We start from the raw sequence: 60,948 nt of genomic DNA, 5'->3' as shown, positions 1-60,948 counted from the left end.
TGTAGGAAGTTATGTTGTTGGCTAAAGACAAAATTGGGCACGCCTGCTACAGAATTAATGTTTGTGTCAGTAATGCTCAGACCACTCTGAGTCTGTTAACAGTTTTCCTCCAAGTTCGGGTTCATTTCTGTGCGAGGCGGCGAAGCGAGCTCCGCTTCCTCGATCTCGTTCTCACTTTCAGTATTTAAGACGACGACCTTTTTGTCTTGGTATCCCTTAAAACGCCTAGCGCGCTTCCCCTTGCTCAAGGCAGAGCACTTCTAAAATCGTTATGGAATTGAATTGAATCCGGAGATACAAAACTACTATTCCCAGCTGGCCTTTGGGGCAAGAGAACGAGTGGGATGCGCATCATCCGCCACGTGGGAGCTTCTCGACCAATCGTAGCTTCCGTTACAGCTGTCGGTTGGCCGCTACTTGTAAGAATCCATGGCGGAGGGTCTGAGCTGAGGGTTGGCAGTGGCGGCTACCAGCTTGGGCTCTAGAGAGACGCTGCGGGCCGAGGCTTGCCAACACAGGTATATATGAGCGATGTGGCGCGCCAGGAGGGGACGGTTTGTCAGGGGGGCAGAAAATTGCCATACTATGAAACCGAGGCAAAGGCGTCGGGGTCGGGACAGAAGGTGCTGAGAGAGGCCGGTGCCTCCGCTTCGTTCCGCCGGACAGCGAGCGGAAGTGACGTGCGAGGGCGCGGAGGATGCCGGGAGACTGCCCTCTGCTGGGGGTGGCGGGGCTACGAGGAACTGCTAGTCGCCGTCACGCCCAGACGGGATGGAGAAGAGGCGGTCAGGGCTGGAGGAAAGGTGGGTTCGGAGCCGGAGGAGGCCGTGAGGTGGGCGCCCTTCCCGGGGCGGAGGCTGATGGGCGCCCATGTCCACCTGAGCTGCAGCACCAGGATCGGGGACTGTGGGAGCTGGAGGCGCCTTAGATGTGATCCAGTACAACTCCTTCATCGTACGGCGGAGGAAACTGAGGCTGGGGGAGCGGGGGCTTGGGGTGTTCGTGGCGAGTGAGAGGAGGGGGACTTCCCCGGGGTTGCACAGTTGGTTGGTGGCATAAGCAAGGTTAGAATTACGGTTCTTCGATTCCAGATCCAGGGCTCTTTTCCACTCCTCGCATTTTGACTTGGTTTCGGCGGGGCAAGGGGGAGGCGGAGGTGCTGCCTCCGAGCCCGGGGCTGGGGGCTTCAGTGAGCAGGGCTTTGCATGCCCGGGGCTCCCCTGTTACCCACCTGTGCGATCCCGGACAAGGGCTCAGTTGCTGTCCCTGTGGAAAGGGTTGATAGATCATTCCTGTGCTGGCTAGCTCCTCTAAAGCTTCGTTGTGAGGAATGTGATTTTTGAATCCTAAAGATGATTATGATACCTGACTTTTCTATGACTCTTTCAAGATTTGCAAGTTATGCCGTTTGAGCCTCAATCACGACTACCCGGTTATCGGGTAGAATCGTATATTTAGAGCTGGAACGAAGTCACCAAATCCAACTTCTCGTTTTGCATTTGAGAAAACCGAGCGCCAGAGAAGATTAGTGACATACACAGGGTCACGGTGGTAGTTAGCTGAGCTGGAATGTGAAACCAGGTCCTAGGTTTCAATATTCATTTCGAAAGAGCATCCTAAACTGATTTCGAGAAAGCTTCATTTCAGTCTATGATCTTTACAGAGAAATAGATGTCTACAAAACTGATAGCTAAAGGGTAAATGTCTCATAGCTGAGGACTGTGAGTAATAGTATTTTGTGAAAGAAAACTTCCTTCTTGCTATTTATGCCTTATGTTTCCAAATCAGTACTGTAATAGTTGAGTATTCCTTCCCTCCCCCCCCCCCCCCATAGAACATCATTTGTGTTATTTTGAGATGGAAGAAAGAGGATAAATAGTGAAATGAGAACCGTTCTCCAACCAAATTCCTCCAGTGTTTGATCATGGTTTACAGGTGATGCTAGGTTCTTTTGGACTATGCTAATGGAGCAGAGACTCTAGCAGCTCCTACTAAGATAAAAGGGGCTTTGAGTAGTAAGGCCCAGTGAGGGATTGTGTCTGTCATTCAAGGAACATCCTAGCTAAATTTGGTTAGGGTTATTGTGAGGTTGGGGGCAAAGTGATTTGGCCACAGCAACTCTCAAGGACTGACTACTAAATTATAGTGCTGTTGTGAAATCTCTGGGAATATACACATGGAGGAAATCACAGGTCCCTGAGGAAGAGATCATTAAAACATTTTACACTTTTAAGATGGTATTATTGCTAAGATGGAATGACAGTGTTTTCTCTGCCTGCCTCCCAAAATTATTCTAGTGGTGAAATAATGTGAAAGTATTTTTTTAAGCTTTGGAGTATTTTACAAGTATATGGAATTTCAGTACTTTCAAATATTCAGTGACAGGATGCATGTCAATACCTTTGTTCCAAAGTAGAGTAAGATGTGTAAAAAGGTGAAGTGGTATGGGAAAAGGAAAAGTAGTATGAGAAATCTGAAGAGGGAAAAATTTTGCATTTTGGGGTGTTTGTGTGTGAAGAGATGCTTCATAGAGGGAGGGGGCATTTGAGTAGGGAAAAGAGGGCAGGCAGAGATATGAGGTGTCAAAAAATAGGTGTCAGTTTCAGGTAAAGGAGATGATGTGAGTGAAGGTACAGAGGAAAGAACAGGACGGTAGGGAGTAGAGAATAATTCAGCTTAATTGGAAATGTAGAACAAAGTAAGAGAAATAGTATGAGAAAAAGCTTGAAAGGTAGTTTGGAAATAAATTGTATCTGGCTTTAAATGTCAGGATTAGGAGTTTATACATTATTTGTAAGGCAGTAGGGTGCAATTTACTTATTAGTTGCCCTTAGTAAACAGTTTTATAAGTTCCTGTATCTAAAAAAAATACCACCAAATTTTTGGAAATGAATCTCCTTGAAAATTTAGCTCGCTGGTTCTTAGACCACATTCTATACTTAAATCACATGCTTAGATCACATTCTATACTTAAATCTTTTCTAGCTTGGTTGGGCCTGTTAAAGCTTGGCATTTCTTTAAGAAACCAGAATCCCATCCATGCCACAATTAGGCATTAGAGGAAGACTTTGAAGAACAAATGTAAGTATCATTTTTATTAGGCTTCCCTGTGCATCTGAAGTGGCAAGCTTCCTATTTTTTTTTAATTAAATTTTATTTTTTTTTTAATTGGCAAAAATCTACCTTCACTCCTTCCCATTTCCCATCACAATTATTTGTTGGTATTTATATGCAAACACAAATAACCTGAAGAGTAGAATTCAGTCAGTCAGCAAGCATTTATTATGTGCTTTTTGTGTGCTAGGCACTGTACCTAAATTCATTTCAAACATTAAGTGCCTACTGTGTGCAAAGGTCTTTTAGAAGAATATGATACTATATAACAATTTATTATTATTTTGGTCAGACAATAAACATTTATTAAGTGCTTCCTATATTCTAGACGCTGTAATTGAGTGTTATCCATACAAAACTTAGAACTCACATGCTGGTACACATTTTAGGAAAAGGTTTCTTAGCATTTCAGATAGATGAAACAAGTATTGTCATTTCCATTTTTATTACAGTTTTCGAAGTTACTGTTGCGGCAATCATGACCACTTGATGATTTGCTATACTGAGATACTGTTTATCCTTCATGCCTGGAAGAATGTGCAAGAACAGCCTGTATCTTTTAGAAGTACAAACTTCTACAAAGTGAGCACTTTGTTATGCCTGACATGTGGTTCTGATATTTTAAAATAAATGCAGGTAAACATGTAATAAGAATTAGGAAAACTGTTCAAAAAGTTCATTGACTCTTTGGAATGCAAACCTACCCACTGTGGCTAAAAATATTGATATCATAATATGGAATATTTTTAATGATGAGTTTTATCTTTAAAGCTTATTTGAAAATAAGAGTAATTCTGAAAACCACTAAGTAGATTAATAAACAACACTTGGTGGCTCAGTTCACTGATTTTTCTTTTGTTTATGGGGAACCTTCATCCCTAGAATCCTGTGGTTTCCAAAAATTTTTTGGAAAATTATTTTTCATATATTTTTTTAAAAATAGGTTTTTATCGATATCTTTCATTTTTGCATGAGGGTTTTAAATGCCAAATGGAGGAGTTTTCATTTTATTTTAGAGACACGAGGTAGCCACAGATGCTACTTTGAACATCAAAGGGAGATAGCCAGACTTATGCTTGAGGAATATCAATTTGGCAGCCATGTGAGTGATAGATTGGAAGAGGGTAAGAACAACAGGAGACAAACAGTAGTCCAGGCAAAAGGTTGTGAGGGTCTGAACTACATGAATAAAAAGGAATGGTGGTTATGAGAAATTTGGAGGTGGAATCAACAATACTCAGCAATAGGTGGGAACATGAGGGGAGAGTAAAGATGATCCCAAGTTAATTTACCTGGATTAAATATGATAGAGGTCTCAGAAGAAATAGAGAAGTTAGGAAGAAGGAAGGTTTTTGGAGGAAAGATAATTCTGTTTTGGGCATATTGAGTTTGAAATGCCTGGTGATGTGGATCTGGAGCTCAGGAATGAGACTCTAGATTTATGGATCTGGGAATTATCTGCATAGATATTTGAACTTATGGGAGATGTAGAGATGACTAAGAAAAAGAGTATAGAGAGAGATAGGAGAAGAGGGCTCAGTATAAAACCCTGGGATGCATTCCGGGAGCAGGACATGGATTATAATCCAGCAAAAGAGGTTGTGAAGGCCAGACAGATAGGAGGAGAACTAAGAGAGAACAGTGTTACTAAAACATGGAGGAGGAAAAGATCTTAGACTCAGAGCTGGAAGGCATCTCTACAGTCACCTACTCTAACCCTTTCATTTTATTTGTGGAGAAAACTTGGGCCTAGAGAGGCAGTGACTTGCCTAAGGTTATGCCGCTACTAAGCAGCAGGACTCAAGACTTTGCAAACCTTTTGACTCCAAATCCCATGTACTTTCCACTGTATTAGAGAATGGCTAAGAGGAATAGGGGCAGTCAGCTGTGTAAAATATTTTAGAGAAGTCAAGAAGAATGAAAACTGAGAAGAAACCATTAGCTTTTTATACACAATACATATACACATACATACATACATATAGGAGCTGAATTTTTGACCTGGATGTTTTAGTGTTTCTATGATTTAGGCAAATCAGAACCTCTCTGAAACTATCTTTCCTCATTTGTACATTGAAGCTAATACTTGAGCTGAGAGGATCAAATAAGACGGGCTGTGCAAAGTGCTTTGTAAATCACAAAGGTCTATGAAAACTGAGCTCTTGCATCTTCTGTGCTAAATAGTGATAGTGCTTTATTTCAGTAGTACTAAAAGACCTATGTTTGAGTTCTAGCTCTTACCAGTACCAGCTCTGTGGCAAATCACTTAAGTTCTCTGACTTTGTTTTCTCTTTTCCTCCTTTCCTTTTCCTTCGTAAAATGGGGATTATAAGAATACTTGTGCTACTTATCTTACAGGGTTGCTGTGAGAAATGTGCTTTGTAAACTTGGGCCATTATTAAATTCCTCAGTCCTCAGGTTCCTTTGGGATAGATAGAGTAGATAATAACCTCTTTAAACAGATAAGAAAGTTGAAGCTCAGATCATTAAAGTGACTTGCCTAAGATCACATACTAGTTAGTAGGAGAGGGGATCAGAATCTAGATCTTCTGACTCCTCATAGAGCATTCTTTTCTGCTAAGTGAAGATGATGAGATACAGGTACAAAAATATATCAAGTTTGAAAATTCTACACAATCAACATGATTATTAGATAGAGTGCAGTGTGCCCACTAGGAAATCTATTATTTTAGTGAATCTGCCTTCTGTCTATATTAATTTTCCCTTTACTCATACATATTACAACCTATTCACTCTTTCTTACAAATGCTTTTGTGGACTGACTGCCATTCTCATCCATGTTTTTCTATAAATCATCCATGGAGGAGCTACCTCAAATGCCACTTGGGGCTTTTCTCCAGTCCTTTTCATAGTTTGTGGGTATCATTGCAGCACTAGGCTGTTATCTTATCATGCCATATGACCAGCCCACCTTTTACAAATTCCATGATGGTGGTGACTTCTAATTGCATAGGAATAAAGGCTAAGTCTTTCAAAGTAGTTTTATCTGTATTCCAGCATATGTTACCAATTTATTAATTAGTTGTATGAAAATTTGACTTTTGGAGAAAGTTCTTTCTATGGGAGCTGAACTGAGTGGATCCTCCCTGACAGGTTGATATATTGTATGATATATAGGCATAAGGCTTTGGAGTAGTTTACAAACCTTCAGCTTCTTTCATTTCTTGACAAACCCTATTTTTCATCATGATCATTTATCCTACACCATGCCCACCTTTACTTTTTAGGTTGTCAGTGTCAAAGTAAATGTTCACTTAGTTTAGAGGACATTGTGTTCTTTGTATAATTCCTCTAGGACTTCTTCTTTCTCTGGAACAGATGTTGTCAAGCTACAGTCATTTTTATAGTGGTATGTTTGCTTATGCTTGTGAATACTTTAAGGCAAAAGAATTGAGTTTCTCCCAAAATGGTTTCTTGTCTTATAAGAAAGCATGAAACCAGCTCTTAATTCCTTTATTCATTTCTCTGAAGAGAATCTGTGACTTAGACTTCTATTTAGTATCATAGCTTTTATGCCTTTACTTTGAGTCATAACAATGATATCACTATAAATGTGGTTCATTTCCTCTAGTAGTATATCTGTTGATCTTCAGATAAATATTTCAGATTGAGTACTATCACATAAGATCAAAAAGGAAATAATCAAATTAACCAAGCCATCTTGGGAGCAATGCTAAAATGTCAGCATTCAGAAACAAAGATTTACTCTATTTGGTCTTATGAGAAGCTATAGGATATGAAATAATACAGAATTAGAAATCAGGGGGACTTACATCCAGTCCTAACTTTGTTCATGACTTATGTTATCTTGGCAAGTCACTAAACTCTTTTTTGTCTCTGTTTCGCTGTTGTAAACTTTCCTACCTCTCACAGCATTAAAATGTTCAAATGAGATAATGTACATATAATTTCTTTGAATGGTATAAAGCACTCCACTTATTATTATTATTATAATCATTATTTTTATTAGCAAGGATGAAAATCTAACTAATAACCAGCAGTATCAGCTGCCTCTTTTCTAGTGACATTGGCACTATTTAATACCTTGACAATCAAATACCATTCTGGCCAGTTCTTTTTCTCAGAACCTAGCATCTTCCTGTCGTCTGTAATAGTTTGGATTCCTTCTTTTCTGTTTCCTCCTTAGACATTTTTTTCTTAGTTTTAAGCTAAAGTCAATTCACTATGGAATGTAGTGAGATTCTTGCCTAATCTTTGGAACTATCAGGCAGGTGCCCTGCCATTGGCTGGTCAGGAAAGAGGAAGGAGAATGTCTTCATTGTTACACCACAAGTTTAAAACTTCAGACTATGGTTTGGTTAGTGCCAGTGACTCGGACAGGTTGTTTTTGGCATCTCTTCTCTGATGATCACAAGCTGACGAGACAAATACCTTCTAGACCCTGTGAATCCACAAAGCAGTTAGGTCTGGCCATCATCTAGGTGCAACAACTGCTTTCCTGCCCTGAGATTATTTGGGGGTTTTATGGAACTCTGGAAGGGAAAGAAATGTTCTTGTGCTTTAGCTCCTTATTCAGGATGTTTAGCATGTTAAAGCTAAAGGATTAGGTTAGATATTCTTTATATCTTTGTCTTTTTATAGAGCAGAAGCTCATTCTAAAGAAAACTTTTAACAGTTTGGTAATATTAAAACCAGCATTATGTTACGTGCCATAGAGAATACATAAAATACAGGATTTTCTTACCTTTTTATTTCGCTGGTAGGTTCAGATTGATATTTATGTTTGGGATTTCAGTTAGAAGGCGGTGAGTGACTTTTGTAAGTGCTTTCTTTAATATTACATATAAATTGAGTATTTTTTATGAATTGTACATCTCTGTTGATAGACTTAATGTGTTTTCTAGGACCTGTGAAAAATGGAACCAAATTCACTGAGGACTAAAGTTCCAGCATTTTTATCTGATTTGGGAAAAGCTACCTTGCGGGGGATCAGGAAGTGTCCCCGGTGTGGCACATATAATGGAACCCGAGGACTGAGTTGTAAGAACAAAACATGTGGAACCATCTTTCGGTATGGAGCACGAAAGCAGCCCAGCATTGAAGCTGTCAAAATAATCACAGGATCTGATTTGCATATCTACTCAGTACGGCAGAGAGACAGAGGTCCAGATTACCGATGTTTTGTGGAGCTGGGTGTTTCAGAGACGACAATTCAGACAGTGGATGGTACCATCATTAGCCAGCTGAGCTCAGGACGATGTTATGTCCCTTCATGTTTAAAAGCAGCCACTCAAGGTGTTGTTGAAAATCAGTGTCAGCATATCAAGCTGGCCATAAACTGCCAGGCAGAGGCTACACCTTTGACCTTGAAAAGCTCAGTCTTGAACTCAATGCAGGCCTCCCCAGAAACCAAACAAACCATTTGGCAATTGGCCACAGAACCTACTGGCCCACTGGTACAAAGGATTACTAAAAACATTTTGGTGGTAAAATGCAAGGCCAGCCAGAAGCACAGCCTAGGGTATTTGCATGCATCCTTTGTTCAGAAAATCAGTTCCAAGAGCATGACTGAGCGCCGGTTCTTCTGCTCCTGCCAGACTCTGAAATCAAACAAGTCAAACACCTCCAAGGATGAGCTGGCTCAGAGATGCATTCACTTCTTTGCTTGCATCTGTGCCTTTGCCAGTGACGAGACATTGGCTCAGGAATTCTCTGACTTTCTCAGTTTTGATTCCAATGGTAGGTGGGGCTGGCACATGCACTCTTTCATTTCTAAAACGAGAAGGAATGGTTGAGTGAAATAAGTGCCAGAATCTTAAAAAGAGCGAGCAATAGCACCTGGTAGTGTTTTAAGAAGATTTTGCAATCTTAAGGAACAGCTAGTTGCTTTAAGATTCAAAGATATAGGGTTTCCTTATCTTTATCACAAGCAATACTGTAGATTGATATCTAGAGGCCTCTCAGTTGTGGCTTTTGACATTTTATTTCCAACAGTGAAATTACCTGAGTGAGCCTGTCCGTTTTTATAAGATAAATTAACAGAAATATTTGGCGTTAAAAACATAGCAGCAAGGCCCCTTATTATCCGAGTATAGCACAGTTAGACTACATTGAAATTTGTTTCATCCAGTTTGTCACAGTCTACATGTGAATATTCAGAGAGCTACAAACCCCTCATTCATATGGTAAAGAAGATGACAGCTTAGACTTGAATTTCTCATGTTTCATGGTAGTCTTTAAAAAGTCTAAGAACCTTCAATTTTCTTTTTGATTTTCTCTGACTTTTCAAGATGCAGAAAACTACAATGTCTCTATTCTCTGTGTGGTCCTTAAAAATTCTGAAGATCAATTGTGTTTCTGATTTTACCTTCATTTCGATTTCAGTGATATTTCCTTTTTTCTATTCTCTCAAATATACAATAAAAAAAGAAACCTTCATAACAAATATATGTAGTAAAACAAAAATTCCCACATTGACCATGTCTAAAAATTGATGTCTCATTTCCACGTTTTAAGTTCAACACTTCTCTGGCAGGAGGTGGGATTAGTATGCTTCTCTTTTGGTACTTTGGAATTGTGCTTTATCATTGCATTCATCACAGTTCTCAAATGTTTGAAAGTTGTTTGTCTTTATAATGTTGTCATTGCATAAATTGTTCTTCTAGTTCTGTTCAGTCAGTATCAATTCGTAGAGAAAGTTCTTCCTAATTTCCTGTGACATTGTTTATTCTCATTTTTCATGTCACAATTTTCCATTACATTCATATACCATAGTTTGTTTAGCCATTACCCAGTAGGCATCCCATTATTTTCCAGTTTTTTGCTACTATGACAAGGGCTGCTGTTTTTGTCCTTTCCCTCTTTGGGTTCTTTCCTTTTAAAAATTTCTTTGGGCTTTATGCCTAGTAGTGGGTGGAGCAGTAAGACAGTTGAGTGACTTTTGGGGCATATTTCCAAATTGCTTTCCAGAATGACTATACCAATTCACAGCTCCACCAACAGTACATTAGTGTGCTTGTTTCCTTGCAGCCTCTTCAGCATTTATCATTTTTCTCTTCTGTTATCTTTGCCAATCAATGATGCGTATGAGATGGCACCCCAGAGTTGCATTAGTTTGCAGTTTCTTTAATTATTAGTGATTTGGAGCATTTCCCCACATAATTGTTAATAGCTTGGATTTCTTACTTTGAAAACTGACCATTCATATCCATTGACTATCTGTGGAGAATGGTTCTTAGTCTTAAAATTGGAATCAGTTCTAGGCAAACCTTGGCTATGAGGTCTTTTATAAGAGAACCTTGCTGTGAGGATTTCCCCCCAGTTACTTGTTTGTTTTCCTTTTAATTTTAACTGTACTGATTCTATTTGTGCATAACATTCTAACTATGAAATTAAAATTGTCCATTTTATCCTCTGTGATCCTTCTGTCCCTTATTTGGTTATGTATTCTCATCCATAGATCAGAAGGGTAATTTTTTTTTTTTGCTTCTCTAATTTGCTAATGATGTCACCTTTTATGTCTTAAGTAACTGTCCGTTTGGAGTTGATCTTGGTGTACACTGTGAAATGTTGGAATGTACCTAATTTCTTTCATACTGTTTTCTAATTTTCCTAGCAGTTTTCATTAAATATTGAGTTGTTATCTCAGTAGTTAGGGTCTTCATATTTATCAAACACTGAGCTACTTGATTTCTTTGATTCTATTCTATACATTATATTCTTAATTTGTTTCACTGACCTTTCTTTTTTAACTGGTATGAAATCATTGAGATGATTGCTGCTTTATAAAACAGTTAGAAATTTGGTACTGAGAGATCCCTTTCTTTCTCATTTTTTTTTCCCATTACTTTTCTTGAGATACTTGACCTTTTGTTCCTCCAAATTAATTTCTTTATTATTTTTTCTAGCTCTATAAAATGATCCTTCAGTAGTTTGAATAAGTTAATTTAGATAATATTGTAATTTTTTTATATTGGCCTCTCTATGAATAATTAATATTTCTCTAATTATTTAGGTCCGTATCTGTTTCTGTAGAGAGAATTTTATAGTTGGATTTATGTAGTTCCTGAATGTGTTTTAGGAGATAGATACCAAATATTTCACATGTTCTTGATTGGAATTTGTCTTTTTTATGTCTTGTTACTGGTTTTTTTTTGTGGTAGTAACAGGAGCACTGCTGATTTATGTGGCTTATTTTATATCCTATAATTTTGCTGCATTAATTGATTCCATTCATTTTTTAAGTTGACTCTTTAGGAATTTCCACGAATTTAAAATCATGTCATCTGCAGGAAATGACTATTTTGTTTTTTCTTTGCCTTTCTCATGCCTTTGATTTTTCTTTCTTGTCTTATTGCTATAGCTAGCATTTCCAGTACAGGGTTTACATTACAAAGACTGGAATTTAAGAATACCTTGAAGGGCCAAACTGACAATTGATACAGTGCATTTTTTAGTCCATAAGCCTAAAAAAAAAAAAGGTGGGATTTTTATTTCAGAGTAAAATTACAATAAAACTTTTATATCACTTAATATGCTTGGTCCTACTATTACGTAGTAGTAGTGATCATGGACATCCTTGCTTTACTCCTCAATCTTATTGGATTTCATTGATTAAAAAAATGCAAAATGTATTTATGTCCAATTGGCAGTCATCATCTAACTCTTTGTATTTAAGCTTCTACGCACATTTTCCTTTCCCTCTCCCTCTTTGGCCTTTCTCTCATATTGAAAAAAATACTTCTATGTATTAGGCAGCTCAGTACTTAAAGGAAGTCTGTCTTGAAACAGATTTTTTTTCTTTTTTTAAATTTATTTAATATTTTTAGTTTTCAGCATTGATTTTCACAAGAGTTTGAATTACAAATTTTCTCCCCATTTTTACCCTCCCCCCACCACTCCAAGATGGCATATATTCTGAATGCCCTGTTCCACAGTCAGCCCTCCCTTCTGTCACCCCACTCCTCCCCATCCCCTTTTCCCCTACTGTCTTGTAGGGCAAGATTGATTTTTATGCCCCATTGCCTGTGTATCTTAGTTCCTAGTTGCATGCAAAAACTTTTTTTTTTTTTGGAACATCTGCTTTTAAAACTTTGAGTTCCAAATTCTCTCCCCTCTTCCCTCCCCACCTACCCTGCCTAAGAAGGCAAGCAATTCCACATAGGCCACATGTGTATCATTATGGAAAACCCTTCCACAATACTCATGTTGTGAAAGACTAACTATATTTTGCTCCTTTCTATCCTATCCCCCTTTATTCAGTTTTCTCCCTTGACCCTGTCCCTTTTTGAAAGTGTTTGCTTTTGATTACCTTCTCCCCCTATCTGCCCTCCCTTCTATCATCCCCCCTTTTTTATCTCCTCCCTCCTTCTTTACTGTGGGATAAGATACCCAATTGAGTGTGTATGTTATTCCCTCCCCAGGTCAAATCCCATGAGAGCAAGATTTACTCATTCCCCCTCACGTGTCCCCTCTTCCCTTCCTATAGAACTGCTTTTTCTTGCCACTTTTATGTGAGATAATTTACCCCAGTCTCTCTCTCCCTTTCTCCCTCTCTCAATATATTCCTCTCTTATCCCTTAATTTGATTTTTTTTTTTTTTAGATATCATCCCTTCATATTCAACTCACTGTGTGTCCTCTCTATATATATATGTATATTCCCTTCAGCTACCCTAATACTGAGGTTTCATGAATTATATATACCATCTTTCCGTGTAGGAATGTAAACAAAACAGTTCAACTTTAGTAAGTCCCTTATGATTTCTCTTTCTTGTTTACCTGTTCATGCTTCTCTTGATTATTGTGTTTGAAAGTCAGATTTTCTATTCAGATCTGGTCTTTTCACTGAGAAAGCTTGAAAGTCCTCTATTTTGTTGAAGATCCATATTTTGCCTTGGAGCATGATACTCAGTGATACTTCATGATACTCACTTTTGCTGGGTAGGTAATTCTTGGTTTTAATCCTAGCTCCATTGACCTCCAGAATATCATATTCCAAGCCCTTTGATCCTGTAATGTAGAGAAGCTGCTAGATCTTGGGTTATTCTGATTGTGTTTCCACAATACTCAAATTGTTTCTTTCTGGCTGCTTGCAGTATTTTCTCCTTGATCTGGGAACTCTGGAATTTGGCCACAATATTCCTAGGAGTTTTCTTTTTGGGATCTTTTTCAGGAGGCGATCAGTGGATTCTTTCAATTTTTATTTTACCCTCTGTTTCTAGAATATCAGGGCAGTTCCCCTTAATAATTTCTTGAAAGATGATATCTAGGCTCTTTTTTTGATCATGGCTTTCAGATCATTCCATAATTTTTAAATTATCTCTCCTGGATCTATTTTCCAGGTCAGTGGTTTTTCCAGTGAGATATTTCACATTGTCTTCCATTTTTTCATTCCTTTGGTTCTGTTTTATAATATCTTGATTTCTTATAAAGTCACTAGCTTCCACTTGCTCCAATCTAATTTTTAAGGTTGTATTTTGGGGGGTTTGGAGTTTTGTAAGTTCATTTTTCTTTAAGTGGGCCACGCTGGGTCTCTAAAATGATTGTTAATTTGGAGATCTTTGGGACCTCCTTTTCCATTTGGCTAATTCTTCTTTTCAAGGCATGCTTCTCCTCATTGGCTTTTTGGAACTGTGTTGCTATTTCGGTTAGTCTATTTTTTAAGGTGTTATTTTCTTCAGTATTTTTTTGGGTCTCCTTTAGCAAGTCATTGATTTGTTTGTCATGGTTTTCTTGCATCACTCTCATTTTTCTTCCCAATTTTTCCTCTACTTCTCTAACTTGCTTTTCCAAATCCTTTTTGAGCTCTTCCATGGCCTAAGACCAGTTCATGTTTTTCTTGGAGGCTTTTAATGTAGATCCTTTGGCATTGTTGACTACTTCTGGCTGTATGTTTTGGTCTTCTTTGTCACCAAAGAAAGATTACAAAGTCTGAGTCTGAATCTGAGTCTGTTTTCACTGCCTGGCCATGTTCCCAGCCATCTACTTGACCCTTGAGTTTGTCATTGGAGTATAACTGCTTGTAGAGTAGAGAGTTCCTTGCCCTAAGCTTTAGGGGCTGTGCTGTTGTTTTCAGAGCTATTTCTACACAGCAAGCTCGGCTACACCAGTGCTCCTCCTCCCCCAGGAACAGGCAACCCAGACCGGACTCACATCTGAGCAGGCTCTGTACTCCTGCTTTGATCTGCCACTTAATTCCTCCCACCAGGTGGGCCTGGGGCCAGAAGCAACTGCAGCTGTAGTTCTGTAGTTGTACCACCTCCACTGTCTCTGAGGTGGTGGCCAAACTGCGAGCTCCTTTTACTCTGTCCCCACAATTTTTTCCCCACTAACCTTCTCTGTTGTCTTTGGTGTTTGTGGGTTGAGAAGTCTGGTAACTGCCACAGCTCACATATTCAGGGCGCTAGGGCCTGTTCTGCTTGGCTCCCGGTCTGGTTTGTCCAGGCACAGGTCACGCTTGGCCCTGCTCCTTTCTGCTCCCCAGGTCCGTGTGATAGACCTTACCCAGTGACCATGCAGGCTGTCCTGGGCTGGAGCCCTGCTTCCCTGTGCTCTTCCATGTGTTCTGCAGTTCTAGAATTTGTTCAGAGCCATTTTTTATGTGTGTTTGGAGGGTGCTGTGGGAGAGCTTTAGGCAAGTCCCTGCTTTCCAGCCGCCATCTTGGCTCTGTCCCCTTGAAACAGATTTAATAAATATTTTGGGGGGTTTGGAGTTTTGTAAGTTCAGTTTTCTTTAAGTGGGCCACACTGGGTCTCTTAAATGATTGTTAATTTGGAGATCTGTTTTCTAGGTCTTAAAGGGATTATTGTGCCCCAGTTAGGTTGTCATCCAGAATCTACAGCACAGATTTGTGAATCCAGCTCCTCCAAGCCAAAGAAGAGGAAAAGGGATGAAGCATCTGGTGAGAAGCTGTTTTGAACTTTTGTTTTATTCTATTTCATATGTTGCTGTGGACCCTCATGATTTTCTGGGGAATTAAAAGAATTTTTCTTTTTTTAGAGTAGATCATGAAGTAGATTCACATCTTAGAAGTCAAAATAATGCAACCTCTGAATCTTGGTATTTTTGTGCCATTGATGATTTTCTATCTTTTAGAACTCTCTGAAAAATTTTGTCTTAAAATTTTTTTAAATCTAATTAGAACTGTACTATAGTGTTAGCTAAAGCAGTACTATATAGCTTGCCCTTGTTTCTAGAAAGAACATTTTTTACCCTTTTCCTGATCTTATCCGATAGTGGATATGTATATCAGTAAGGTAATATTCACGATGTGGTTGGTGACCATTAATATGCCTGTATACTTCGGAATCACAAAGTATAAGAGAGTCTCTGTATAGAAGGCAGAGGTAAAACATTTATTCAGACACCAGAGGATCAAATTCTCAGAACCAATAACCCCAATTCGACATAGCAGTAATTGTATTCCAAAACCAGTAAGTCCACCTCAATGTAATAGCAAGGCGATTAAAACACAGTATCACAGCAAAGAGCTAAGCCATCCTGTAACCTTCCCTTCTGCTAGGGCCTTCCTGTAAACACTCACTCATGAATCCTAACTGCCTGCTTGCCTGTGTCCTCTCCTCCCGCAGTTCTGAAAACCCTTGCAGTTCTCAGAGCACTTCTAGTTCTCTATCTCTTCATTTCTTCCAGTTCTCTGTCTGTCTCACAGTTCTTTCTTCTTCTCCTCACAGGTCTTCTTTGCAACTCCCTAGTCTCTCTCTTTCCCACAGCTCTCTAGTCTGAGCTTAATGGCTACCTACAGGGTATATACCTTGTATAGGGACCCGGGGCTTAGCACCTACTTAGCAAATGGGCAAGCTTCCCTTAGCTAGCTCCACCTGAGGCCTATTGAATAGGAGTTCGGAGCAAGGGAGATCTTTGATCACATTAGCACCACAATGTTATACAGCTTCACCTGCTTCTTGCCAGTTTTGTTCAGGGAGGTAGGACCTGAGGTTCCCCCACTTCCTGGGGATTCTTTCTCCATTTAAATTTATGGATAGGTTTTGTTACGTAAAGGTGAATTTTTCCAAGCTACTTTGCAGAGGTGATGGGGTGGAGTTTTATGGGTACATATAACTGCATATTTTTGTTTTTTGAATTTTTTAAAAAAATTATTTAATATATTTAGTTTTCAGCATTGATTTTCACAAGAGTTTGAATTACAAATTTTCTCCCCATTTTTATCCTCCCCCCCACTCCAAGATGGCATATATTCTGATTGCCCTGTTCCACAGTCAGCCATCCCTTCCCCACTCCTCCCCATCCCCTTTTCCCCTACTGTCTTGTAGGGCAAGATTGATTTTTATGCCCCATTGCCTGTGTATCTTAGTTCCTAGTTGCATGCAAAAACTTTTTTTTTTTTGAATATCTCCTTTTTTTTTTTTTTTTTTTTTGCTTTTTGGCAGGGCAGTCGGGGTTAAGTGACTTGCCCAAGGTCACACAGCTAGTACATGTGTCAAGTGTCTGAGGCCGGATTTGAACTCAGGTCCTCCTGACTCCAGGGCCGGTGCTCTACTCACTACACCACCTAGCTGCACCCTGGAATATCTGCTTTTAAAACTTTGAGTTCCAAATTCTCTCCCTTCTTCCCTCCCCACCTACCCTGCCTAAGAAAGCAAGCAATTCCACATAGGCCACATGTGTATCATTATAGAAAACCCTTCCACAATACTCATGTTGTGAAAGACTAACTATATTTTGCTCCTTCCTAACCTATACCTCTTTGTTCAGTTTTCTCCCTTGACCCTGTCCCTTTTTGAAAGTGTTTGCTTTTGATTACTTCCTCCCCCTATCTGTCCTACCTTCTTTCATTCCCCCTTTTTATCTCCTTCCACCTTCTTTCCTGTGGAGTAAGATACCCAATTGGGTATGTATGTTATTCCCCCCTCAAGTCAAATCCCATGAGAGCAAGATTCACTCATTCCCCCTCACGTGTCCCCTCTTCCCTTCCTATAGAATTGCTTTTTCTTGCCACTTTTATGGAAGATAATTTACCCCAATCTCTCTCTCCCTTTCTCCCTCTTTCAATATATTCCTCTCTCATCCCTTAATTTGATTTTATTTTTTTAGATATCATCCCTTCATATTCAACTCACCCTGTGCCTTCTGTTCATATATATATATATATATATATATATATATATATATATATATATATATATATGTATGTATATTTCCTTCAGCTACCCTAATACTGAGGTTTCATGAATTATATACACCATCTTTCTGCGTAGGAATGTAAACAAAACAGTTCAACTTCAGTAAGTCCCTTATGATTTCTTTTTCTTGTTTACCTGTGTATGCTTCTCTTGATTCTTGTGTTTGAAAGTCAGATTTTCTATTCAGGTCTGGTCTTTTCACTGAGAAAGCTTGAAAGTCCTCTATTTTGTTAAAAATCCATATTTTGCCTTGGAGCATGATACTCACTTTTGCTGGGTAGGTAATTCTTGGTTTTAATCCTAGCTCCATTGACCTCCAGAATATCATATTCCAAACCCTTTGATCCTGTAATGTAGAGAAGCTGCTAGATCTTGGATTATTCTGATTGTGTTTCCACAATACTCAAATTGTTTCTTTCTGGCTGCTTGCAGTATTTTCTCCTTGATCTGGGAACTCTGGAATTTGGCCACAATATTCCTAGGAGTTTTCTTTTTGGGATCTTTTTCAGGAGGCGATCAGTGGATTCTTTCAATTTTTATTTTACCCTCTGTTTCTAGTTCCCCTTAATAATTTCTTGAAAGATGATATCTAGGCTCTTTTTTTGATCATGGCTTTCAGGTCGTTCCATAATTTTTAAATTATCTCTCCTGGATCTATTTTCCAGGTCAGTGGTTTTTCCAGTGAGATATTTCACATTGTCTTCCATTTTTTCATTCCTTTGGTTCTGTTTTATAATATCTTGATTTCTCATAAAGTCACTAGCTTCCACTTGCTCCAATCTAATTTTTTAAGGTTGTATTTTCTTCAGTGGTCTTTTGGACCTCCTTTTCCATTTGGCTAATTCTTCTTTTCAAGGCATGCTTCTCCTCATTGGCTTTTTGGAACTCTGTTGCCATTTGGGTTAGTCTATTTTTTAAGGTGTTATTTTCTTCAGTATTTTTTTGGGTCTCCTTTAGCAAGTCATTGATTTGTTTGTCATGGTTTTCTTGCATCACTCTCATTTTTCTTCCCAATTTTTCCTCTACTTCTCTAACTTGCTTTTCCAAATCCTTTTTGAGCTCTTCCATGGCCTGAGACCAGTTCATGTTTTTCTTGGATGCTTTTGATGTAGGCTCTTTGACTTTGTTGACTTCTTCTGGCTGTATGTTTTGGTCTTCTTTGTCACCAAAGAAAGATTCCAAAGTCTGAGTCTGAATCTGAGTCTGTTTTCACTGCCTGGCCATGTTCCCAGCCATCTACTTGACCCTTGAGTTTGTCATTGGAGTATAACTGCTTGTAGAGTAGAGAGTTCTTTGCCCTAAGCTTTAGGGGCTGTGCTGTTGTTTTCAGAGCTATTTCTACACAGCAAGCTCGGCTACACCAGTGCTCCTCCTCCCCCAGGAACAGGCAACCCAGACCGGACTCACATCTGAGCAGGCTCTGTACTCCTGCTTTGATCTGCCACTTAATTCCTCCCACCAGGTGGGCCTGGGGCCAGAAGCAACTGCAGCTGTAGTTCTGTAGTTGCACCACCTCCACTGCCTCTGAGGTGGTGGCCAAATTGCGAGCTCCTTTTACTCTGTCCCCACAGTTTTTTCCCCACTAACCTTCTCTGTTGTCTTTGGTGTTTGTGGGTTGAGAAGTCTGGTAACTGCCACAGCTCACATATTCAGGGCGCTAGGGCCTGTTCTGCTTGGCTCCTGGTCTGGTTGGTCCACGTGCAGCCTACCTTGGGCTCTACTCCTCTCCCAGCATGGTGCGATAAACCTTACCCAGTGACCATGCAGGCTGTCCTGGGCTGGAGCCCTGCTTCCCTGTGCTCTTCCGTGTGTTCTGCAGTTCTAGAATTTGTTCAGAGCCATTTTTTATGTGTGTTTGGAGGGTCCTGTGGGAGAGTTTTAGGCAAGTCCCTGCTTTCCAGCTGCCATCTTGGCTACGCCCCTATATCTGCATATTTTTGAAGTGTTGGTTAGTTTTGTTGGATGTTTTTTTTTAAAATTTTTTTTATTTTTTTAAATTTATTTATTTAACATATTTAGTTTTCAGCATTGATTTTCACAAGAGTTTGAATTACAAATTTTCTCCCCATCTCTACCCTCCCCCCCACTCCAAGATGATGTATATTCTGGTTGCCCTGTTCCCCATTCAGTCCTCCCTTCTGTCACCCCACTCCCCTCCCATCCTCTTTTCCCTTCCTTTCTTGTAGGGCAAGATAAATTTCTACACCCCATTGCCTGTTTATCTTATTTTCTAGTTGCATGCAAAAACTTTTGTTTTTGTCCCCTCTTTTTTATTTATTATATAGAATGGATCTCTGGGAAGAAGAAATTGGGAAATATAGATAACTTAAGAATGAAAGATATTAATGAAATTTTATTTAAAACATTTTTGTCCACTCGGTTGTATTTTTTCAATTTCAAGTTCTCTCCCTCCTCCTTTCCCTGCCCCCCCTGCCATTGAGAAGGGAAGAAATAAAAAAATCTATTACAAATCGAAAGTCATACAAAATAAGTTTCTTATTAGCCATGTTCCAACAACAACTGAAAAAAAAAGAAGAAAAAGAAAGAAAGAAAGGCAAAAAATGTTCAGTCTGTACTCTGAGTCCTTCACTTCTTTATCTGGAGGTAGATAGCATTGAAAAAAATATTTCTCGACCTGAAATTTTCATCCAATGGGATATAATTCCTTTCTATTTAACACTCAGTTTCTGCATTAATTAAGGAAGTTCAAAACTACAGGTAAAGATTTATTTTCGTTTCTTTCATAGAATGTGCAAAGTGTACCCAAGCATTATGTAGAAATCATTGCACATTTGGGTCTCTGCAAGAATTAAAATCTTATGTACATCCTGTAGACATATTGCTAAAGTTTTGAGTCATTTGTATTTTAGGTACACAAACCAATAGTCCACTTTTGGCTCAAGATGCAGTGAGCAGTAATCTAAGAAAAAGTAGTTTGAAAAAGCCTGCAGTCACCTCTTCAATAAAAAGGCAGGGTAAGTGTCTCTTTGTTGGAATGACTTCAAGTGTTGGAGTTTTGTCCCTGGGAACTGAAAGTACTTTCTTTTGAGAATTGTCCAACCATTTGGACACTGAAAATAGGAAAAGTTGTTATGATTTCGACACGAGGAGATAAGGAAGCTGAGGAAATAAAGAAGAGGGGTTGAGCAATGGCTGGATCCTCTTCGTATTACATTTGGAATATAGAATAAATAGTATTAGACTGTTAAATTATATCTCTTAAATGAACAAATGTAATAGAAATATATTGGCATGTTTTGGTAGGTTGGATGGATTTTGTAGAATTGTGGGGGGAAAGAAAGAGAATGCCTTGTTTACTCTCTTATCTACATGCATCCTTGACATTGCAGTTCCTTACCCTAGTAATACCTTACAGTTGTATAGTGCTTTTTAGTTTGTATTCATCATCTCATTTGATCTTCACAATAACTCTGTGAGGTAAGTGGGGAAGATAAACAACTTAGTATTATTACAGACATGCCAAGGTCTTCCCATCCTTAAAAAACTATTGCTTGACTTTGTTTTCTTCTGAAGCTGTCATCTTTTATCTCTTCTACCCTTTCCACTTACACTCTTAGAAAGGGTCATTTATACATATTGCCTCCATTTCTTCACCACCCCCATACTCCGCACCAAATTAATTCTCTTGTCACAACTTCCAGTGCCACAACTTGGTTGAAACTGCTCTATTCAAGGTTACATATAATTTCTCTGTTTTTTTAAATTAAAAAAATGTTTGGAAGGTCCTTAATGCTTTAACAAAAAAATGAAAACAAAAGCCAAACAACTATATGATAGTGAGTTTGAATTCTTCAGCCAGAAGACTCCCCTCTTTCTTGATGGTTACTTGTGCTGCCATCTCCCAAAGATTTAAGGTGCTTTTCAGAACCCCTTTAGACTGTGACCTTGTAGTTGTAGCCTGACCTTCCTGGTTCACATAACACCACCTCTGTATATCATGAAACTTTTCATCCAGCCAGAGACAATCTTTTCCTTATTAAATTTTTCAGACTATTCTACTTAGATGCCTCCTATGCATTTATCATGTTATAGTTTGCATTATACTTATCTGTACATTTGTCTTATCCTAGTAATAATAATAATATTATTATTCATATTTATATAGTACTTTAATGCTAAGATTTACAAAATGTAAACAATAACTTTGTGAGGTAGATGGTACAAGTAGTACTCTCACCATTTTACAGATGAGCAAATTGAGGCTTAGAAATGAATTTTGTAGTCATACAGCTAGTAAAAATCAAAGCCAGGATACCATCCTAGGAGTCTTGACTTCAGATTCATTGTTTTCTACTGCACTGTGTTGCCCTACTAAATTGTAGGCTCCTGGAGGGCAGAAACCATGTTTTGTTTCTTCTTTGTATCCCCCACACCTTGAGTTAAATGATGGATTGGCTGTTTTGTGGTCCAGACCTGTAATTTTTTTATAGAGACTTCCCAATGAGAGGTAACTCCTTCTTCCAAGGCAGTTGTTCTGCAACTTACAGTCTTAGAGAGTTAAGCGACTTATCTAACATCATATAGCCCATTTATGTCTGAAGCAAGATTTGAACACAGGCTTTTTGGCCTCCAGTGCCAGCTCTTTATTCACTACCCTATGCTCTAGGTACATCTGGATGTGTAAGTGTGATATTGTAATTCATAATGTAGAGATCAGTGTAATACATTTGAAGGCAGGTTTTGGCTCTTAAGAAGTAGCGTGGCTATTTTGGTTTCTTTGGTGATAGAAATGTAAAAGGAATTAGACTAATTTGTATGTGCCCATTCATTAGGAATTATACTAAACATTTGATGTGTTATACTTAAATTTATTGCTAGTTTTTGAAAATTTGCCAACTTCTCAGTATGTTGATGGGTTTTGTTCTAAAAGTTTCCCAGCTAATATAAAAGTCCTCTTTTCTTTTTAGTCTCCCACTTTTAAAAAATTTTAATTCTTTGCTTTTTTGAGTCTTCCAAACTACCCAACTATTCCCCATGTTTTTGACTGGTTATGTTATGAACAAAAGTAGTTGTTACTGAAGAGATCCTTGTCTTTCAGCCTGTAATCAGCTGCTAGATGAATCACAAGTGACTTTATCCTTTCAAGACTGGTTGGCTAGTGTCACAGAACGCATCCACCAAACTATGCATTATCAATTTGATGGTAAGTACTTCAACTGAGCTCTTTCTGGAAGAAGAAACTCAACTGTATTATTGTTGTTACTTTATTCTGAAAGGGCATTGTTGAGTTTCTGTCTGTTACTTTGTATCTGTCAAACTAATAGGTTAAAAATTCAAATGCCCTGGACTAGAAGGAACAAGAGAAAGGTTATAGTAGAAGAGAATAAAAATTGCAGTAAAAATATAGTGCTAATAAAAAGTCTTAAGAAACACAAAAAAAGTACTAGTAACTAAAACTTAGTATCTTTAGTACTCTAGTTCTACTAGCCCTGTGTCTGGGATATGGGAAAAGATGAGGTCATCCGAGACCTATGAATGAAAATGTAATGGAGGAGAGACATGACAAAAGTGTAAGTAAAGAAAACAAAAGTAAGAGACACAATATAATTACTCACATTTATGTAGCACTTTAAGTGCTTTCTTATTTGATGATATAAAATTATATACTCAAGTGCTTGGTCCTCCTCAAGTAAATGGAAAGACTACATTCAGGTGTGGGATTAGTCATTGAAGCTAAGAGTTGGCAAGGACATTTCAGATAAGGGGAGATCCAACATCTCAAGCTGTGCAGGAAATCCTTCAACCCTATTCTTGACAGATGATGGTCTAGCTTCTCTTTCAGTACTCTCACATTATGGAGAACTCAGTATTTTGCAAGGCAGCCCATTCCATTCTTGGTTAGTCCTAGTTAGAATTCTTTTTCTTTCTCTCTTTTTTTTAAATTGAGCTGAAGTCTGTTAGCTCCTGTCAGTCTGCCTGAGTTCTTCTCTCTGGAGCAAAACAGATTAAGTTTACTCCCTTTTTTTTTGACAGTTGTGACAGTTCTTCAGATTGTTAAAGATAGATGTCATTGCCCTGCCTGAAACTGCTCTTCTGTAGGCTAAATGTCTGTAATTCTTTCAGTTATTCCACATAAGGCATGGTTTCTAGGCCCATCATTGTCCTAATCTCTTTTGGGATACTTTAGTTTTTCTGTGTCCTGAAAATGTGGCACAGAGAACTAAACACAGCGTTACAGTCTGACCAGTCAAGAAAGGTTTAGTGGAGGCACTGAATCATGAAATGGAGAGATTTTGGCTTTGGTTATAGAGAAGAGAGACAGGGCGTTTTAGGAAGATTGCATATGTAGATACTCCAAATCAAAGGTAAGCCAATGATGTCCAGAGAATGGAAGCAGATTTAGGTGACTGAAATGGAGTGTAAGCTGGAGTGTAAAAACAGGTTAAGGTTTGAGATAACAGGTGTCAGGTCTTGAAATATAAGGTAAAAAGTTGGTATTTGGTAGAATACATCAAACTGTCAATAAGCATTTATTAAGTGCTTCCTGTGTGCTAGATGCTGTACTAAGGGATACACTGAAAGGCACAAACATGACCCACTTGCACTCAGGGAAGTCACATTCTAATGAGTGAGACAACATGCAAATAACTTTTTATATATAAGATAAGTGTGTTGTAAATAAAGGTAATTTCAGAGGGAAGGCATTAGAAATGGGACCAGGAAATACCTTTTTTGGAAGGTGGATTTGAGCTGACTCTTGAAGGAGGCTAGGAACCCAAGAGATGGAGATGAAGAGGGAGTGCATCACAGACATGGAGGACAGCACATAAAGAGGCACAGAGTTGGGGAGATAAGAGGGTCAGGAGGAAGAGCAAGAAGGGCCCTTTAGTTGGACTGTAGTGTAGAAAGAGGGGTATAAAGTTTAGCAAGACTGGAAAGGTAAGAAGGGGCCAACTTGTAAAGGGCTTTAAATGGCAAATGTAGCATTTTGTATTTGATACTGGAGGTAATAGGGAACCACTGGAATTTATTGAGTCGTGTGGTGACATGATCAGACTTGCATTTTGGGGAAATTACTTTGGCAACTGAGAAGAGGATGGAGTGGAGAGACTTGCAGGATAAAGACCGATTAGGAGGCTATTATAATAGTCCAGGTGTAAGGGGACGCTTCACAGCAGAGTGGAGCCTGTGTGAGTGTAGAGAAGGATAAAGTGTACACTAGAGGTTATGAATGTAGAAATGACAAGACTTAGTGAGTTCTACCTTGCCTACTTGAGGGTGACACCAAGTTTTCAAGCCTGGGTGACTGGGAGTGCCGTCTACAGTATTAGAAGAGTTATAAAGAATGCAGGTAGAGGGCATTATTCAGTTACAACAAAAGATCCTGAGTGCTTTCCACCTGCCTGTACTAGTTACCTGTTGGGAAAAAACAGAGCTTTGGCAGGGCAGCTCTGAATCTATAGGATCCATTCCTTAAACCTTTCTGTTTCAACTTTGGCCAATTCTTGTTAACTGTAACTTTATGCTTTTTCATGTCTGTTATGGTGATTAAAATGAGCTGACATACTTAGAGAAAAATACTGATAGTAGAGACTTGTCTGTTATTGTAAATATTAATTGTAACTAAGTAATAGATTTTATTGCATATTTTAATGATCAAAAGGGACCCTACCTTTAGGTCTAGAGTTGATCCTGACTTAGTTGAGATATTGACTTACTTTAACTTTTCTTCACTAACAAAAGCTGATGAGATAACAATTCAGACCATAAATTTACCTCTTGCCTCTATGTAGAAAAACCTCACTGACATTAATAACTTAAATGTTATTATCTTTAATACCATATCCTTTTCCATTTTTCCCATCAGAGTGTTCTTTTAGTTTCTTTACTTCAGCTCCTTTTTATTTTTTGTAGGCAAACCAGAACCATTGGTGTTCCACATTCCTCAGTCCTTCTTTGATGCTTTACAGCAGAGGATCTCTGTTGGAAGTGCAAAGAAAAGGCTCCCCAACTCCACTACAGGTACAGGATCTTTCAGCAAGACTACTCAAACTTTCTGGCTTTATGGCATTGAATGTGAAGCTGTCTTTGGGTACTTCCAGTGGTGGTTTTCTGCCAGCCTTACAGTCATGTGCCAGTAATGTGGAGCAGGTGTTGGTGCTAACATAGGCGTGGAATACTGACTACACTATTAAAAGGTCGTTTTCATTATAATTCAGATTAATCAAATGATTCAAGGAGCTTTGAACCTGGAAAATTAAGAAGGATGAAGTGGTATTACTAAAGAGTTCCTTATCCTGAAGTTTGATGTTTTCTAGATTTGGACAATTACTGCCCAAAATATCATAGTGTACAGTGGTCAGTTTCCCTGGCTTTTTGATGACCAGTTTTTCGTCTGTAGCTATCAGATTTGGGTAGTAACAGATTTTTATTTTGAAGGACTAAATTACTCTCAGACTTAATATACTTATATAATTACATTTTCATTTTGGTTTACTTATTTATTAGCTTTATCACTTTTTTTTTAACCAAAGATCTCAAGACACTGAATCAAAGAACTTTTGTCTAGTAACTTTAATATTAAGCAGCTGGAAGTAAGGGAAAAAAGACAGGAAGAGTGTTTAGTCAACAAGTGATCATGTCTTTATTGAATGCCTACTCTGTGCCAGACACTGCTAAATTCAGGGAACACAAAGAAAGGCAAAAACAACCCTATGTCCTTAAGGAGCTCACGATCTAATTTGGTAAATCAGTGGTAGGCCACCTAAGGATAGCTATAGTTGGTTATACATGTTGCTTCCTCTGTAAATATTTGATGAGAGGATGTTGATTTCTAGAAATGCTTATGACCTCAGTTTTCAAATAATACTTCCCATGAATCCCTGCATTTGGGAGTATTAGCACCAGAAACCTTTGCTGTGTCTTCCACATGAAACTTGCCTTCTTCAGAATAGAGAAATTCACAACACATCAGATATAAACCTTAGATGATTATGTTGGTGATTTTTCTTCCATCTTAAGATGTAGCTTTTTCCTTCTTTATTTTTGCTAGCCAAATCACCTACTATGGAACCTTTTATACAGGCAGTCCCAAAAGTCTTAGTTCAGTTTTAAGCTTTAGAGCTTTAAACTATTAAACAGTTTAACATTAAGCTCTTAAAGCTTAAAACTGCATTAAGACTTTTGGGACCTCCTCTCTATTGCTTGTATCAGGAGACAAGGCTGGTAGCTATGTTATGGGCTAAGCATGTTCAGAAAACTTTTATTATATGTAGTTACTTTGGGGATATGATTTGACCTTGGCATGTGCAAATTCATGTAATAACCAGCTCTATTTTGATAGGGCCTTTTCTATGTAATCACTTTTATGTAAGTAGAGAGATGAAATTCCAAAGCAGAAGTAGATAACAATAGCATAAGTGTTACACATCAAAAAAGAGGATGCATGGTATTATAAAGGAACACCGGATTTGAAATGTTCAAATCCTGGCTGTGCCACTGATTATTTGTGTGACCTTCTATGACTTTGGGCAAGTCCCTTCGATTCTCGGAGCCTAAGTCTCCTCATTTGTAAAATGAGTTCGACTAGATAATCAATAAAGCCCTTTCCTTTCCAGCTCTAAATCTGTGATCCTGTTGTCCTGTGACTTGGGTTCATATCCAGGTTCTTATTATCCATGTAACCTGGGGCAAATAATTTTCCTTCTCTGGGCCTCAGTTTTCTTGTGTATAAAATGGACTAGATGATCTGGATGATTTTTAAGGTCTCATTCACCTCTGTATTCTATTATTCTGTGGATTGTGAAAGAAAATCCAAAAGCAGCACTAAACAGACTTTGCATGGCAAGAATTCCACAATGAAATCTTTGGTCTTGTGCCAGTTTAGCCAGTCCCTATGTTTTTTTTAACTCCTAGGAAATACTTATTTTAAAAAGTTACAAATCTCCATTTAAAGAAAGAATAGCATTGCATCATTAACACTTTAGTAAGTACAAATAAAATCAAAGAGACTATTGTAAAGCTTTTAGTAAACCTTCAAGCTCTATATAAATGTCAACAATGATTATTAACCATGTCCCCTTTTTAATTGCAGCCTTTGTGCGAAAAGATGCCTTGCCGCTGGGGACCTTCTCTAAATACACCTGGCACATCACAAATATCCTGCAGGTTAAGCAAATCTTAGACACCCCAGAGGTATGGGAAGTTTGTTATCACAACTCTGGAGAAAAAGCACAGAAATGTGAGAGACACACAGATCTTAATGTGTGATTCTTGCTGCGTCGAGTTCTTGTGGGGCACTGCCTTTAAAGGTGGTCTCTCCTTAAAAAAAAGTTTATTATTCCAAGAAATGTCCATTCATTAACACGTTACAGTCTTCTTGGTGAAGCCCATGTAGTATAGCTGAAAGAGCACTGGATTTGGGGCAGAAAAACACAGCTTGGAATCCTCCTCCTCACTTGGATGGCATCTTGGTTTCCACTCTGGGCCCCAGTTTCTTCTTCTACAAAATGAGGCCTTTTCTAGCTCCAACTTTTATGATAGCCCAGGTTGCCTATTGCAGCAGTTCATTGAATTGCAGAGGCTTTCCTCTTTGTGTAGTTGTAGGTGATATAGATAAATTGGTGGCTTTGTTTGACTTGTTTGGTTTTAAGTATTCTTCCTAATGAGAAAAAATGTTTATTCATTCACTGAACATATTTTAAGCATCTATTCTGTACAAGACACTGGAGATACAAAGACAAAGTGAGAAATAGTTCTTTCCCTTAAAGAGCTTACATATTCCTGGGAGGATTTAATATATACTCAGATAAATATGTGTGTGTGTATGATTTTTGTCCTTTGTCCCACAGTGTAGGAAAGACATTGATAAACTGGAGTGTCCACAAGACGTTGGAGGGCTTTGAGTCTATGCCACAGGAGGATTAGTTGAAGGAACTGGGGATATTTAGCCTAGAGAAGAGAAGACTTAGGAGGGGGCATGGTAATTTCTGTTCAAGTATTTGAAAGATAGTCATGTAGAAGAGGGATTAGGCTTTTTCAATTTTGGCCCCAGAGGGCAGAAGTGGGGACAGTGGGTTGGAGTTGTAAAAAGGCAAATCTAGACTTGATGTCAAGTCCAAGAGTGGAATTGACTGCCTTGTGGGAGGTCTTCAGCCAGGAGCTGGATGGCTACTTGTTGTTTGTGCTATAGTGGGTATTCTGTTTTTGGGTATGGATTGAATTTAGATGGCTGGTGAGGTTTCTTCCAATTCTAAAATCATGATTATTTGAGGAGAGAGGGAACCAGGGGTGTGCTGGAGTCAGCTCATACCAACTTACAAGAGTTGATTTTCTCACCCTCCCTCTCCCTTCCCTCCCCAAGGCAGCATTTTTTTTTTTGTTTCAGCCAAGGAAAAACAAAGTTTATTAAAGGTTTGCCATATTGGGTAGACTCTTAGGGAGCCTAAGCATTTGTGACGCTAATGCCAGTGGGCCAGATCAATCTGAACGAGATTGGAGATTATATACAAAAGATTGTGGGAGGGATTGAGGGGAGGTCTTGAGTAGTCTGGGATGACTAGAGGAGGGGTTTAGAGTGGACTAGGGTGTATTAAACACATTTTCACATTAGTCATGTTGCGTAGAAGAACTATAACAAAGTGGGAAAGCCATGAGGAAGAAAACAAAACAAAAGAGAAAAGAGTCTGCTTCACTCTGCATTCCGACTCCATGGTTCTTTCTCTGGATATGGATGGCATTTTCTGTCATGAGTCTTTTGGAAAAGTTTTAGGTCCTTGCATTGCTAAGAAGGGCTAAGTCTATCAAAATCAGTCATTACACACTGTGGCTGTTACTGTGTACAATGTTCTGGTTCTGCTCCCTTCACTCAGTATCAGTTCATATAAATCTTTCCAGGTTTTCCAAAATGCAAGGCTATTAAATTTAGCAGTTATGCATTAACCTAGTAATCTATGGTATTGGGAGGATCTTTCTCTGATATGTATTTACATGTAAGTCAAATAATAATTAGGGTAGTATTAAGAGACTTATAATTTCCAGGTCATTATTGAGATCTTTTAATGGCAGGCGTTTGAAAGTGTTTGAGGCTTTCCAAAGATTACATGCTGGATGTGCAGCTAAAAGCTTAGGCATCAAACTTCCGCAGAACTGGAGTTCTTGTCATAGCTAATTCCATTTAACTAATCATCTGTTAGTGTTTTTCACTCCCTGAGGAGATCTTTGAGCAATTTAAAAACTTTCCCTTGCAGACGTTAAAGGCTTGGTAAGAAAAAGGATTTATATTATTAGTTAAGGATTAGTTTTACAATGAAAAGGCTAATGTAATGCAACTAATTCAACACCAGATTACATTGATAAATCATATTACATTCCCAGAAGAGAGATGACTAATTTTTGTAGTGCCCTTGTAATTTACATGTGATTTGTAGTAGCTCATATGTAGTTTGTGTGGGCACTGCAGATATACAGTGACTTCAGTAATTACCTCAGGGAAATTCACAAGTAGTTTCTAGGTGTGGGTGGAATGGGATAGAGGGAGGAGGGCCAGGAGGGAAGAGAATTCAATAAGAAAGTGAGGCAAAGAGCTTTATTTTGTAATGGTGGGTGGTGGGCAGCCATTAAAAAGTTTTGAAGAGACAGGTGATGAAGTCAGAATGGTATATGAAAAAATAAGTTTGACTACAATCCAGGAAACTGTACTGGAGGTAAGTAGACCAGAGCAAATTGTAGTGATTACTGGAGATAATGAACTTGGTATTGCACTGTGGATGCAAAAAGTAAAGCATGGATGTATATAATGTGCAGAAAAAGGGCAGAGTTTGCTGACAGAATAATCTTGAGGTACAAAGGAAAAGGAGAAATAAAATATCGTTTGAGTGTACCAAACTAGTAAGAGTTTTTTTTTTTAAATCATTGAATTATCTGTCTCCTTTAGTATGGATTTGTCCCTTCTAATTCTTTTCTGGTATTTTCTTTGTGGTCAGATGCCCTTGGAAATCACCCGGAGCTTTATCCAGAACCGGGATGGGACTTATGAGTTGTTTAAGTGTCCCAAAGTGGAAGTAGAGAACATAGCAGAAACTTACGGTCGTTTAGAGAAACAGCCAGTGCTCCGACCTTTGGAACTGAAAACCTTTTTGAAAGTTGGTAAGTTTGGTAATACATGTTTGGTGATGGCACTTTTGAGTCTCTGCTGTGTATCAAACCTTATACGAGATATTTGATAAAGAGGTTAATTAAAGAAATGACACATTTCCTGGTATTGTACAACCTAGCTTCTTAGACACACATAGGAATCATACAATTTAGAACTGGAAAGGAACCTGATAGATCATCTAATCCAACCCCCTCATTTTACAGATGAGGAAACTGAGGCATGGAGACATTAAACTGACCACCTCAAAATTACACTGCTAGTAAGTAGCAGAGCTCAGGTCATGGGTCCTCTGACTACAAATCCAGTAGTTTTTACACTCTGCTATACTACCACTCTATACTTCTCATATTTAAATGGATTTGACGTTTCATTGATGAGAGTTTTCCTCCATTGATAACCTATCTCTGTCTTTTCATCCTGTACAATTTTTGTCCATGTTCTTACATAGTTCTTCTACAGAGGTTCTGACCAGTATGCCTTTCTCTTTTTCATTTTGAGGGTTCTATTGGAGTATAGATGGCTGTCCATCTACTTTGTCTCATATACACCATTTAACCAGCCTTCCTTTTCTAATCATATATTTCTGTGGTGATATTTCTTGTATATAATGCCTTCTCTCTTTCTGACATTGCTATCACGTTGGTCCAGGCCCTCATTGCTCTCCTTCCTAGACTATTACACTAACCTTCTGGTTGCCCTTTTTGCTTCAAGTCTCTCTTCTACCCAGCTATCAAAATCAGCCTTCCTAAAGCCCAAGTCTGACTATGTACTCAATAAACTCAGGTGGCTCACTATAACCTAAAAGAATCAAATATAAAATCCTTTGTTAGGCTTTTAAAGCTCTTCATAACCATAACTTTTACTACTTTTTTGTCTTCTTAAACCTTATTGAAGTCAAGTCAGTAAGCATTTAATAAGCATTTGCTATGTACCAGGCACTCTGCTGATTTCGTGGGATATGAAGAAAAGCAAAAACCAGTTTCTTTTCTCAGGGAACTCACAGATATTCTATGATCATGTGACTTTGGCCTCCTTTCTGTTCCATACACATGACACTCTATGTCCTGACTCCATGCATTTTCATTGGCATCCCTCATGTCTGGAATGCTCTGCCTCTATAATTCAATCTCCTGGCTTCCCCGTCTTCCTTCAAGTTTCAGCTAAAATCCCGCCTTCTGTAAGAAGTCTTTTTAGGTCCTCTTTAACATTAGTGCCTTTGCTCTGAAATATCTCCATTTAGTTGTGCGTATAGCCTCTTCATATGTATTTGTTTACTTGTCTTCCCCATTAGACTGTGAATTCCTGATGGGCAGGGATTATTTTTGCTTTTCTCTGTTGACTCCAGTTCTTATCCCAGTGCCTGGCATATAGGTGGTGCTTAACAAATAAATACTTCTTGACTTGATATCTGATGTGGACTTCTAAGTTAGGTGACCAACAGAATTAAGGACTAGCCACTTTCCCTGATCCTTATGACCTCTCAAACACCTCCAAAAGAGGAATTATGTGCAAGGGATAAAGCAGTTTCATCTATTTCTACAGCTTAAGACATGAGGAAAGCTAACAAGGTAACTACAAGATGAGCTAATAACAAAGAAAATTAATCCCTAACCCCTTCAATGTTTGCTCAGCACTCCCTCCCTTACCAACCACTATGCTCAGCCAGGTCTGCACAAGCGACCGATGAGCTTACAACAGAATTCAGTTCTCTCCTCTACCCCCTCCCTGTGCTATGGAAAGCCAAAAGGCAGAACCTTCAGAGACTGGGACTGCGGCATAGCAGTTCTCTGTGCTGCAACATTACTTTGCTAGAGAACTGAGAAAACTGGAACAAGATATCAGTGTATGGCAGTGTACATTATACCTGAAGGAAAGGGGACTGACATCCAGCTGGGTCTAGTTCTGTCTCCTCAAAGTCACCTGAGATTGAGGTCACTGAAACATGAATTGCCCAGCATGAAAGTCCAGTCACCAGGAGAATTGTAATTAAAGCATGAGTCAGAAAGTGGACAATAAGGAAAAATGACTGAAATTATCAAAGATCTCAGGAGGAAGAAAATTCTTGAAGACCTTAAGAATAAGCAGATAAAAAATGGAGAATATAAGTACCAGAAAGGAATATGGCCTCTACATAAGCTAAACAAATCCAGACATCTATGAATAAATATTGCTAGACAAAGGAAAATAAATCAACACTTGATGAGGCAGAGGACCTTTTTATGGATTCCCAAGAGAACATAGAACCATAGCTGGCTATTCCTGAATGGTTTAAAAGAGAAAAATAAGAATCATGAAAGCAGAATTTTTTACTTTTTTACATTTTTTTGCTTAATTTACTTTATTTTTTTCAATATTTAATTAACTTATTTTCAATTTCCAACATTCATTTCCATAAGTTTTAAATTTTCTCCCCCTCCCCAAGATGGCATGCAATCCTATATGTGATCTACACATACATTCCTATTAAACACATTTTCACATTAGTCTTGTTGTGTAGAAGAATTATAGTGAATGAGAGAAACCATGAGAAAGAAAACAAAACAAAACAAAAGAGAAAAGAGTCTGGAAAGCAGAATTTATATTCTGCACAGAAGAAATAATGGGCAAAATAGAAAAACATGAATCAGTGGTGGCAAAAGAAAAAACAAGATTGAGAATGTAAACACAGCCTGGAAGAAGAGAAGCAAAAAGCAATAATGTTAAAAGCAAACATTTACATACAGATAAAACATACTGATCTTAAAGATGGGATATGTAAGAAGCAACTTAAGAATTAAGTACACCTTCCAGAAGAACATGACAAATCAAAAAATCCAAACACCATAATGGAAGAAAATAATACAAGAAAATTGTTCAAAACTTCTGAACACAGAAAACAAAGTGCCAATTCAAAAAATCTACAGATTTCTTCCAGAAACAAAACAAAAAATTAGCAAAAACCCAACCCTATCTTGAACTCTGAGACACATAAAAGTTAAATTTAACAATTCCAATTAGAGACAAGAAATTCTACAAGCGACCAGGCAATATCTTATGCGATTTACTAACTGTGGGTCATCATTGGAAATATGCTGCAGCTTACTTGTGTCTACCATGCATCTCCATTTTTTTTACACATTTTTAAATTTGTTAAGTATTTCCCAATTACTTGTAAACATTTTTTAAACATTAATTTTGAAAATTTTGATTTCCAAATTCTCTTTCTTTCACCTCATCCTCCTCCTTGAGAAGGCAAGCAGTTTGGTACCAATCATATGTGAGGCCATGCAAAATATATTTCCGTAGTAGCTATGTTGCAAAAGAAAATAAAGACCCCCCCAAAAAATCCAAGAAAAATGCAGTAAAAAAGTATGCTTCAATCTGCATTCATAGTTCATTAGCTCTTTCTCTGTAGGTGGATTGCATTTTTCATTGTGGATCCTTTAGAATTGTCTTGGATCGTTGTCTTCATCTGTAATGTGAGGGCAGAGTTTATAATTTCAAAGAGGATCATATATATGTCTGAAAGGTTCAGAACCACCGGATATAAGTAATTCTCAAAGTAGGAGGCAGAAGAATCAAAGCATATATTTAGGCACCACAGTAACCAACCCACAAACCACCATCCCCATTTTGATATTTTGATCAAAAGCTTCCAGGCCCAATAAGTCCGCCTCACAAGAGTAACCAGGAGGCCACAGAGAAGCATGATGGTATAAAGCAAAATCATATACATGTTTCCCCTCTATGGTAAAAAGATTACCCACTGGCCTCAAGTCCTTGTTCAGCACTCCTCGATCCACATGTAGGTCAGCTCTGCTACCAGCAGCTCCTGCTTCAGCTTTGGCTGTAGCTGTAGCTGTAGCAGCCTCTGGCTCCAAGGAAGCTGTTTTTAACCATCCAGCTTCTGCGGGGGTGTAAGGTATGGGGGGAGCGGGGAAGCACAGGTTCTTTCGATCTGCTTAAGCAAGGGAAGCAAGGTAAAGGGGCCGACAAGCTTACTCCAATCCAACATACAAACAGCATTCAGTTAGTTCAGGGGAAAAAGCCAAACTATTCAAGGGCACTTGTTGACTAAGTGCTAAGGAGCCCATTTTTGGTTACCAACACATCATCAGAGTAGCTAAGTCTTTCACAGTTGATCATATTTGCAATGTTGCTGTTACTGTGTACTAGGGACTGTGTCCTGGCTGTGCTCACTTCACTCAGCATCAGCTCATATAAGTCTTTCAAGTCTTTCTGAAATCATCCTGCTCATCATTTCTTATAGCACAATAGTATTTCATCACAATCATATACTACAACTTGTTCAGCCATTCCCCAATTGATGGGCATCCCCTCAACTTGCAGTTCTTTGTGACCACAAAAAGAACTGTTATAAATATTTTTTGTATATACAGACCTGATAGTTGTATTGTTGGATCTAAGGGTATGCACACTTTTATAGCCCTTTGAGTATATTGTTCTCCAGAATGGTTAGATCAGTTCAGAACTTCACCAACAGTGCATTAGTGTCTTAATTTTTCCACATCTCTTCCAGCATTTGTCATTTTCTTTTTCTGTCATGTTAGCCAATCTGATAGGTGTGAGGTGGTATCTCTGAGTTGTTTTAATTTGCATTTCTCTAATCAATAGTGATTTAGAGCATTTTTTCTTGTGACTATTAATAGCTTTGATTTCTTCTTCTGAAAACTGCCTGTGTGTATCCTTTGATTATTTATCAATTGGGAAATAGCTCTTATTTTTATAAATTTGGGTCCCTTTCCTAGGAACTTGAGAAATGGGGTCTTTATCAGAGAAACTTGCTGCATCCTGTTTTCCTTCTAATTTTAGCTACATTAGTTTTGCTTGTGCAAAAACTTTTTTAACTTCATGTTATCAAAATTATCACTTTTACTTTCCACGATCCTCTCTATCTCTTGTGTGGTCACAAACTCTTCTCTTATCTATAGATCTGACAAGTACACTTGTTCATTTTTTCCATGATTTACTTATGATATCATCCCTTATGTCAAAATCATTTATCCATTTTGACCACATCTTGGTATGAGATTTTGGTTTATGCCTATCTCTGCTTTCCAGTTTTTCCAACAATTTTTGTCAAATGGTGAGTAATTACCTTAGAAGCTTGGATCTTTGTGTTTATCAAACTCTGGATTACTATGGTCATTTACTACTTTATATTATGTATCTTATCTATTCCACTGATCCACCACTGTATTTCTTAGCCAGTATGTTTTGATGATTACCAGTTTGTAATATAGTTTGAAATCTGGCACTGCTAGGCTGCCTTTCTTCACATTTTTTCATTGATTTCCTTTATATACTTAACTTTTTGTTCTTCCTGATGAATTTTTAAGTTTTTTTTTCTAGCTCCATAAAATAATTCTTTGGTAGTTTGACTGGTATGGCACTGAATAAGTAAATTAATTTAGGTAGAATTGTAGTTTTTATTATATTGGCTTGGCCTACCCACAAACAATGACTTTTCCCAGTTGTTAAGACCTGTATTTGTGTGAAAAGTGTTTTGTAATTGTGTTCATATAATCCCTGGGTTTGTCTTGGTAGGTAGAGTCCCAAGTATTTTATATTGTCTGCAGTTATTTTAAATAGAATTTCTCTATCTCTTGCTGCTGGGTTTGGTTGGTTATACATAGAGATGCTGATGATTTATCTGGGTTTACTTTGTATCCTGCAACTTTGCTGAAGTTGTTAATTGTTTCAACTAGTTTTTTAGTTGATTCTCTAGTGTTCATCATATCATCTGCAAAGAACAATAGTTTTTGTTTCCTCATTGTCTATTTTTATTCCTTCAATTTCTTTTTTTGTTGTTTTATTTTGATAGCTAACATTTCTAGTAAAATATTGAATAATAGTAGTGATAATGGACATCCTTGCTTTACCCCTGATCTTATTGGGTAGGTTTCAAATTTATCCCCATTACATGAAATGCTTACTTTGGATTTTAGATAGATACTACTTATTTTAAGAAAGCCTCCATTGATTCTTATGCTTTCTGGTGTTTTAAATAGGAATGGGTGTTTCATTTTGTCAAAAGTTTTTTCTCCCTCTTACTGAAATAATTATGATTTTTATTGTTTTTGGTGTTGATATGATCAATTATACTGGAAGCTTTCCTAATATTGAACCAACCCTGAATTCCTGGTATAAATCCCACCTGGTCATAGTGTATTATATTTGTAATGATATCTCTCTGTTTTCAAATGGAAATTCCTTTGAATCACCCACAACTTAAATTCCTCAAAGATGGTGGTAAACTGATATTTACAACCATTTCTGGTGGAACATTTTGTTTTTCAAAGTTAAGTCTTTGTACCCCAGAGTAGCATGGGATCATTAAAAGGATTGTGTAGTTTCTCAAATACAATCCACTCTGCTCTTTTCCTCCGATTCAGTTTTGTATACAATTCATTGTCCAACTGTAGAATAGAGCTTGGCCCAAATATATGTACTGATATAATAAATCATTCAATTGTTTACCCTAATCTGAAGAATGCATATTTTTCATCCATTTATGTTTTTCCTTTAAGTATCATTGCACTGATTCCTTATTTAGTAAATGTAGATCTCATTGAGGAAGCAGTCAGCACAATATCCTCTTCAGACAGGAGCATCTAGAGGACCTCATTGTCTGCAGGGAATTTTTTTTCCATTTGGACCTTGTGTAAAACATCTTCCATGACATTGACAGAGCCCTTTCTCAAGCATGCACCTAGTCCCTTTTTCCTTATTCTTTTTTGTCATCTGATCCTCCGTATCTTTCATTCTGATTTTGTAGCTATGAATGCCATTGGCTGGAAGGTATAAATCATAGAATTCTAGTTTGTATGTGAGAGAGCTTGCTGTTTAGTAGTAGACCAGCTTAACCTTGCACCATGTGTAAGAATCTGAGCAGCTCACAGTCTTAGATGTTTCCAAATGATGACACGGGGCTGGATCTTGACCCTCTTTTATGTTAGAGCATATAGTTTTGTTTCACTTGCTTATTCTTTGATGATTAATAAATTCTTTACTATCTATAGAACAAACATGGTTTTGTTCATTTGGTTCATTCTGGTAACTCTTTTTCTACCATTGTAATACATTATATAGGTACAGATAAAGCATAGCTAATTCATCAATTCCAGTTCCATCCTCAAAAAGTTGACTGCTTGGGTAATCAGTATTTTTTAGCAAAAACAACTCATGAAGATGATCTGCTAAGATATGAAAACTTTACAATGGTGTATCATGGAGGGATTGCTCAGATGGAATTGCATATCAACAGTTAATTGGGGAAAGCCAGTCTCTGAATAATGAAAAGCTTTAATTATTGAATACTCTTTTGGCTGACATTTTGTGATTTTATGTAAAATTAGTCAAAACTATCTCACAGGGTACTTGAAAGTAACAAATAACACACAGTACTTTAAAGTTTGCAAAATGCTTTATATGTACTATTTCATTTGAGCCACACTACAACCCTGTGAAGTAAGTATATAATTATTATTACCCCCAAAGTACAGATGAGTAAACTAAGGCTCAGACAGGTTAAGTGACTAGCCCATGTCCAGCTAGTATGTCAGAGGAAGAATTTGAACACCAGTTTTCCTGATTCCAAGGCCAACATTTTATATTCTGTGCTACTATATGCTATAGTTTCTCATAGCATATAGTGAGAACAGTCCTTAGGAGAGCTTCTTTAAAGAATAGATAAAAATTGCTTGTAATTAGCACAATATTTATAAACTGGCATCAAAGTGTAGGGCAAGTTTGCTTAGAAAGGTTAGACATAATTCCCCTGCAAATTATAATTAAATAAAATTAAAATAAATCAATAAAATAGATAAAATTAAATAAAAAGTTTAATTTTTGCTTTTCATTCAAATTACTGTCCAGATTGCCAAAAATTCTGACCTAGTGAAGTTGAAATTGCTTCATTGATTTAAAATTCACTGGAAAAAAAAGGTGAATTTAAATGTCTTTATTTTACAGAATTGTTTATTCTTCATGTATCTCCTTTAATAAGATTACTTGCTGCATTCTTTTTTTCTTTTTATATTTACTCTAAACTTTAAGACGAAAAGAACATTTCCATATACAGAACAGAATATAGAAAGGATTGTATTTGAAACTGTGAATATACATTTTATTCCACTTGCTTTTTTAAAAAAAGTACGTAGTCAATGACACATTACTATCAAAACTCTCCTGCACATCTGTTTCCTTCTGAGTTTTCTTCTGTTCTCTTCTGTGCATTTAAAAAAATATTTCATTGGTTCTTTCTCTCTTTTTTGACATCACAATTGCTAATCCCACTTCTGCCCCAATCTTTCTTCCCCCATCAAAAAACTGAAAGAAAAAAAATAATCATAGTAAAGAAAAACCAGTCTACACAGTGGCTGTGTCTGAAATGTATGTCTCTTTTTTGTACCTTGAGTCTATCACCTCTCTGTCAGGAGGCCTATAGGTAACATGCTTCATCATAGGTTCTCTGGAAATATGGTTGGTGATTGCATTGATCAGGTTTCTTAAATAATTTCAAAGTTGTTGTTTTTCTTTATAATGTTGTTGTCCTTGTATAAATTGTTTTCCTGGGTTTTTTTTTGTTGTTGTTGCTGTTCTCTAAACCAGTGCTTCTTAAACTGTGGGTGGTGAAAAATTTGACAACAGTAAAAAGTTTCTGAACATGAAATGACCAAAAATTAATTAAAAATCAAACATGTAATGAATCCGAGGTGTTTCTGGCAGCGCTTGCCCATGTTGCATCAGGCAACCTCACTGCAGCTTTGGTTCTGAACACAAAACATGCACACTTTGCACTGCACATGCCCTCAGGCCATGCAACAGCAATGAACTTGGTGGGAGAAAAGAGGTTGAGAGTGGAAAAAATTTTAGAAGCCCTGCAGTCTAAACTATATTGATTCACAGTACCCAAGATTCTTTGAAATCTTCTTTTTTATTACATCCTACAGAGCATGATGTTCCATTACATTCATAAATCACAATTTGTTCAATTGAAGGGCACCCCTTGGATTCTAGTTTTTTTTTTCCTTTTGGATTCTAGCTCTTGTTTTTTCTTTTTTGTTCTAATCTTTTACTCCCCACTTTGAGATCAAGAAGTTTGTTTTGCTTGTGACCATTCCCTCTCCAGTATCATCTGCCCTCTTAAATACCCCCTACCTTTCTATCCCTATTTGTTTCTTAGTTGAATTTGTTGTATTTCTATACCAAACTCTGTGTATTGGGGGCGGGGGGGGATAGGAGAGGTATTCCATCCTCCCTTGTTCATTTCAGATAAGAGTAAAGTTTATCTGATTCACACTTCATCATGTTTAAATATTCGTCTTCTAATGAGCCCCAGTTGTGAGAAACAGCAAGTTATACCCACTCCTTTTCTACACTAACGTATTCCTTTTATCCTCCTTTTTCTATACTTCATATGCTCTGAACAGAACCAGTCTATCCCTAGGACCTCTGTTTTTCTTAAACCCCTCAATATTCTTTGAAGACATTAAAATTCTGGACACTTGTTTTTTTTCTCCCTCTATGAGAATGCTGGCACTACATTTTTTTTTTTTTTTGGCACTACATTTTCATACAGCTCCCTCCAATTGCTCAAATAAATTTACCTTCTTAGGTTTCTCTTGACTCTTGTGCTTAATGTTTTCAAAATTCCTATTCAGTTCTGCTTTCTTCATCAGAGTGCTCGAAAGTCTTCTGTTCCTTCAAAGGTTAGTGTTTTCTCTATAGGCTTATATCTTACTTTTCAGAGTAGGTTAATCTTAGCTGTAAGTCTGTATCTTTTGCCTTTTGCATTATTGTGTATTCCAAGATCTCTTCTCATTTATCGTAGAAGCCACCAGGTCTTATATGATCCTGACTTTAATACCTTTGTACTAAATTGCTTCTGTCTAGATGCTTTGAGTATTTTTTCCTTGGCAATTGAACTTTAGATTTTTATCTGTGACATTATCAGAACATTTCCTTTTGAGGTTCCTTTTAGGAGGTGATTGGTAGATGCTTCCTATCTTTATTTTGCTCTCTGGTTCTGATAGATTGAGGTTTTCATTTATTTTCAGTTTTCATTTATGATTTTTTGAACTATGGTGTCTAAGCTTAAATAAAATCATGATTCTTCAGGGAGTCCAGTGATTGTAAAATTACATCTACTTGACCTGTTTTCTAGATCAGTTGTTTGTGAGGTCAGATACTTTACATTTTCTTCTATTTTTTCAGTCTTTTGATTTTGTTCTAATATTTATTGTTGTCTTATACATGGAGTCACTCTTCTGTTTGGTTTATTCTAGTTTTCAAGGAGTCTGTTATTTGGATAAGGTTTTTTCTTCTAAGCAATTTATTTTCTTTCCAATTCTTCCTGCTAGTGCTTTCATGTAAAAAAAAAAAAAAGTCACGTCATTTCTTTTAGGTATTCATGTAGTCCTTGTAGAAAATCTGCTTTCCCTTTGAGTCTGCTTGTGGTTGTTACAGAGTTATTCACTACTTTTGAGAGATCTCTAGATCTTTAATAACTTTTGATGCTGGTTGGTATTTTTTTCTAATTTTTTTCCCCAATTACATGTAAAGACAATTTTTAACATTCATTTAAAAAAATTTTGAGTTACAAATTCTCTTCTTCCTTCCCCTTTCACCCCCCTCCCTGAGATGGTAAGCAATTTGATATAGGTTATACATATGCAATCATGCAAAACATATTTCCATATTAGTCATGTTGTTTAAGAAAACATAGACCAAACAAACCACACTACAAAAAAATAAAGTGAAAAATAGTATGCTTCAATCTGCATTCAAACTCCATCAGTTCTTTCTCTGGAGGTGGATAGCATTTTTCATCATGCATCCTTTGGAATTGTCTTAAATTTTTGTCTTGAATGGAGTAGCTAAGTCATTCACATTTGATCATCTCACAATGTTACTATTACTATGTACAATGTTCTCCTGGTTCTACTCACTTTGCTTTGAATCATGTAAGTCTTTCTAGGTTTTCCTGATATCATCCTGCTTACCATTTCTTATAATACAATAATATTCTATTATAATTATATACCACACCTTGTTTAGCCATTCCCAGTTGATGTGGGCATCTCCTCAGTTTTCAGTTCTTTGCCACCACAGAAAGAGCTGCTATAACTATTTTTGTACAGATAGGAACTTTTCCTTTTTTTTTTTTTAAATCTCTTTGGGATACAAACCTAGTAGTGGTATTGTTAGATAGAAGGGTATGCACAATTTTATAGTTTTGGGGCATAGTTCCAAATTGCTCTCCAGAATGGTAGGATCAGTTCACAACTCCACCAACAGTGCATTAGTTTCCTAATTTTCCCACATCCTCTCCAACATGTATAATTTTTCTTTTCCGTCCTGTTAGCCAATCTGATAGGTGTGAGGTAGTACCTCAGAGTTATTTTAATTTGCATTTCTTTAATCAATAGTGATTTAGAGCATTTTTTCATATGACTATAGATAACTGATTTCTTCTGAAAATTGCCTCCTTAGACCATTTATGAGTTGGAAAATGACTTGTATTCTTATAAATTTGACTCAGTTTTCTATGCATTTGAGAAATGAGGCCTTTATCAGAGATACTTGCTGTAAAAATTGTTTCACAGCTTTCTGCTTTCTTTCTCATTTTAGTTGTATTAGTTTTGTTTGTGCAAAAACCTTTTAAATTTAATATAATCAAAGTTAAATCCATTTTATGACTCATAATGTTCTCTATATCTTGTTTAGTCATAAATTCTTCCCTTCTCCACAGATCTGACAGGTAAACTATTCCTTGTTCTCCTAATTTGTTTATGGTATCACTCTTTATGTCTAAGTCCTATACCCATTTTGACTATATCTTGGTATATAATATAAGATGTTGGTCTATACCTACTTTCTGCCATACTGTTTTCCAGTGCTGGTTAGTATTTATTTTTATTTACTTATCTCTCACCGTAGTTTTTATGCCAGAACCAGGTTTTTCCCCTGCTATGCTTTTTAGTGGGATGGTTAGCACTGCTTGTTTTACTCTGGGTCCTTTGACTTCCTGTACCAATTTCTTAATTCCGGAAATGAGGTCTCCCTGCATCTTTGAGGTTCATAATGTTGGATCCTCAGGACCCTCTGTGTCATCTCAGGATAGAGTGCTAGAGACTTTGGAGTCCTTCAGTTTCTGGGCTGTCCCATTCTGAACTCTCTCCCATGCTTCACTGGTTGCTGCTGCTCCCCAGGGCTTCCAAGCTTCAACTCCTTTCCTCCCCCGATGTTTTCTTTCCACCCTAGGGCTTTCCTATCTCACTTGATGAAGCTTTCCTAGGGAGCTATCTACGTTCTTGGCCTCTGGACACAGGGCCTTTTCTCTTCTTTGCCTGGCTTTATTGATGCTCTCCTTTCCTATGTTTCATGGGATTTTGGCTGACTCTTTTGCAGTTCTGCAGTGGAAGGAATTACTGTGATTTTATGACAGAATTACTGTCATTATTTGGGCTGGTCTAACTCCCATTCAGGCAACCATTTTGTCCCAAAGTCCCTACTTACTGTATTCTTAAGCACCATTTAGGACAGAAAAGGTTGCATCAACATAACTTTCGAGAAACATACCTTTTGTAAGAATCAGTTCATATATTTGTAGATCATTTACTGTGTGCCAGAAAGGCACTATGCTAGATACAAAGCCAGATGAGCTTGTGATAATGTCTCCATGTATAGGCATACTACAAAGACACATTTATATTTAAAATATTTCTTTGCCTTTAGATAAAGGTCTTTACCAAATATGTATATTCAACAAACCTATTTATAATGTGACTACTTTGTGCAAGGCACAGAAACAGATAATAAATGGAACTCCTTTAAAGGGACCTACTTTCTAAAGGGGGAGAAACAAGTACACAAATATTGGTAATGTAAGAGAAAGTGAGTTCTGTGTGAACAGGATGTTTGGGTATAGTACTATGAGAAATTCAAGGAGGGGGAGAAGAAAGAGAAAGAGAGAGGGAGAGGAGGGAGAGGGAGAGAAATATCATTTGGAGGGAGGTAAAGAAAAGGCTTTAAAGAAAGGCTGGTGAATGAGCAATGGATTTGCAGTCAGAAAACCTAGATTCAAATATTATCTTTTCTACATTCTAACTGGCACTAAGGCAAGTTGATTGTCGATTAACTGGTCTTTGTCTCAGTTTCTTCACCTTTAAGAAAGATTAATTAATGATCTCTGAAGTCGTCTTTTACTGCTCACAATCCTATGTAGTTTCCAGGTTCTTTGCAGTTGTCATCTTGTTCTAAAGACTTCAAAGAGAGTTCTGCCGAAAATCATTCTCTCAATGGAAGAAATCTCTTCAGTAGCCTGAGATATAGCCCTGAGTAAATATCATCCTTTTTAATAGCATGTGTTAGAGATGGGATCAGAATAAGCTCTAAAACCATGCCTTAGTTGCAATTTAGGATATTGCTGTTTTAGGCATTGGTTACTATCATGTTTTTTTAGCTTGTCGAAGTTAATTACAAAATTCCTTCTATGAAAGAGCCAATAATGGTATGCTATAACATTTAATGACTTAAGACAAGCGTGTATTCTAGACGAGGGAAACATTAAGAATGAAGATGGTCATGTATCAGACTGGTTTAGAATGCAACATTTTTCAACAGTATGATGACCTAATTCCCAAAGGTGAGGTGAAGACAGCTACATTAAATAGAAGCACTTCAAATAGAAGTAACGTAGTGGTGCTTTAATACTTTGAATGAATTTTTGCTCTTAACAAGAAACTTCATGGTGTAGTGCAATGTAGTACAGTGTTGTTAAATTAATATAGAAATGAGGACCACTTGACCATACATAAAGGATTTCTGCAGGCCACATATTTACTTAGAAATCCATACATGTTTATATATTTCTTTTTTCATGAATACATCAAGACATTAAAATCAGAAACTACATTTTAATCTGTTTGGGCTGTACTCAAGGAGTGTTGTGGGCTGCATGTGTGAACGGGCTGCATGTTTGATACCTTTGGTGTATGGATAGAGAGCTAGCCTTGAAGTCAGAAACACATAGATTCAAGTTCTCTTTTTGACACATACTGGCTGTGTGATCTGCGCAAGAAACTGAAACTATTAGTGCCCTACGTAATTCTCTGAGACCTTAAGTTGCTGAAAAGGTACTGATATGCTTTGGTAAGAAGTGTTTTCTCTTCTGGGAATTTTCTTTTTTTTTTTCCCCCAAGATATCCGAAAGAGATTCATTAAAGGATGTTCTTCATAGCCCACTAGAGATTGGAGTAGAATACTGGAATCCTCCAAATCTACATCCAGATTGAGATGATGGAGTAGCAGTTCCCAGTAGAGCTTCTGGGAATTTTCTGTGCTTATGAAATCATAGATTTAACCCCTCTCCTGCTCTCTATCTCTTTAAGCTCATTAGCATGAATGCCTTCTCCCACCCCCACCCCCACCACTTCCTTCTATCCCCTCAGTACAGATTATGTGCTGCCTTCTTATTCTGGATAATCACTGACAATCTTTCTTTAAATCCTAGATAGAGGATGTACTAGTATAGTCCTTGGATTGTCCACCCTTCCCTCCTACTATATAACTGTTGTACCTTGTTCAGTCATAAATGTTCTTGATAATGACTTTTACATCACTTTTCATGCACTAATCACTGTTGGTAATATACTGTAGCCTGCAACAACCATTTGTCTTTCCTTTGCCTTTTAGGTCACTGACAGTTATAAGTCTTCTAAGATTATAATGCTTTGGGATGGTATGTTGTTAGTTAATTAAAATTCAGCCCTAAGATCAAAGAGTAACACGATGGGAAGATAGTTTCTTTGTATTCTGGAAAGGATTTTACCTATAGTCTCACATATTTTGCTATTTCTCACACTTCATTATGACCAAAATATGTAGGTGAAAATTCAATACTGGATTATTGTTTCTCCTTTTAGGCAACACCTCTCCAGATCAGAAGGAGCCAACACCTTTCATCATTGAATGGATTCCAGATATTTTGCCCCAGTCTAAGATTGGTGAGCTGAGAATCAAGTTTGAATATGGCCACCATCGGAATGGACATACAGCCGAATACCAGGAGCAGCGGCCCCCATTAGACCAGACCTTAGAGTTGACACCTTTGACTACCATCACTTTTCCATGAAGCAAAAAAACCTTTTGCTGCTGAGTTTGCACATCCCCCCCACTCCTTGGCAATTTCAGATTCTCGTTAGGCACTTAGACATTGACAGTTTCCTTAGAAAACTGCTTTTTGATAGGATGCTGTTTTCCAAAGCATCCAAATGGGTTATGTTGAAGAAAAATCTCTTCTTGTAAATAGCATGTTTTGGTGCTGCTCTGTGTGCTCTTTAGATGAATTGTGCTGTATTTCTGCTGGGGTTTAAGTGTGGGGAGGAGAAACCTTCCCTTGTCTGGACATTTCCTTTAGAGCTTATTTCTGTCTTTTTTTTCTTAACACTTAAAAAATCATTAGCTAAAACTCAAATCTTAACAGATTTCAGAGAGCGTTGGAAAGATAATACCCTAGTTAGGACAAATGTATTATCACTTTGAGCATAATAGTACGGTCCAGTTATGTTCTTAAAATAAAGCACATTGTCACCTCTTTTCAAGATGACATTTTATATTGGTCCATTTTCAAAATAAGAAACCTTCCCTTGGGTGGAGCTGATGGTGAAATAGGGAAAGGAGATGTAGGTCTTAGGATTTCTAACCAATACTTATAAAACTTCATGCCCTTAATATTGGATTTATTTTTACTCTGTACCCCAAAATGTTATTAGCCAGTAAAAGCAGTTCTTGTTTCTGAGTTTCTCACTTCATATTAAATTGAGCGCCTACTACATATTCAGCAGTTTGTAAGGTACTGTGGAGGTCATGGAAAACATGCCTAAGTCATGGTCCTTGCCCATTCCTAACTTACAGCCTTGTGGGGGAGATGAGCCTAACGTATATCAGATGATAGTGTGCATTACAAGAAGAGTCTGCACTTTTGCTTTTCTTACCAATGTCAATGAGAGGCAGAATAGTCAGAGAAAGCTTCAAGGAGGAGGTGGGACTTGCTAAGATACTGAAGAAAGAATGGGATTTGGATAGGTAGAGATGGGAAAGTATTTCAGGTGTGTAAAATAGTAGAAGACAGTTAGGGCTTATTCACAGGGCCAGCAAAGTTATATGTTAGGAAGAAATGAGAAAGTTTATACAGAGAAGGTATGGTTGGATTATAAGAGGGATTTGAAATCCAGACTCAGGCGCATTCAAGCACAGTGGTACAGCACACAGTTGGCTGTTAAAGAACTTTGGGTAGAGAGACATAATGAAGGTAATGCCAATGGATCTGAGCATAGTAGGATTCTGGATGGATTGAAGAGGTGGTCTTAGAGTCTGCTTCTTAGGAGAGGAATAACTTTGGAGTTAGAGATCTTGAGATTGAGCCCTGTCTCTGTTCCTTACTATCTGTGTGCCTTAGGAAAATCATTTAACCCTTCTGACCTCAAGTTCCTTGATAAAATTAGAGCATTTCATGGGTTAATATCTAAAGGCTCTTCCTTATTTAAGTCCTCTAAGATTTACTTATGAGATTAACTTCCCAGAGAGCACTGATCATCCAGATTCTAGTCCCAATTCTAATACATTAGCTTTGTGACCCTGGGGGACATGTATCCTCTCTAAACCTTAATTTCCTCATCTGTAAAAAAAGAATAGTAATACTTGTCCTCTTAGTCCTCTAATCCAAAGGATTATTGTGAGAAGAATTTGTAGGCAGTGCTATGAGTTGTCATTATTAATAGTGATAATCTGTATGTAGCTCATCTGTTCTTTAAGGTGGGGTAGAATAGAGATGCAGTTTTAAAACAGGTGGGGGGAGGCAGTGTTTCAATTTTCTTCCTTTGGAGGAGAAAGACTTAATTGAGGTAATAGTAGCTGGGCCACCCTATGTCCTTTGGGTGCTCTGGCAAACCTTGCCATTTTACTCAAATGAAGTAGTACTGGAAGTTCCGTCCAAAGCACTTTCCTTCAGCCAAGTGCATATTGGTCTCATAGGCTGAAGAATGTTAGGTTCTGGTTTGCACGATGGAGGTACTCTTCTGACTGGAGAAGTTTGAGAACTTTTCTATGGAGCAGCAAGACCTTTGAGGATCTGTTGTGGCCTGCATCTAAACTAAAAGAAGTTTTCTTCTTATGCATGCAAGTAGGGCTTTGCATTGACAGACCTCTTCACAATGAGGAAGGTGCTTGGTGGGGCAGCTGTGCTTATAATGTGGGCAACTAGAGGTACTGGATGAATACCACATAGGCCATAAGGCCAAAGGGATGGGGGAAGGGCTCCTTAGTGACTGAGTCATTGTCAGAATTTCTCCTTATGCAGGGATCTCCTTTCAGAGGTGGCCCATCTGACTACCTGTTCTGCCACTCAAACAAAATGAAGCTCACGTAACCAGGGTCGTTCAGATAAAGGCCATAATCAAATCCCAAGACCCTGGCTGTCCTCATGGAGCCCGTATAGGTAGGAAAGGGTTAAACTTGGTTTTCCAAGTCAAGACATCCTGAGCCAACCTTGGAATACTTCTAGTAGCTACTGGTTGTATCCCCACAACAGAATACACCATGATTTTGATATCAAAAACCTTGATTCTGATGAATTCTTATATATTCATTGGTTGGCCCCCAGGTCCAGGTCTTCCAGGACTTTCTTGCCAACAACCTTAAGTCAAAGTTCATCCAGCCTTCTCCTTTACCCACTAGATCTTTGTACTATTTGTGAAGAACAGTAGAAAACTCTCATGTTGAAACTATTGGGCCCTCAATGCAATCACTAACAGACTAGAACCCTCTGTCATTGAACACAACCCTATTGACCAAAGGGTCACTCTGTGATACTCACAAAATTAGGCCTCAAGGGGCACATACAACCTGATCCATATTCATGGAATCCAAGAACTGGAAGGTAGAATCATTGTCCATCTAGTCCAATCCAAATAGAAGTTGTTATGTGAAGCTCTGCTTCCCTCTGGAGAGGGAACCCATCTCCCACTAAGGATGGAGTGTGACCATTCCACTCTTGGAAAGTACTCACCATAGAGAAGGGTGAATCGTGCCCATTCCACTTTTGGGAAGTCCTCAATGTTGGGAAGTGTGGATGGCATCAATTCCACTAATGGGAAATCCTCTGTGTTGAGAGATGTGAATGGTAACCCATTCTACTTTTGGGATGTCCTCACTGTTAAAGATTGTGCCCATTCCCGCATTTTGGAAATCCTTGCTGCTGAGAAGTGTGAATGATACCCATTCTGCTTTTTGGAAAATCCTCATTGAGGAGTGTGAAGGCTAGCCCATTCCTCTTTACCATTGAGAAATGTGGGTGACAGCTCATTCTACTTTTGGGAAGTCCTCACTGTTGAAATATGCAGATGGCAGCCCATTCCACTTTTAGTTCTCACTGTTGAGAAGGAAAGATGGCAGCCCATTCCACTTTTGGGAAGTCCGTACTGTTGAGAAGTGTGATTGACCCTCATTCTACTTTATGGAAGTATTCACAGTTGAGAATTGTTTATGGCACCCATTCCACTTTTGGAAAGTTCTCACCATTGAGGAGTGTGGGTGATAGCCCATTCCCCTTTTAGGAGATCCTCACCATTGAGAAGTATGGATGGCAGTCCATTTGACTTTTTGGAAGTTCTCACTGTTGAGATCTGTGGGTGGCATCAGTTCCACCTTTTGGGAAGTCCTTATTGTTGACATGTATGGATAGTTCCCATTTCACTTTTGGGGTGTCTCTCACAGTTGACAATTGGAGCCTACTCTACTTGCAAGTGGTCTTCATTATGGAGATGTGTGGTTGCCAGCCCATTCCCCCTTTTGGAAGTCTTCACTATTGAGAAGTGTGGGTGGCAGCCTATTTGGATGGTGCCAGTTTTACTTCTGGGATGATCTCACTGTTGAGAATTATGGATGGCAATCCATTTCCCTTTTGGGAGCTCCTGACCATTGAGAAGTATTGATGGCATCCATTCCACTTTTGGGTGTTTCTTACTCTTGAGTACTGTGGATAGTGCCCATTCTGTTTTTGGGGGATCTTTATTGTTGACAAATGTAGGTGGTGCCATTTCACTTTGGTGAAGTCCTTGCTGTTCAGAAGTGTGGAAGGCAGCCGATTCCACTTTGGGATTGTTCTTACTGTTGAAAAGTGTGGGTGGTACCCCCTTCAGTTTTGGCAATTCCTCACCATTAAGAAGTGTGGATGGTAGCCCATTCTATTTTTCTGAAGTTGTCCTCACTGTTTAGAAGTGTGGATGATAGTCCTTTCCACTTTTGGGAAGTCCTTACTATTGAGAAATGTAGATGGCAGCCAATTCCACTTCGGGGTAACCCTTACTGTTGAAAAGTGTGGATGGTAGCCCATCCCATTTTTGGGAAGTCCTTATTGTTGGGTAGTGTGTATGGCTCCCATTTCACTTTTGAGAAGTCCTCAGTGTTGAGAAGTGTGGATCATAGCCTATTCCCCTTTGAGATTGCTCTTATTGAAGAAGTGCGGATGGCAGCCAATTCAACTTTTAGGTTGCTCTTACTGTTGAGGAGTGTGGATGGTACCCATTCCACTATTTAGAAGTGTGGATGGCAGCCTGTTTAGATGGTGCCAATTTTACTTTTGGGATGTTCTCACCATCAAGAATTGTGGATGGCAGCCCATTTCCCTTTTGGGAGCTCATAACCATTGAGAAGTGCTGATGGTATCCATTCCACTTTTTGGGTGCCTCTCACTGTTTAGTATGGATGGTGCCCATTCTGTTTTTGTGTTCCTTGCTGTTAAGAATTTTGGCTGGTGTCCATTCTACTTTTGTGAAGTCCTTACTGTTGAGGAGTGTGGATGGCAGCTGATTTCACTTTGGGGTTGTTCTTGCTGTTGAAAAGTGTAGATGGTACCACTTTCAGTTTTGGCAAATCCTCACCACTGAGAAGTGTGGATGGGAGCCCATTTCACTTTTGAGAAGTCCTCATCATTGAGAAGTATGGATAGCTGTCCATTTCCCTTTTGGGAGCTCCTCACCTTTGAGAAGTATGGATGGCAACTCATTCCACTTTAAGGTTGCTGTCATTGTTGAGAATTATAGATGACAGTCCATTCCCCTTTTGGGAGATCCTTACTGTTGAGACTTGCAAATGACAACCCATTCTATTTTTGGGAAGTCCTCACTTTTTATATGTGTGAATGGCAGCCCATTCTGTTTTTGTGACATCTTCACTGTGGAGAAGTGTGGATGCTGCCCATTTCACTTTTGGCTGGCTCCCAGTTCTTAGAAGTGTGGATGGTACCCATTCCACTTTTGGGTGGCTCCCAGTGTTTAGAAGTATGGATGGTATCCATTCCACTTTTGGGTGGCTCTCACTGTTGTGTAGTGTAGATAGTGCCTATTCCACTTCTGAGTGATCCTCACTTTTGAGAATTGTGGATGGTACCCATTCTACTTTACAGAAGTCTTTAGTTTTGAGAAATGTGAATGGCAGCTCATTCCCCTTTTGTGACATCCTCACTGTTGAGAAGTGTGGATGGCTGCCCATTCCATTTGGGGTGGTCTTCACTGTAAATAAGCATATATGACAGTCCATTCCACTTTTTGGGAATCCATACTGTTGAGAAATGTGGTCAGCCCATTCCAGTGTCGGTTGGTTCTCACTGTTGAGGAGTGTGAATGTTGCCCATTCTACTTTTGAGTGACTCTCACCGCTGAGAAGGTTTTTCTTACATGAAGCCTGCCTGCTTCTGTAACTTCCACCTCTTGCTGCAAATCTAATTCCTCTCACCTTAAGGTCCTTGAAGACTGTTAACATATTTCCCCTAAGGGAATGGCTTAACATGTCGGTTGACCATCCCCAATTCCTTCCACTTCTCCTATGGCATGATATTCAGGCATTTTAGCAGAGAGAATGGTAGGGGAAAGATAAGAATAAACATTTATATAGTGCCTGCTACATGCCAGTTACTTTGCTAAGTGCTTTACAGATATCTCATTTGGTCATTACAACAACCCTATAATATAGGTACTGTCATCACCCCCCTTTTTTATACATTTGGAATTAGAGGTTAAATGATTTGCCCAGGATCACACAGCTAGTATGAGTCTGAAGCTGGATTGGTACTCAAGTCTTCCTGACTCCAGCCCCAGTGCTATATCCTCTGTACCATCAACTGTCCATTCCAATCCAATCCAATCCAATATACATTTATTAAGCACCTACTATGTCCTAGGCATTGTGCTAAATGCTGGGGATACAACTAATAAAAGACAGTTCCTGTCCTCAAGGAGCTTCTAATCTAAAGGGAGAAACAACATACAAAAAAGGAGTCAGGAAAGCAGGATTTGGGGAGGAGGATGGGGATACCTGGGAGTAGGTATCATGAGAACATGAGAGCATCTTGTTCCATGGTGTTGAATACAGGTAGAGCAGCATATACAAAGTGGAATGAACTGAGAGTCCAGTTTCTGCCCTCTCCAAAGGAAGGCATTGGGAGGAGTTTGTTACTCCATCATCCAGCCCTTCATCAGAGGGGAGAGGAGATTGAGAGACATGTCATGGCAGTTAAGACTTGAGTTAGCAGTGTGGTGGTGAGATTAGAAATGGAGAGCTTATATTGGGAGGGGCATCTTGTTCTGTGCAGTTGAGACCAGGAAGAGCAACTGTCTCATGGTTGCCTTCATCTGTATCTTAGCATCATAGATATAGAACTGGAAGAAACCTCAGAGGTTCTTCTCAACCCCCTCATTTTACAGGGGAAGGAACTGAGTCTCAGGGAAGTTTAAGGGACTTGCCTCTGATCATGCAGTGAGTGTCAAAAGTGGAATTTGAACCTAAATTCTAAATCTAAACACAGAGTTCTTTCCACTGTAGCGTGCTGACTCCTTGCATATCAGCAGCTTCCTGAATTTTGCTCTTCTAAATATGGTTTGACCAAGGCAGGTCACATTGGGACCATCATCTCCCTACTTCTTTGCCTTTCTTAATGCAGCCTAATATTACATTAACTTTTTTTTTCTGTTGACTCATATTGAGCTTGTAGTACATTAAAAACCTTAAGATAGGGGGCGGAGCCAAGATGGCGGCTGGTAAGCACGGACTAGAGTGAGCTCCGTACCCGAGTCCCTCCAAAAACCTATAAAAATGGCTCTGAACCAATTCTAGAATGGCAGAACCCACAGAACAGCAGAGGGAAGCAGGGCTCCAGCCCAGGACAGCCTGGATGGTCTCTGGGTGAGGTCTATTCCACACGGAGCTGGGAGCTGGGAACAGAGTGGAGCAGAGCCCAGCCTGAGTGGCGTGGACGATCCAGACCAGAAGTGGGGCGGAGGGGGCCCTAGCGCCCTGAATATGTGAGCTGCGGCAGTTACCAGACCCCTCGACCCACAAACACCAAAGACTGCTGAGAAGGTTAGTGGGAAAAGCTGCGGGAGTAGAAGGAGTTCGTGGTTCAGCTTCCAGCCCCGGGGGCAGCGGAGGTGGGGCAGCTACAGCTGTTGTTACTTCCGGCTCCAGGCCCACCTGGTGGGAGGAATTAAGTGGCGGATCAGAGCAGGAGTGCAACAGCCTGCTGAAGATCTAAGCCCAGTCTGGACTGGGGGTCCTTGGGGAAGGAGGAGTGCGGCTCTGACAGAGCTGGCACCTCCCCCCCAAACGTAGAACATAGAACTCGTAAGTCTACAAGCAGTCATAACCCACTGAAAAACTCAAGGGTCAAGTTAGTTGGTTGGGAATATGGCCAGGCAGCGAAAACGCGCCCAGATTCAGTCTCAGACTTTGGATTCTTTCTTTGGTGACAAAGAAGACCAAAACATACAGCCTAAAGAAGACAACAAAGTCATAGAGCCTACAACCAAAGCCTCCAAGAAAAACATGAACTGGCCCCAGGCCATAGAAGAACTCAAAAAGGATTTGGAAAAGCAAGTTAGAGAAGTAGAGGAAAAATTGGGAAGAGAAATGAGAAGGATGCGAGAAAACCATGAAAAACAAGTCAATGACTTGCTAAAGGAGACCCAAAAAAATACTGAAAAATACACTGAAGAAAACAACACCTTAAAAAACAGACTAACTCAAATGGCAAAAGAGCTCCGAAAAGACAATGAGGAGAAGAATGCCTTGAAAGGCAGAATTAGCCAAATGGAAAAGGAGGTCCAAAAGACCACTGAAGAAAATACTACTTTAAAAATTAGATTGGAGCAAGTGGAAGCTAGTGACTTTATGAGAAATCAGGATATTATAAAACAGAACCAGAGGAATGAAAAAATGGAAGACAATGTGAAATATCTCCTTGGAAAAACCACTGACCTGGAAAATAGATCCAGGAGAGAGAATTTAAAAATTATTGGACTACCTGAAAGCCATGATCAAAAAAAGAGCCTAGATACCATCTTTCAGGAAATTATCAAGGAGAACTGCCCTGATATTCTAGAGTCACAGGGCAAAATAGAAATTGAAAGAATCCATCGATCGCCTCCTCAAATAGATCCCAAAAAGAAATCTCCTAGGAATATTGTTGCCAAATTCCAGAACTCCCAGATCAAGGAGAAAATACTGCAAGCAGCCAGAAAGAAACAATTTGAGTATTGTGGAAACCCAATCAGAATAACCCAAGATCTGGCAGCTTCTACATTAAGAGATCGAAGGGCTTGGAATGCGATATTCCAGAGGTCAATGGAGCTAGGATTAAAACCAAGAATCACCTACCCAGCAAAACTGAGTATCATGTTCCAAGGCAAAATATGGAGTTTCAACAAAATAGAGGACTTTCAAGCTTTCTCAGTGAAAAGACCAGAACTGAATAGAAAATTTGACTTTCAAACACAAGAACCAAGAGAAGCATGAAAAGGTAATCAAGAAACAGAAATTGCAAGGGACTTGCTAAAGTTGAACTGTTTTGTTTACATTCCTACATGGAAAGATGATGAGTATGATTCATGAGACCTCAGTATTAGAATAGTTGAAGGGAATATGCATACATATATATACATATATATATATATGTATATGTATATATATGTTTATGTATATATATAAGTGAATGTGTATGTATGTATATATCTATGTGTATGTGTATGTATGTGTATATATATATGTGTTTATATGTGTATATATATATATATATATATGTGTAAAAGAGAGAGAGCAGACACAGGGTGAGTTGAAGATGAAGGGAAGATATCTAAAAGAAATAAAATGAAATTAAGGGATGAGAGAGTAACATACTGAGAGAGGGAGATAGGGAGAGATAGAATGGGGTGGATTATCTCGCATAAAGGTGGCAAGAGGAAGCAGTTCTATGGGAGGAGGGGAGAGGGCAGGTGAGGGGGGAATGAGTGAACCTTGCTCTCATCAGATTTGGCCTGAGGGGGAATACCATACATACTCAGTTGGGTATCTTACCCCACAGGAAAGAAGAGGGAGGAAGATAAAAAAAAAAAATAAAAGGCAGGGGGATGATGGAGGGGAGGGCACATGGGGGTGGAGGTAATCAAACACTTTGGAAAGGGGACAGGGTCAAGGGAGAAAATTCAATAAAGTGGGATGGGTTGGGAAGGAGCAAAATGTAGTTAGCCTTTCACAACATTAGTATTGTGGAAGGGTTATACATAATAATACATGTGTGGCCTAGGTTGAATTGCTCAACTTCTTAGGGAGGGTGGGTGGGAAGGGAAGAGGGAAGAGAATTTGGAACTCAAAGTTTTAAAATCAGATGTTCAAAAACAAAAAAAGTTTTTATATGCAACTAAAAAATAAGATACACAGGCAATGAGGTGTAGAAATTTATCTTGCCCTACAAGAAAGGAAGGGAAAAGGGGATGAGAGGGGAGGGCTGACTGGGGAACAGGGCAACCAGAATATAAGCCATCTTGGAGTGGGGGGGAGGGTAGAAATGGGGAGAAAATTTGTAATTCAAAATGTTGTGAAAATCAATGCTGAAAACCAAATATGTTAAATAAATAAATTGCATTAAAAAAAACCTTAAGATATTTAAAAAATTATTTTATTATTTATTTAATATTTTAGTTTTCAACATTGATTTCCACTAAATTTTGAGATATAAATTTTCTCCCCATTTCTACCCTCCCCCCCCACTCCAAGATGGCATATATTCTGATTGCCTTGTTCCCCAGTCAGTCCTTCCTTCTGTCACCCCCCTCCCCCCTCCCCATCCCCTTTCCCCTTACTTTCTTGTAGGGCAAGATAGATTTCTATGCCCCATTCCCTATATATCTTATTTCTCAGTTGTGTGGAAAAACAACTTTTTCTTTTGAGCATCTGATTTTAAAATTTTGAGTTCCAAATTCTCTCCCCTCTTCCCTTCCCACCCACCCTCCTTAAGAAGGCAAGCAATTCAACACAGGCCACACATGTATCATTATGTAAAACACTTCTACGAAACTCATGTTGTGAAAGACTAACTATATTTCCTTCCATCCTATCCTGTCCCCCTTTATTCAGTTTTCTCCCTTGATCCTGTCCCTTTTCAAAAGTGTTTGCTTTTGATTACCTCCTCCCCATGTCTTCCCTCCCTTCTATCATCCCCCCTTTTTTTATCCCCTTCCCCTTACTTTCCTGTGGGGTAAGATACCCAATTGAGTGTGTGTTATTCCTCCTCAAGTCAAATCCGATGAGAGCAAAATTCACTCCTTCCCCCTCACCTGCCCCCCGCTTCCTTTCCAACAGAACTGCTTTTTCTTTCCACTTTTATGTGAGATAATTTACCCCATTCTATCTCTCCCTTTCTCCCTCTCTCAATATATTCCTCGCTCATCCCTTCATTTGATTTTATTTTTTTAGATATTATCCCTTCATATTCAACTCACCTTGTGCCCTCTGTCTATATATATGTATATTCCCTTCAACTGCCCGGATACTGAGAAAGGTCTCATGAATTACACACATCATCTTTCGGTGTAGGAATATAAACAAACAGTTCAAATTTAGTAAGTCCCTTATGATTTCTCTTTCTTGTTTACCTTTCATGCTTCTCTTGATTCTTGTGTTTGAAAGTCAGATTTTCTATACAGTTCCGGTCTTTTCACTGAGAAAGCTTGAAAGTCTTCTATTTTATTGAAAATCCATATTTTGCCTTAGAGCGTTATACTCATTTTTGCTGAGTAGGTGATTCTTGGTTTTAATCCTAACTCCTTTGACCTCCGGAACATCATATTCCAAGCCTTTTGATCCCTTAATGTAGAAGCTGCTAGATCTTGTATTATCCTGATTGTGTTTCCACAACACTCAAATTGTTTCTTTCTGGCTGTTTGCATTATTTTCTCCTTGACCTGGGAACTCTGGAATTTGGCAACAATATTCCTAAGAGTTTTCTTTTTGGGATCTTTTTCAAGAAGCGATCAGTGGATTCTTTCAATTTCTATTTTACCCGCTGTTTCTAGAATATCAGGGCAATTTTCCTTGATAATTTCTTGAAAGATGATGTCTAGGCTCTTTTTTTTTTTGATTATGGCTTTCCAATAATCTTTAAATTATCTCTCCTGGATCTATTCTCCAGGTCAGTGGTTTTTCCAATGAGATATTTCACATTGTCTTCCATTTTTTCATTCCTTTGGTTCTGTTTTATAATATCTTGATTTCTCATAAAGTCACTAGCTTCCACTTGCTCCAATCTAATTTTTGAGGTAATATTTTCTTCAGTGGTCTTTTGGACCTCCTTTTCCATTTGGCTAATTCTGCTTTTCAAGGCATCCTTCTCCTCATTGGCTTTTTGAAACTCTTTTGCCATTTGGGTTAGTCTATTTTTTAAGGTGTTATTTTCTTCAGTATTTTTTTGGTCTCCTTTAGCAAGTCATTGACTTGTTTTTCATGGTTTTCTTGCATCACCCTCATTTCTCTTCCTAATTTTTCTTCTATTTCTCTTACTTGCTTTTCCAAATCCTTTTTGAGTTCTTCCATGGCCTGAGACCAATTCATATTTTTCTTGGAGGCTTTTGTTGTAGGCTCTTTGACTTTGTTTCTTCTTGCTATATGTTTTGATCTTCTTTGTCACCAAAAAGCGATTCTAGAGTCTGAGTCTGAGTCTGAATCTGAGTCTGCATCCTTTTTCACTGCCTGGTGATGTTCCCAGCCAACTACTTGACCTTTGAGCTTTTTGTCAGGGTCTGACTGCTTGTAGAGTAGAGAGTGCTTTGTCCCAAACTTTAGGGGCTGCGCTGCTGTTTTCCAAGCTACTTCTACTCCACTGTCACTGCAAGCTCTGCCACAGCAGCATTCCTCTTCCCCCAAGAACTGCCAACCAGGACCTTGATTCAGATTCAAGCAGGGCAAAGCAAGCCCTGCATTCCCACTCTGATCTGCTGCTAGATTCCTCCCACTGTGTGAGCCAGGGACTCTGGAAGCAGCTGACACTGGAGCTCTGGCAGCAGCTGATGCTGGAGCTCTGGAAGCAGCTGCAGGAGCTTCCTGCTACTGCTGCCCCTACCTTCACACCACCTCTGCCACCCCCAGGGCTGGAGCCGGACCGCTTTCTAACCCCATCCCATTAATCTGCTCCGTGGTCTTTCACGTTTATGGATTGAGAAGTCTGGTAACTGCCACAGCTCAATGATTCGTGGCACTAAGGCCAGCTCTGGGCCAACTCCTAGTCTGTTCTGTCCTGGCGTGGCCCACGCTGGGCTGCACTCCGCTCCCCGCACCGTGCGATAGACCCTTCCCAGTGACCATCCAGGCCATGCTGGGCTGGAGACCAGCTTCTCCCTGGTATTTAGTGGGTTCTGTAGCTCTAGAATTTGTTCAGAGCCGTTTTTTACAGGTGTTGGGAGGGATTTGGGGGAGAGCTTAAGCAAGTCCTTGCTTTCCAGCCGCCGTCTTGGCTTTTCCCCTCAACATAAACTTTTGAAGGCAACATGATGCTTTTTATATGCTGCCCTCCAAAGTTTATTCTTCCCTTCCCTGCTTTGGTTATTTTTTTCTCTTCCATTTACTAGATAGTTGCCTACTATGCCTTTCTCTCAGCCTTCTTCTGGTTAAATTTGGGTTTCTCGAGAGAGAGTGTGTGCAGCAGAAATGTGTGGGCCTTAGCCCAAGGAAAGTAGCATAGCTGAATTGTAGGAGTAGGAGGAAGCAGGTATAGTGGTGGTACTGAAAGCATACCACTGCTTCCATCTGGAAGGGCCTACAATTAGGCAGGATGTCTGCCCAGCGGGGAGCAATGACCTTTGTTGGGGTTGGATCCTTTAACTGCTCCAATTTCCCCATGTTTCTCTGGGGATATTACTTGCCTTGTGTGCTTTTGTCCTCTGCAAATTAAGAAGAGAAATCAGTGTGGTGTGTGGTGTCTGGGTCTGGTGTGTGTGAACCTCAGTCTCACTTCCATCATGGCTTGGGAACCACCAAGTAACTTAGATACAGAGGACGATTATGTCAGCATCTAGTAGGTTTATTTACCACTTGACTTGGCACAGCCAAGGGAGCAGCAGGGAACTATGGATTCTGGCCAACAAAACAAAGCAACCAGTGACCTTGTAGGGCCTTCCGTCCTACCCACTGCCTGTGTGACACTCACTTGTGACATTCTACATTCCTACTAATATTCTGTTCCCTGTTTTTTCTAATAATTCTGTCCCATCTGCACACCCAGACTTTATTACAAGAAATTCAAATGGCTTGTCAGGGACCTTAGAGTAGTGACCAAGACTGTCCACCTAGCCTTGGTGGCTCAGTCCCCTTCTTTCGGTCTATCTTCCTGTCTTGTAGCCTTGCCGTCAGTGGCCAGCCTTCAGAACAAATAAGTACCAGTTGTGGTTTATTGTTTGGGGCCATTTCCTTACATTGGAATTATACTTGCATAGATGACTCACCCACCTTGCCCTCCTTATTGCTTAAGCCTCCGTGATGCTTATCCCCAGGGGGATGTTTGCTTTGTTCACCACCTTGTTTGCAAGGGGCTTGAATGTCTTGGGATACAGCCAACCAATAGAGAACTAGTTGGTGGTGACCAGATGCCTTAGACTTAGCTTTCTTGTGTGCCTAAAATAACATTTCTGAATCCATTCCCTTTCTCTTCAATGAGCATTTATTAGTCACCTTGTTGTTGTTCAACAATAACAATTTATTAATCACCTGTTATGTGCAGGGCAGCTAAGTGGTACAGTGGAGAGAGCTCTGGACTTGGAGTCAGGAAGAACTGAGTTCAAATCCATCCTCAGACACTTCCTAGTTGTGTGACCTAGGGCAAATCACTTAACCTCTCTTTGCCACTGGAGAAGCAAAAAGCAAACCACTGTAGTATCTTTGCCAAGAAAACCCCATGCACAGAGATCCATGGGAACATGAAGAGTCGGACAAGATTGAAATGACTGAACAGCATGTGCCAGACACTGTGCTAAGTTCTGGGGATACAAAAAGAGACAAAAGGCTGTCTCTGCCCTCAAGTGCTCCCAATCTAATGGGAGGCAACAAACAACAAATATGTATAAACAAGCTATATGAAGGAATAATGGAAATATTGAAAAGTAACAAGACATTAGAATTAAGAGGAATTGGGAAAGGCTTCCTATAAAAGATGGAATTTTAGCTGGGACTTAAAGGAAACCAGTAGGCAGAAATGAAGAGGAAGAATATTCCAGGCATGGGGTATAGCCAGAGAAAATGACCCAAGCCAAGAAATGGAGGATCTTATTTGTGGAGCACCAGGGAGGCCCGTGTCACTAACTGAAAAGTACATGTCAGGGAGTAAGGTGTAAGAAGACTGGAACAGTAGGAGGGGGCTAGGTTATGAAAGGCTTTGAATGTCAAACAAAGGATTTTATGTCAAACAAAGGATTTTGTATTTTCTTCTGGTGGTAATAGGGAGTCACTGGAGTTTAATAAGTAGAGGGATGTGACATGGCTGGACCTTTGCTTTAGGAAAATCACTTTGGTGGCTGAATGAATGATGGTTTGGAGTGGGGAGAGACTTGAGGCAGGCAGCCCACCAGCAGGTTATTGCAATAGCCCAGGTGTGAGGTGATAAGAGCCTGCACCAGAGTGGTGGCAGTGTCAGAGTAGAGAAGGGGGCATATTCAAGAGGTGTTGCAAAGGTGAAGTAAACAGATCTTGGAGATAGATTGGATATGGGGGTGTGGAGGGGGGAAGCAGGGAGAGGTAACGAAGGATGCAGGATAACACCTAGGTTGTGAGCCTGAGTGACTGGAAGGATTATGTTGACTGCTAGGGTAATAGTGAGGTTTGGAAGCAGGGAGAATTTAGTGGGAAAGATGATGAGTTCACCTTTTGATATGTTGAGTTTAAGATGTCTACTGGAATCTAGTTTGAGATGTCTAAAAGAGAGATACAAGACGAGATCAGCAGAGAGGTTAGCATAGGATAGGTAGATTAGAATGGACATGTACATGGGAGAGGTCGGGGGTTCTGCCAAGTTTGGTAGAGAATAAGATCATAGAATCATAGGATTTCAGAGCTGGAAGAGAGCTTTACAGGTCATTGAATCTGACCCCCCTGCCCCTTCAGGTTTTTTTTTTCAAGGTAAAACATTTAATTTGTATTAAACAATTATTACAGGAATCAAGTTAAAATTCTCCATGTATACTCAAGGGTTTAGTT

The 60,948-nt window shown here is 38.9% G+C and overlaps 1 protein-coding gene across 4 annotated transcripts; it reads left to right on the top strand.

The window, feature by feature from the left end:
• The first annotated feature begins 434 nt into the window (after positions 1-434).
• Positions 435-46,180, top strand: C3H2orf42 (chromosome 3 C2orf42 homolog). 4 transcript variants are annotated; one of them, XM_036753030.1, is made up of 9 exons: positions 435-518; positions 8,001-8,835; positions 14,888-14,998; positions 20,129-20,233; positions 22,318-22,422; positions 25,134-25,241; positions 27,313-27,413; positions 30,203-30,365; positions 45,306-46,180. In XM_036753030.1, the coding sequence occupies exons 2-9, from the start codon at positions 8,013-8,015 to the stop codon at positions 45,512-45,514; spliced, it is 1,725 nt and encodes a 574-aa protein (XP_036608925.1). In that variant the 5' UTR covers positions 435-518; positions 8,001-8,012; the 3' UTR covers positions 45,515-46,180. The 4 variants fall into 4 exon arrangements, with proteins under 4 accessions (XP_036608925.1, XP_036608923.1, XP_036608926.1 ...); XM_036753028.1 differs by lacking the exon at positions 435-518 and adding an exon at positions 700-803; XM_036753029.1 differs by lacking the exon at positions 435-518 and adding an exon at positions 3,567-3,696.
• The last annotated feature ends 14,768 nt before the right edge of the window (positions 46,181-60,948 follow it).

Source organism: Trichosurus vulpecula, chromosome 3 (genome assembly GCF_011100635.1).
Source record: "Trichosurus vulpecula isolate mTriVul1 chromosome 3, mTriVul1.pri, whole genome shotgun sequence".
Lineage (NCBI taxonomy): Eukaryota > Metazoa > Chordata > Mammalia > Diprotodontia > Phalangeridae > Trichosurus > Trichosurus vulpecula.
This window is presented reverse-complemented; position numbering and strand designations above follow the sequence as displayed.

What these genes read in the sequence shown, in the direction of transcription:
- C3H2orf42 (XM_036753030.1), top strand. Translation starts at nt 8,013, where the DNA reads ATGGAACCAAATTCACTGAGGACTAAAGTTCCAGCATTTTTATCTGAT. An exon ending in CTCTTCAATAAAAAGGCAGG is followed by an intron (nt 20,234 to 22,317) that starts GTAAGTGTCTCT and finishes CTTGTCTTTCAG; the next exon opens with CCTGTAATCAGCTGCTAGAT. An exon ending in AAATCTTAGACACCCCAGAG is followed by an intron (nt 27,414 to 30,202) that starts GTATGGGAAGTT and finishes CTTTGTGGTCAG; the next exon opens with ATGCCCTTGGAAATCACCCG.